The sequence below is a fragment of the Phalacrocorax carbo genome, chromosome 2, assembly GCF_963921805.1.
Source record: "Phalacrocorax carbo chromosome 2, bPhaCar2.1, whole genome shotgun sequence".
In the NCBI taxonomy this organism is placed as follows: Eukaryota; Metazoa; Chordata; class Aves; order Suliformes; family Phalacrocoracidae; genus Phalacrocorax; species Phalacrocorax carbo.
In genome coordinates, this window is record NC_087514.1 from 132,308,268 (window position 1) to 132,375,216 (window position 66,949).

Here is a 66,949-nt window from a genome sequence, read left to right on the forward strand (position 1 = left end):
AATTTGAAGTCTGCTAGTTACCACTTAAAAGCCTTCTACTGAACCTCAACACACCCAGAAGACCATCTACTGGGTAAACAGCTCTTTTATTCTCCTTCAAGAGAATATATTTCTTTTCCTGTCAACCCTACTCCCACCTTGACAGGGCAAGGTGGGCAAGCGGGCAATAACTTAACCTGTGACAAGGTACGTAAAGTAACACCATGAAGAACTCACAGATTTTCAGGTTCTGGTAACACCACAACAGACTGCCTTTGAGAGCAACAGAGAAACCTTATTACCAGAGCGAGGACAGGGAACAGAAGTTCCCAGGAAGTAGGTTAGAAAGAGAAGCTGCAGCAGTACAGCTAGGACTTGGTGAGTGACGGAGAGGACATTATAAATGTTCCCTCAGCCCTTGAGTCCAACTACATGCAACCATGTACTGATTGCAGGGCCATAACATCTGGGAGGACAATCCAAGATACACCTGGAAAGGGCAAAACCTGCTGTTGAGTCATCTAGAGGAATGATATCTTGCATCTCAAAGCCCCATGGCTCACATCCACCATCATCTTCCACTTCAAACAAAGACTCTTTCTCCAGAGCTGTCAAGTCTGCCAGTATTCAGCGTACTGATGCCAGGTGCTACAGCTCTTGGCTTCGCTGAAACACCAGGCCATCAAGTTGAAAAAGGAGATCATAAAGAAGCCAGAGGGCTGCTAAACTGACAGATTAAAATCATAATACCATACTCAGGATACCAAAAACTTCTGGTCCACACTAGCACTGTTGAGATGAGACAGAACAGATCCAGTCTGCTTGACCATGCTATCAGTTGTAAAGATTGCAGGCAAGTTGAACAGCTGGGAGTTTGCAACTGAAGAAACACATCAGGGAGTTTTGGCAAGCTTTCCCAGCTCTGCTGTACGGCAAGTGGAAGGGGGTCCCACCCATAGGCCACAGGCAGCTAACTAGCTACTGGCAACACAGTGGGGAAAAAAACACAAACCAACATCGCTTCTACACACAGCAGGGTAAATCTTGTTTCTCCCCATTTATTGGTAACACACTTGCAGCTGTAACACGCAGATGCCAGACAAAAGGGATAATAAAATATATTTTAAAACGCATTCCAGTTCCAATGGTTTTAACTTACTGAAGATGTTTCTACATAGTGTGATCTTGATGTACTGCAGGCCCTGAATCTAAAGCTGCCAAAACCCAATTCCAACACCTGAGCCCATGTGCCCCAAGTACAGTGCAGGCTGGCACTGACAGAACAGAATTTCATGTTGTAATAGCAGATCCATCCACAACCCTAAAGCACAGGACAATTTGACAATTGTTTTCAGTCTATCTAGCCACGGTGTGCCTGCTGTGAAAAATGCCTGTTTCAAGACAAGTGCTGCAGGAGCTGCAAGTGAAGTGTGGCACAGTGCGTAATCTTAGTGCCTGTCAGCACAGAGCCAGAAATCTCAGGAAAGTTTTCACTAGCGTTTTAAATCATATGAATGAAGAAGATCTGGCTCTCAAACATCAACCATGGTCTAGAAAGCCATCAACTTGCAGGCTACTAGACTCCTGTTTTGAAATTGGGATGAATTCATACCAATTTCCTTATGAGCTGGGGAAATGAAGCGACTGTGGAGGAAATAAATCTTTGCCCATTCAGGGGAAGTCCTTGACGCAGTTGCCTATGAAGGAATATAATTTGACCTGCAGGTTGTACAAATTCGCAGCCACCATCAGGAAAAACAATTGTTAAAATAAGAGCAAGTGCTGGTAAGGACAGACCACCTATTAGCAGAAAGCTATTTTGATGTGCAAAAATCCCCACCCTTCTCTAAACTACACAGGCAGAAGTGCTAAATACTAATGAAGATTAAGAGGCAGTAAATAGAACAGCAGGAGTCTCCAGAAGTGAGCAATCAAAGGAGGAGTAGTTCCCACAGCTCCACCCAAACCATGGAGATAAGGAATGCTGATGTTCTACCAATCTGCTGAAAGAAGCCCTCTTCCCAAAGAAAACCAGCTCTACCCCAGGTCTACAGGCTAGGTTAGGTAGTGCCAGAGGAAATGGTTGTTTGCAGGTGCCTGAAGAAAGCATTTCCTCTTTGGTGACTTTGTGACCAGATCTACAGCCTAGAAGGTGATTGCACTAGCTGACTTGGGTATGATGTCCTGAGCAAAAGCTAAGATTGATGCTGACATGGCTGGTGGACACCGAGGTGAGGAGTGCACAGAGAACACAAATCTAAACAAGTAACAAAGGTAACAGTCCTCACAAAAGGAACGTGTCAGCACCAAGACTTAGAAGTGCAGGCTTTCCATTAGGGGACATAAGATATGAATGTCTTGGGCCCATAATAGCAACTGAACTCCTCACTTCCCCCAGAAGTAATACTCAGCCCCTGAAGGTCCTCCACCAATCTGGTCTGTGCAAGGACACTGCTCAAAATCACAGAATGCTGACACAAAGGAAGAGCATTGCTTAGTTCGGGCTTCTTGAAAGCAGCAGCGAATAAGGAGACAGACCATTCCTACAGGATCATTTCAACCTCCCTTCTCTATACTCCAAGTACCCATCTTCTAGCCAGAAGAGAGGCAGTTGAAAAAGGTGTGTGTCAAACTAAACAGCAGGCAGTCCATTACCACAGATTAGTATTCAGCTTTGGCAGGACAGCTGTGCAACATGACCCTAAATCAACCTATTTTCTTGAGGCCTCCGGCAAGAAAGAAATGAAAAGAAAACCAGAGCTACAAAATTACCATAGAAAAGGTCAAAGTAGAAACAAACAGAACTGGTGACACTAAGACTATAATCAACATTTAATTGAAATGGAAAGGCTGTCTCATAGCCTGACACTCATATGTACCAAAAGGTTTCAAAAGTTTTATTGCAGTTTAAAAAAAAAAATCCATCCCATGTGCTAGGTTCCACATGAAAAAACATAATACTCACAGCTGGTAAAGATATTTTGAAGACACTGCAATTTTTTTAATCAAGCATACACAGAGACTTCTGGTTTCAGAAAACCTAGAAGGTTAGCAATTTGGAGATTTAAGAAGTACACTTTAGGTTGCATGGACTCTGTAGCAGGAAAACTGGGCAAAAATTTATTCTAATGTACATGACAGTACAACATAAACCATCAGGTTAGTCTTCCAACCTCCATTCAGTGTTTAACATTGATTAAAATTGAAGTTAGCCTTTTATTAACAGTGAAAGACTGCAATCAGTATTTGGAAAGCAATCCACAAAACCACTAAACTGTTTATTTTCATTGACAAAAACCAAGGTAGTATTCTTCTGTGATTTCTGTAATATATTTACCACACTAACCAAAAATTCTACATTTTTAATGAAGGTTTTGCTATCACTGGTTATATACACATTACAGAATTAAAAAATCATTATCATTTAATGAAAAAGGAATGAAGCATGCTATTCCATACAAAAAACTTATTGGTTTAAGTACAGAAAAATCAAGTCTAATATCAGAGGTGGATCTGCCACGGTGGTATCTTCTATCCACTGTGGACTGTAATGTTGTACCTGAGGGCTCCCCAGTTTCCCTGGTGCTGCTTCTTGCCCATTACATACTGTATCTTTACATTCTTCATCCAACAACATGCAGCTTCAAATATTCCTCTACAAAATACTAGTCTGCCAACAGCACTGTCCAAGAGCAACACCCAGAGGCTAAATATATTGCTACAGCAACTCTGCATATTTTGACCTGTTTCTTTCTAAGAAGAAAGGAAAACCTTCATAAAGATAAGCAACAATTTCCTGTAAAAATAAAGAGCTGACAAAATTCTTTCAATGGTAATGTTAACAACAAAGGGTTGCAGGCAAACAAACCTGCTCATGAAAATCACACCTCTGTAGCTATTGTGAACAATATTCCAGAAGAGATGATATATGGACACACTTATGCAGAGCAAATAAGCAGTAGTTTTTGCAAATGCATGTGTATTTTATTTTGGTTCACAGCAGCACTGCAAATGAACAACTAGAAGGAAGCCTGCTCTCAAGAAATCCAATTGCATTTTTCAAACACAGGAAGACAGAAAAGAGGCAGGCCACTCTCCTATTCCTTTACCAGTTGTCAAAGCAGTACTTTTTCTTTTTTTTCTTAAATCTTGAAGGCAGTTGCTGTAGGAACAACTTGGCTATGCAATAACAAAACATCTCCAGTAAAAAGGTAATACCCTAGAGCATCTTTAAGAGGAACATGTTATCTGGAATCACAGCAAGAAGAGAGAGAGAAAACTGGATACAAAAACAAGTCACAGAAGCTTCATCTTAAAGATCTCTGGCATCTAACAAGGCTATTCTCTGTAAATTTAAAACCTACCTAACGGACAAAGAAAAAGGCTGACAAACTAAGAACGCAATCAGTAACACCACCATACCTGAACACTTATTTAGAATAAAAGGTACTTAAAAGAAAACACAGTGAAGATGGTGTAATCACAAAACGTGGCTGTACCTACCAAACCTTTTATATATTGAGATTTCAGATCAGGGCAATGATTTCTAAACCAAACAAAACTAGAAGTCTCAGTCAAGCACCTGATGGGAAAATTCCTCATCTATTGAGTAGGGCTTGCTCCACTCTCCTCAGTTAATCTCATTTTTTCTTCATCTGTCTTCTCAGAGTCATGTTCTTCATGTGGGTCATGCTCTTCAGCTGGTTGTGGTGAAACTGGAATTACATCAACTACAAGGAAGCAATCATCCCTCAGCACCTGCTCAGCTGTCAGTCTGTTACTGCAGAACAAATTCCGGAGAAGAGATTTAACTTTATCATCCTACAAACAGAGGGAGAAGGACTTCATCAGTAAGCAAAACAAACTCAATTACAAATAACAACCAAGTATTTGATGAACACATCTTGTAAGTGTTTAGGGCCCAAAGCCCGCACAAAAGGTTGTGCCATAGCATTCCCAATGGTCAGCAACACTTGACAGTCATAGTACTCATTGACAGCAAAATAAAAGCAAGCATTCAGCATCAGGTCTGCCAAGCTGGTGCCAGCAGATTTCACAGAAGAGCGTGAGTTGGTATATTTTAAAATACCAATTCACTGTACTACTATAAATCAGAGAAATACTCAAGTTGGTCTTTCTACTGAGAAGGAACAGAACAGGTTCTACATTCTACAACTTCATCTTTTAACTTTTGTCATATTGCTTTATCTAGCTATAAGAGCACAGGGGAAAAAAAAGAAAACTGAAGTAATCAGCTCTAAATCAACAGGAGCTCTTTTGCTATTAACCCATCACTTACACTTAGGCTCTTCGGATTTATCAGAAGGGATTACGTGCCTAAATTCTTACCACATTAACCGAACTAAACTCCATACACGAAACATAAAAACACAGCTGCTACACATATGCATAAACATCAGGGAGGAAGAGCACACACTGGATTTGGACAAGAGGACTGCATGAAAGACAATCTCAAATGCTGATCTAGAGATCTAGATTACTAAAACTCATCAGGAAGAGTCTCTCCATAAGAAGGCTTGCTTGTTCACCGTCTCCAAGCCAGCAACACCTCTGACCAGGGCCAATAAGACAGCAAAGCACTAGACACCCGTACACCTCTCACCTATCACCATTTCACCCAGAGAGAAGAATAACTGTGACACAAAGGAATCACAGAATCATAAAATGGTTTGGGTTGGAAGAGACCTTAAAGATCATCTAGTTCCAACTCCCCTGACATGGACAGAGACACCTTCAACTAGATCAGTTTGCTCAAAGCCCCATCCAACATGGCCTTGAACACTTCAGGGATGGGGCATCCACACATAGTCAAAAACTTGAAGACAGAAACAAGCAGACAATTTCCAACTCCTACTAATCATCAGAGTGACTCTGGAGAATTAAACACTCACCAAATAATCTGAAATCTGGGTGAAAAGATGAGATCTGAAAACTGTTGATCTTACAGGCATGAAGGATTGTTAAATGCTTATAAAACATTTTAAATGCTCAAAGGAAAATCTCTCGTTAAGAAGATCCAAACATGTGCAATGAAATACAGGAGTGAACCATGACTACACAATTCCTCTGCAAAATTCAAAGTGAAGAAAATCTGAGCATTTAAAAAGCTTGAAAAGCTTTGTACTTGTATATTTGCATTTCATGATACTATCAAATGTCTGTCAATAACAAATATCCCCTCCTCACCATCTTCTCACACTAAGGAAACTGAAGATTGATTCCACAAGGAATATTGCTGTAGGACAATATTTCATCATGTTTACTCCCTTTAGTTGTGTTTGTTCTTATTTACTTTTTTTAAAATATGCAAAACTGTATTCTGAAACACACTGAACACTAAGGCTTGGCATGGCGAAATGAGTGGCTACAAGATCTTTGCTTTTCCTCAACAGCTAGCTAACATTAATATATTTGTTTTAAAGCTTAACATTATTTTCCTGTGGCAATATTACATTGCTGAAAACAACAAAAATTTTACTAGTTGCAAGTGTGCAGTTCCTCTGGGCACGAGACTGAGATGGAAGGGAAATTACCAGCCTGTCAAGAGCCTGCAGATGGGCATGGAGATTAATTCTGAATAAGCTGATTATAGATAAAGCACTTAAAAGCAAAATAGATTTTCCCCAAGAACTGGGACAAGGATTAACAGCCAGAGGTCTAAAAGATTCCCCAAGAAACAGCTGACAGATATTTCTTAGTATTACATTTCTTAGTAAAACCCTCATATGTGTTCTTGTGCACTGCAGGCAGCACACATTGCTTTCCAGCAGGCTTTGGTGGTTGGTGCACATGCATGCACATGCATGCACATGCGTCCAAGATGAATCCTTAGAAACTGCTAACAATGATATATTGATTAGGATTGTATCACCTGACAAGGTTAAAACCAAATGCTGCTTCTTTTCACCAGGGAAAAAGTTAAAGAATCTCACTCTATATAAAAGCTGTAAAATGAATTAATGCCTGCTAAGAACAATAATGGCAGAATTCGTTAACTGTCCTTGAGATACAGGCAGCTGTTTGCACTTCAGAAGGTACCGGCTACAGAAGAACACAGAAGTACAACACCCTGAAAGTGGCCATTCAAACTTTTATTTACATATTTCAGACCTTATTTGTAAAACATTATCACAGCAGATATTTTATGGAAAACAGACGGGAACCAACTACTATTTTTTAATGTCCCAAGAAATCTTTTCTACTTCCTTGGACAATTATGTTCCCCTCATGTATGAGAGAAAGTTAGGGTTTTCAGTATCTAAAGATTATTATACATAATCCTGAATGACGCACTGGGCAGACAGTTCTGTACAATTTTCGTGGAATACACTTAAAACCCCTACTTAGCCCTAATGGTGAATCATGAAGTACTGAATCTTTTTTCATTTAGTATTGCGCATTTCATGAGATTCATTTAATTTTCAGTAAGAAAGCAAGCAACTAAAATGAGAGATAAGAAACACTATTTACAGGATCACCTCCCTGCTCAAATGCTGCATATTTTTTTCTTTTATTTTCCATGGTAGCGTCACACTAGAAATAGTTTTGCAGAGGGGTTTGGTAGACAGTCCTGTACTTTATCAGTAATGCTTTCATCACTGGAGGACACTGTTGAAGTGAAGTTATTAGAAGACATACGGTAGAGGAGAAGAGACATCTTCTAAAACAAGCTTATTTACAGTACTGTGTTATGTGGTGATACACAAGCTACTCTGCCTGGACACTAGAACCACTAGAGCTTGTTGTCTTGCTACAGTACCACGACAGTTTCTTAACATAAACACAGTAAACAGGATACACTAAGCTCAGTATGAACACAACTCTAGCAGGTCTAGACCAGTTGTAAACCCATGCTTTCCTAGGTATCTCTGCAAAGCAGGCAAATCATTAATGCACAAGTATAACCAACAAAGAGGGATTTATTATTAGGGTTTATTTTGCCCTTGACAAAACAACCCAGGTTTATCTGACCAACAGCAACTCCACTGCTTTGTTTTCTACCTTTCCCTTTAAAGTATTTTTCTACTTTTCTGGAATATATGGTTATATACATATATATAACCTCTAACTCTTCCCTATATTCCATAGAAAATTCTACCCATAGCCTAAGACTTCACTTAAAAGCCAGAGTTACCTGCTTGCAGACTTTTTAATAACAGTCTAAGGCTTGATTTAAGGAGTTTCATGGCCTTCTCCAATCTAGATGAAGCAGTAAGCTCTCAAAGTAAGATCAACACAATAAGAACAATACGAGAAGTAGTCCATACAGATTAAAAAATACGAGCGTAATCCACTCAAGGGACATGGGAGGGACACAGGACAAGAACCAAGCAGTCAGTAACTACACAAGCAGAAGTACAGCAAAAAGTATGAAGCAGAAACTAGTCTGGGAAGGCCAGTAATTTGAAAAAGGTCCATAAACCTCCCAGTGAATTTCTTTAAGCTATATATGGTGGCACGTCTTTTGTTATTCCAACTTTTGTAAGGAGGAAAAGGAATCACCTGTAGCAAGGGTAGAAGAGGTTGAAAGCAGGCAAGAAAAAAGGTCTTTACTCTTGGCCAGAAGACTGAAAGCTTATGGGAAAGCAAGTTACACAAGAAAATAAGCCCAAGGAAAGACAGGTGCTCAGGTAACTAAGGCACACAGAGAGAAGGGCAAAAATTATCTGCTTATGATTAACATCCAAGACATGGTAAGTTAGCGAAGGATTGACTTCGAAGTGGAGACCTAAACTGGGGAACATGAAGGCACACAGTCTACTTATTCTCAAAGAGTCACTAAGACACTGGGCAAGGATAAGTTTCAAAAAAAGGACTGAAAACAGAGTTCAGGGTGACAACAGTTGCTGGCACAGACTAGACAGAGAACAAGAGTTAGTGGTAGAAAGAATGAAAGCAGTAACACAAATTCCTATCATGCAGGGTCCACTTATATCTCTGCATTTGTATCAGAGGCATAGGGAAGTTTATGTTTCACACAAAAAACTGCCACAGAATAAAGGGCACAATACACTTTTACAACTGCATTTAAGTGATTAAACTGGAAGTTGGCTGTTTTATTAACACTCAAGCATCATACAATCATTATACAGGAAGGCAGATGAACAAAGTCGACTTCCCTGACTTCAAAAGTTGACAGGTTCCTAATTCAAATACCTACTTTGAGGCTGAATCTCAAGACTTATTCCCCAAGTCTGTAACTTGGTGCAATTCAGTTAACAACTTCTGTGAAGTTACTCCTCCTGAGGTCAGAGTTAAATATTAAGAAAACTCTGGGGTTTTCTACCTTCTCAAACATAATTTTATTTGTGCATGCTATTCAGAAATAACCAATTAAGAACATTTTTCTCAACCCAGCACTTAAAATCAAATGTTTGCATTAAAAAAAAATCCTATTGATTAACCACCTCTAAACAAGAGCAGTCTAATCTTCCCCATCTGAAAATAAACATACCATGACAACCACATCCACATCAGGCGTTCCATCTTCTTTTATGCCAAACTCGTGGTTTTGAGCGCAAAGCTGTAAATTAAAAGATACATAGTGCATAACACTGGTGATTTTTTTCCTTTTAGTTTAACAAAACCAAATATCAGTCAAGGAGATGCCAGGTTTCAAGTGAAAATGGATTGTTATGGAAAAATGGCAGGGAAAGGCTTTTTTCCTAATTTCACAGTAGGGAAAAGCATGCAAAGGGCCTAAGTTCCCCTTACACAGAGGGGAAAAAATTTAGCGTCAGAAGAAACTTTCAGAGGTCAAAAGAAATAGACTTTTAAAAATATGACTCTAAGTTTGTGCCCAAGCTGTACATTTAATTATATAATCCTCTTTAAGAAGTGCTATGGGGTGAGTGCACTCCAACAAACAAATGTGAACCCTGTACCCATAAACAAAGTAAAATTTCCCCAGTCTTTACTACTGCCTAGAACCATGCCTGAGTACAGCATTTTTCAAAATTCTGCCTGCAGGTTAAGCTGAAAATGGTTCTATTCTGAACAATTACAAAGACAGCAAAAGGAAGCATGTGTTTAGTCAGTGCTGGGCTCTTGTGAGATAGGTCAGCAGAGAATTCGGAAAACCACTGTCTCAGTTTTAGACATGACACTGCTGTTTAATGAGGGAGAGCACAATTTCAGATGCCCAATGTGAAACTGGCAATTGTTGAACATAGTACTAACACCTGAGCTAAAATTTTTCATCAAGTGATCAACACAACACCAAGTCTCATATGGACATTAGTTATAAAGGGATTAACCTGAAATTCAGTTGACAAATTTGGATGAAGTTTCAAAAGAATGCTGATCTTGCTGCATCCCAGATATCCTCTTTAAGAGCCAGTCATTAACAGAATTGCTTTTGCATTTGGGTTTTTTTTACTGTTGGTTGGGGTTTTTTGTGGGTTTTGGTGGTTTTTTTTTAACTCACTTCTACTTGTAAAAACCTTTTTTATAAAACAGATTAAGATCTGAATGGTGGTACTGAAAGTGTTTAACCAAACTGTACCACAGTAATGTATTATAAACATCTGTGATATTAAACTACACTTTAGTTCATCTATCTCAGTAGAAAAAAATACTTAATTTTAAGCTACTGCTTCCTGAATTAGGAATAAAACATAACAAAGAGTGACTTTTATATGAACCAGCTTCATCATCTCAGCAGAGGTAACTGACAGTGGTTACCTATCAACTTGCAGTTTACAACTCTGTTACGAAGTGTTTTTAAGATGCTACGGCACAGAAGAGATTACTGAAGCCATCACTGCGCAGTTGATGGAACTGCCAGTGTTTCCCAGGAAGACCCCCATGTACCTCGAGCTCCAACTGGTACTCAGTGAACTAGTTCTAATATACTGAGTGCTCACGCAAAATCACTGCCTGGGAGCATCAACACTTGCTGGGCAGCTTGTGGCTTTTCAAGTCTGGGGGATTTTAAGCTTTCCTATTCAGAACACACGGCACTGACACCCTGAGTTGGGGAGGCAGCAATACAGCAACATAAGACAAAAAGGAGATGGAGGAGATGCTGTGCAACGTAACACCTAACACAGGAAAGTAGATTGCTTTCTCCTCCCTGACGTGACACACGCTACGGAACAAAACACTTATCTAAGCACTGTTGCCAGCAACAAAACATATGACAGTCCCATCCTTGCCTTCATCTTTCCTCTCTTTCGATATCTGTAATTCCTCAGGGGCAAGGTCACAGAAAGAGAAGAAAAAGACTCATAAGGAATGAATGGGAAGTGTAGTAAGAACCAACAATCCACAGCATGAGGAACAAAGCACACTTTTGGTTCATATTATTATACAAATTACACTGTGTATTTTACAGAAAAAAAATAATTACTGTCTTCTGCCCATAATCATAACTCCCATTCATTCTACACTCACCACTCAGTTGAAAATATGGTACGTATTTTGCCAAAACAGTTCAAAGAAGAAGTTGGAGATAACACTTATTGCTCTTTATAAGCCTGCTACAGTTCCAAAATATTACTAGAAACTCTCCCACAAGCCATAACCTACCCAGAACAGGAGGCAGCCATAAGCATACATGTCAGAGGCTGGAGAAGCTGGCTGTCCCATTTTCAGTTCAGGAGAAACTAAGCTCAGGGTACTGACAACCATAGTGTTTGCAGCAGCACGTTGTTCCTATGGGGAAAAAAAAAAAATGTACCCATAATTTCAAGCAAGACCAACAGCACATTGAAGCAGATGTATCTCCTTCTCCCTTTTAATGCATTAGACAACTTTCCATAGAGTTCTGTGCTGACCCAGACTGAAATGTAAAATCCTCCTTTACTAATTAAAAAAAAGTGGTGCGTAAAGGAAAAGAGATAACAAATATCTATCATCTGTAATTGTAACAGAAGAATAGGGATGGCAGATTTTACTCCATGCTAAAACTATTAAAGCTCATAAGGTAGTAAAGAATACAAATTGCAAAACTTCTCAAATTAGGAAAAAAATCAGAAACATTAAAAAACATTAGGCACTATTTTGGAGAACTTTAGTTCTAAAGCTCAGTTCTGCCAGTTTTCTTATTTTTTCTTCTCTGCCTTTCCAGTCTTCACCTGAAACTAGTTGCTTCCTCCCTCCTGGTTTCCAGCATATTGTAGGACTGTCTACTGTCAAAATAAAAGCTAGACCCTGAGTTTCTATTCCCCTCCATGGCAGCAGCCAGCACCAGCTACAGCCAGATGGGAAAAGATTAGTCTCCAGATTGCCAAGAGCACTCGGTAACACATCAGTTACTATCTCCACTCATGCATTTGTGATCATGCAGAAAGAACAAGCACTGAGCAGTACTGACACCCCTATAGAGAAGGCACAAAGTGTATCCAGGCTGTGAACCATGGGTAGAACTTTCCTGCTCTATCACACAAGCTGCTCATTTCAGCACAGCCCATACCTGCAGGGAGGAGTAAAGAAAGGGATAGTCTTCCTCACCTCTTGCAATTTTCACAATGATACCATCTGTACTGAGTATGACCTTTCAGAAAATTCAGCTGTCACACCCAGTAATCCTTTTTTTCCCCTCCAAAATTAGACTGTGTTTACAAAAATTTTATCAAGACTCACTGCCCAGCCCTATTCAGAATATGACACAGAAGTCTCACACATTGTGCTTAGCAGTATCAATAAATCTTTTAAATTGCAAACACAGTTGTCTGGTTTAATATGTAATTATGACAAAGTCGCTGAAGGATTTTCTTTTTACCTCTGATTTTGTGAAATCAAAGTCTCCAACAATTCCTTGTTTTCGATTCAGAGCAAAAACATTATTTCCATGCAGAGATCCATGTACTATATTAGCTCCATGCAATGTCTGTAGACCTCGGGCCACTCCTTTCATCACTTTTAATGCCTCCTAATGATTTAATTTGGGTATTTATTACAAAGATAGACATGGAAAAAACAAAGCACAGTATCAAGTAAGTTTCTATCCAGAACTAAGGTTTGTACACATTCAAAGTTCATGCTAATCCTGTTTTATGAAGTATGGATTAATTTCCAGTAAGATTATTATGACTGGCACAGCCAGGCGGGGGGTGGGGTGGGCGGGGAAGAAGTGCAGTCACTGATTAACATATCACTAACATGAAAAAATATGCGGTGAGGGGGGAACCCAAAAACCAACCAACCTTGGACCTTTATAAGTAGGTCCAAATCAGCAAACAGAAGCTTCAAGTCATCAAACAGAACTAGAGAAAAGACTGGCCTGGCTTCTAGCAACTGCTTCTTTGAGAAGGGATGATGATGTGGTTTAGCCCCAGTTGGCAACCAAGTACCACAGAGCCACTCGCTTACCCTCCCCACAAAGTGGGATGGGGGAGAGAATCAGAAGGGCAAAAGAAAGAAAACTCATCAGTTGAGATAAGAACAGTTTAATAATTGAAATAAAATAATAACAACAAATTGTAGTGAAAAGGAAAACAACAAAAAAAGAGAGGAACAAAACTCAGGAAAAAACAAGTGATGCAACTGCTCACCATCCTCTGACCTATGCCCAGTCTCCAAGCAGCCATCGCTGCTCCCCAGCAAACTCCCCCCAGTTCATACACTGAGCATGACATCGTCATATGGTATGGAAGAGCCCTTTGGCCAGTTGGGGTCAGCTGTCCTGGCTGTGCCCCTCTCAGCTTCTCACTGGCAAGGCATGGGAAGCTGAAAAGGCCTTGAGTTAGTATAAGCACTAGAAAAAACTAAAATATCAGTGTGTGTGTTACCAATGTTATTCTCATGTTAAATCCAAAACACAGCACTGTAGCAGCTATTAGGAAGAAAATTAACTCTATCTCAGCCAAAACCAGGACAGATGACTATCCAAATGGCCTATACCCTGTGCGGGAGGAGGGAAAGAAAAAGGAGGGAGATGAAATGGGTGGGGGGGATTACACACGCACAGGAGCCTTCTATAAACTTAAATACAGAAATGTGTACCCCATAGCACCTAACATGTTCAACTCCAGCTGCATCCAAGCAAAATCTCTTCTAGAAAGTTACAAACTGCCTGACCAAGCTAAGAATGCTAATCAGGCTATCCTGTACAACTTTGTACAATCACTATCAGCCACCAAAGGAAATACACTGGTGAAACACCATCAGCACCATAAGATACAGCAAAACAATAAGATTTAAGTTCAAAAACACACAAAATAAAATGCTGATAGTCTAAGTAGTTATACTTACTTCTAAAGTTAAAGGTGTATCAGCCTGTAAAGCTCCCAGACTTGCTCTTGGGTAGTACGGGACCATTAAATATACCAAAGGATCAGACTTCAACAACAACAAAAGGAAAAATATATTGTTTCAAAGATCAAGAATATGAGGAAGTTTAACAAGCACTAGATGTGTGATAGATCAATTCACTATGTTTATGAAGTAGACAGTTTATCTAAACTCAGAAAGGAAATATTTTTCGGATTCAATGATCCAACTTAAATATGTTAAAGCTTTAAGGTCCAACTACAAGTCTCTTAGCTTAAACCAGAAATCAAAATCATCAGTCTGAATCTTGCCTTGCAGAAAAGAAGGAACAACAGTTGTAACAATCCAGATTTCTCCTTCTGCTGATCCCAAGCTCTGTGATACTTGGCAACCCTCTCTATCACTTTGGCTTCTGAGGTTATATCTACAGAGTATCCCTTAAAAACAAAACACATACAAGCATTAGGAGTAATAGGTTGGGTAACATTATTGCATTAAACTTTTCTTTTTAATTGAAGAAATGCATATTGTTAGATGCTATCAATTAACTTCCTCCTCTACTTAACACAAAATTCAATTACAACTCTCATAGACTGTTCCCGTATTTTCTTATTATATCTTGGAAAGTCTGTACCAACAAAACAGGGAGCATGCCTCTAATTTAAGATTTAAATAAGCCAAGTCAAAAGCAAGAAGAATATTTACAACTATGCCTCTAGTAATACTACATCCCCTGGTTTCCCAGCTGCTAGCAGATTGACAAAGAAGCAGAGCAAGGGAAAAGCAGCAGTGAAACCATCAGGAAGACAAACCAGCACCTGCAAAAAGAGACACAAGTAATGAACAGGAAAAAAGGTCCAGCAGATACCAGAAAGAACAGACAGTAGAGGGGAAGCACAGTTCACTATAGCAGTCCTCAGAAGAAGTGAAAAAAACCAAAACAGTAAGGAACACGGAAGCAATCCAGAAGGAAAATAATGCTTTATGCTCTACAGGCCCTGACAAAAAAAAATCTGCCATCAGAAAAGGGCTGTTAAACACAGGGATATGAAAGGAACAGCAGAGTTCATTCAGAATCAGCACGTTAATACGCCAAGGCCTCACCTGCAGTGGTAACTGAAAGCCAGTGCCAACATTACCTTTAAAAGAACCTTCTGGCCTTGAATTTCTGAACACACTAAAGGTCGCTTCGTGCTCAGTTCCTTCATGGGCTCAGCATCCAAAAGATCTCGCTCCAGGCTGTGTGTCAGAAGTCCACCAGAGTTCTGAAGCACATCCACACACAGATATCCAGGGTAAGCGCACAGCATTTAACAGCTGGTAAGATTCAGAGGCTTCGACTGCCTGCCCTCTTCCTCAATCAACATAGCAAAGCACAAACCAGCTGTAACTTTTTAATGTGTCCCAGCATCTGTTACCAAGAGGCTGAACACGAAGAAGCAGCTAATGAAATGCATCCCTTGAGCATCGTCCAGAAGAGGGCGAGAAAGAAGACGACCAGAACAAACAATGCTCAGGGTATCTGTCCCCCAAATGGACAGCGACTGAGCAGAGCATCGTTGGTGCAAAGCCTTGATAGTGCCCAACACAGTAACTGACGGCATATTCAGACAGTCTCTGCTTACCATATAGTTTAGAATTCCTGCTTCTGGATAAAGAAGCGGTAACTCAGGGAACCATTTCTGTACCAAATATGTAAGCTTCTCCTAAACGAAAGAAAAAAGGCCCACAGCTTCAGGTCTCTAGTTTCTGACATATATAAATGTACACTAACATTTGCAATGTATAACTAGGACACTCAAATGTACATTGACCACGACAGTACCTTCTCCAACAACATCATCCAAAGTAACAGACAACCACACGCCACATGAATACAGCAGTTCAATATTGACAGATTTCTGAAAGCCTGGAGGGTGGGTAGTGTTAAGGCCCCAAACAGCTCATGCATTATCATGGAAAACATTTCATGTTTTCCACAAGAGGCTTTAGTAGGCCTAAACAAAGGAAAACACCTTCACTACGGGTAAGTGGAAGAAGATAGAAATCTAGTAGTAACACAGACCAGGCCAGCATCTCATGTATCTCCAGACCACGCATAGCTGTAACACTGCAAAGTAACTATTACACACAAATGCTACGTCTGCAGAGGTAGGTATACCACCACCACAAATCCTGGGGCCCCTCTACTCACTCACAAGGCAATGGTTTCCAATTCTTCCCTCCACACAGAGGACTTAAGGGAAAGGGGGATCTCCACTTCAGGATAAAATCCTGTTTTAGCCCAGTCATAAGGAAACAGTCCCCCTTCTTGCAAGAAATACAGTCTTTCTTCAGCAACTGAGCTTACACTTTCACCTGCAGCTCTTCTGGGTTGAGAACTACAGCTCACATTTTTCTTCCTCACCTCAGCCCCTTATGGCAGGGGGAAGGGGGAGAAGGTCTGAAGAAACTATGTTCAAATAGAGATAAAATTGATCAGCCTCCATGCCTTCTCCCATAGGTTTCACCAAAGGAGGGCCATCTTAACATTCAACACTATAAAAATAACTTTTTTTTTTTTTAACTTACCTAAGGTACACATTAAAGCAACTGAAACACAGATGTGCCTGATACAGGTTTGTTTTAGTTGCCTAAGTAGTTTAATACTTACATATTCTTCTTGTTCCTTGGATACCTCCTGAAGAACCCTATTTCGCAGATCAGCGATTTCCTCTTTTATTCTTGTCATTTTAAACTCACTGTAATCATCAGACTGCATTAGGAATAACAAAGTTAGTGTATAATTCTCATTCTGCTATTATACCAAACAACAGTAGCCTACTATATAAGGATTAAAAAACAGCTTCCATATCACAGCTCTAGAGTTGAATGTATTCTCAAATGCATATTTTACTCAGTCTCCTTCCTGGAAATCCAAGAGAACCTCTTAAAACCTAATCACTGAGAAAGGTGTTCCCTTTATTTGACAGACAAAATGTTCTAGCCCTTTGCCTACTTGTTTCCTAAGTCAAAGAGCACTTTTTAAAATTAGCTGATCACATATAATCATAACAGCAACATCATTCATCTACCAGCAATGCCAGGTTCCATAATTCATTCACTCTTTTCTCCCATAAGCAGGCATTTTTCTCATGTCGCCTCATTATTCAATAATCCTTTCCCAATGGGTTTCATTAGAATGTCTCATTTTAAATCCTTCTTGGAAGCTTACTCCCCTTTACAATGCTTACAGAGAGACAAATGCAGATTCTTTTTTCCCTTAAGCATCACCAGAATAATAAATGTATGATCAAACAAACAGCACTGAAGCTGGAGTAATATTTACATTCTTTGGACTTCTCAGAGGGGTAGTGGGGAACCCTGAAAACTAGAACAGATGTTGACTTCTGTCACCAAAGGGGAGGTACACGCATTACTAACAAAGTAAAAACTTGAAGTAATCACACAACCAGCACAGTAAAAAGAGCTGGACAAAACTGTTCACGTTGTGAACAGCGACTGTTAGAACAGCGACCATCACCAGAGGGACATAGTTAAAAGCACAGTGCCATGGCTGGGGACTGAAACAGAAAAGTGGCTATGTACCGATGATCTTTTTTTAAAAAAAAAAAAAAAAAAAAAAAAAGCCTTTGAGGCTTGGTCTCAGAAGCCTGTAAAACTTCCACAGTTAAAGGCAAAAATCAGGTCAGAAAACAGAAACTGTTCTATATAATTACCACTTACTTGGAACAGACAAAATTAATGTTTCTAAACCAATTTAAAAAAAAAAACACAACATACAAAACACACCAACACTGCAACATTTTCGTACTTCCTCAAAGTTGTTCTTTTCAACCAGCTTCCACCTTAACTGGGCCTTTAAGCTTTTCACAGTTTTCTTAATGGATAGTAAGTTGTTAATATTGGGTCTTCTATTCAGCCATTCCTCAGTCTGTTTTTTGAACTAGGAGGAAAAGAAAAGAAAAAACAAACCACTCAAAGTGTCCAAGCATTCTATTTTAATATGCTTTAATCCAATGCATTAGAGAAACTGCCTGAAGTCTATTTGAATTCAGCTTTTCAGGGTCTTTCCCCACCGAAGAGGGTTTTTATTGTGTTTCATTTTAACTACATTAACAATCTTCTGGAAAACCAACATTCTACTAAGAGCTTCATCCCCTTAAATTAGATACTACCCATTTGTAATGAATCCAGAGATTCCAGCTTCTGCTGCTTTATTTTTTAAAATAAGTATCTTTTTATTTAACTGAAATGAAGCACTGGCATAGGTAATGCACCAGTGCAATTCTCAAGTTTTAACCCAACCAATCTCTCCTCTCCAATATACTCCCAGAATTTCCTTATAAAAAGATAAGAGGACATCTTTCAAAAAGAAACTAGGTCAGAAAGGGTTACAGTGTGACAGAAATAAATAAGGCATAAACTCACCTCAACACTGGCCAAGTATCTGTTCTGTATGGCAGTGATCATACTTTGCTCCTGACGAATGTTATGTATAACTTTATTGTAAGCATTCATAATTATTCCCTTCTCTGCCTCATCATGCTCCTGGGATTGAATTACACAGAGGGAGATTGAAGACTGAAAGTCATTCTTCATTCGTACACACTGTTTAAGATGTAAAACTTTTACTGACAAATTCCATTGTTAATGGAAAAAATAATTTATCAGATTTTTCTCTCTCCCTTTTTAGAATCTCTTCAAGAAAAGTTAGCAAGTCTAAGCATTCACCCAATAGTTTCAATAGAATAAAACTGACTGGCACTTCCACGCAGAAGTCCAATTTCATATTCCACAGGCTATGAAAGAATTCAGCATGGTTAAATATATACGAAGCATTAAAGCATGCAACCATTCTTCCAAAACAGAGTCACTGGTTCTGTCACAGAGAGGTGTCACAAGCACACTACACCACTGGTTTTTTTTAGTATGATGCTACATTAGAGGAAGGTTTAACCTTTGCTGACATAACCATTCTCTGGCACAGTAGTGACTCTCATTGCAGATACAATGCAAGTACCTCAGTCAAAGAATTAGCAAAAGAGAATAGAGGAAATGCTTATCAGAAAAGGTAAATAACTGGGGAAAAGGCTCACACAAGCATAGAAGACGACTACCAGTAAGGCAAGAAAACTCAAGAAAACTCGTCCCATGCAAAATTAAAGTGATGAAAACCTATTCATCCCTTAAGACTGGAAACAGTAAATTTATCCATACACATTCACCCAGGGAGGCAATCCCATTATTTTAAACAGAAACTTACTTTTCATCACCTGTTTTCAATACAAGCACCAAAACTTAGTACAGCTCAGAGAAAGTTTCTCTGCACATAGAGAGGGTAGAACCAGTGTTCCCAGTATTTTTTAGTTAAGCCAGTCATACATACATCTAAGTTCCTGTAACCCAAAGCTGTCTGTTCCCTGGAAAACACATTCTCTTCTCTCTGGGGAGCAACTTGAGTGACTTTATCACATTTCCACAAAAAAAAAAAAAAAGATGCTGCCTTGCAGTGAATAATCTCATCTGACACATTTAAAAAACCTTTAAACTGAAATAAAAAGATTTATAAAATGCATAGAAGTCATGACACAGTAGGCATGATTAGAACTTACATTTAAGTCAGTATCCAGTTCTTCACAAATGGCCAACTCTACCTTTTTGAGAATTTCATCCGCATTGCCAGCCACTTCCTCTAAATCTGAACATGCTTCTGCTGACATCAGGTCAAAACACTACAAAGCGGGGGGGGGGGGATATCAGCCTTGGAATTGACAGTAGATTAGCAAGCAGACAGCAAAAACAAGCAACAAATGCAAAGTTATAGAACTACTGGAAATCTAATCAGGACTTGTGTCAGATCTTACCTTTAACTGCCTCAGACTTGACCGTTACAATGATTTCTAGAACTAATAGAGTTAAGATTCACCAGGCAAGAAGGAAGTTGATCTGGTTTTATTCTCCTAATCTCATTTTGATTTTTACCAAAAATTAAACAGTAAAAGAATTTCAATCCTTCTCCTACTGATTTTTCTGCCAAAAACCAACATGTGTGTTGCCCACACAGTGATATACAAGATGCTCAATATGGCAGTTTCACTATCAAGTGGGCTTTTCATTCCTATACTGTACTACCTGACATAAAGACTCATCTGGGATCTATTTCAGTTTATCAAGTGTGAAATAAGGTTAAAGATTTCACCAAGAAACCCCAAGCACTTTCATAGAAGTTGGAAATAACCTAGCTTCAAGATATAAGATACAGAAGGTGCCAGAGGACAATCTGTAGAGATCAGCTTATAATTACATGGAATGTTCTTATCAGCAAAGTTTTGTTACATCTGCAGAAGAAGAGATATTACACTGGCAACCAGAACTAAAATGAAATATGGTCCTGTATTTAACATGCATGATACACAGTCATAATAGAAACCTGCAAACTCTACATCCTTCATTTACTTATCAGTCATGTGTATTCCACTAAAGATTGTGAAAATATTTTATTGCCTTAACCTTAAAGGAACTAAAAATAAAAACTTTAACAGTGCAAGTTCAAACAGTATGTTACTGCCCGAAGTCCGGAGCTGCATACTGGAAAGAAGCCATCCAGCACCTGAAAGTTTCCTTGTCTGTCATTGACCCTTTTGCTATTGTAGATTCTGGTCTATGCTACACAAGATTAATGTGCATTCAGAAAGAGAGGACAAGGAGTATCTCTTTAAAATAAGGGGAAGGGGAACATTTCGAAGAAATACTTGCTTTACATGATTGCTCACACTTTTTTTAGAAAAGGAGCTAGAAGTTAAATTGCAACAGAATAATTGCATATCAAAAGATGAAATTATTAAGATGGATAAATGAAAATTTCATCCTGGGTCTACCTACCAGTGCTTTACCAACCTATGCCAAAAGTATGTATATTTCCTGTGTCTCTAAACTGTTTGCAGGAAAGTTCAGATTTGAAACAGGTAAATCAAAGTCCATCATTACACTAACAAACTTTAGTCACTTTCATATATGCAGAATAGCACTCTAAATTGCATCCAGCGATCACAGAAACCCACCTGCAGGTTTGTTTGCCCCTTCTAATAACTGACATGATTATAAACATCTGCAAGTAATTATATTCATTAACTGCACATGACATGCACCAAGTCTACACTGCTGCTGAACAGCATTTATTGTCAGGTCAAGGAACACTTATTCTTAACAGCATCTGGCCACAGTAAATGCTCTGAGTACAATGAAATGCAAGGGCAGAAAACCTATTCACTATGAAAGGGCACGACCCTTGTGGATTATGTACAATTCACATGGACAGAAAGGTTATGCTGACACAAACTGAGAACATTTACACACGAGTGCAACAAGAAGGGAATGAAGGAAGCTGGGCCTGCAGGAATGGAGGGAGAGTAGCTTACAGCCTTCCCAGAAGATTAAGAATCCTAAACTGAGCAAGGACATAGATAGTAACCACAAAGACAGGAAAGCCACAAAGCTACCTCCCTACTTTGCAGTTTCTTTACAAGCAGAACTCAGTGGATGGTAGCCTACTTCCACCATCCAACTCCTTTTAAGATAAATAACACACACAACTTCAATGCTCCAAACCTACAACTCAGACAGAGACACACAGCACCAGAATGGTATTCCAGAAAATATTGCAGGACATGCAAATAGAAGTGGACAATTCATTTGCATAAATTCTCCACACTCAGCATTTCAATGAGGAAAAAAATTGTATTATATATTTGTCTGCAACTAGATCATATTTATCTGTATCTAGATCATGTCAAGTCAGACCAGCTTCTTATTTGCAGTGATCTTTCATCCCCTCTTTCAGCAGCATTTATCAACTAAAACGTTTTAAAATCTGAAGCCGTTCTATCCAAAGGCCACTTGAAAGGATTAATTAAAGCATTTCAGTCACACAATGAACAGACAGAGCACACCCATACAAAAGTTACACTTGCATAGAAGTACTGATCTTTATACAAAGGATGTCCCTTCAATAAGAAAGCATAAACTCTGGCTCACCACAAAGGTACACTAAGAATAAAGGTAAATTAACACTCCATTCCTCAACGCATTACCTTTCCCTCTGTATCGAGGCACTGTCATTGAGTGCCGCTGTCATATGCACAATCTCGCTGCCATAGGTAGTTGACCCTACTAATGCCTACTCCTCACAAGCTTGGTTAGACAGTGTCATACTTCATCTTTTTCACCAACAGGAAAGAATGACTATTCACCTTACCTTTAAGATGCCACTGAACCAGCCAGCAAGAATTTGCAGAGCTGCATCCGTTTCATTTCTGACAGAAATTAATTTCTTCATTTTAGCACTCTTCCACTTAAAGAACTCTAGAAATACCTCCTCAGAGTGACCTGTTTCAGAACCTTGACCATACACCTTCTCCAGAGAAGCAGACAGTTCCTGTGCATCAAGTGAATCAAACAGAAACAGATTTGCAAACCAGAAGAATTTTGTGACAGTATAGTACCTATAAAAATCAAGACATTTAACACAGAGAAAGTTAGCACTACCTGCTGGCATAAAATTATTTCTACTATAAAGGCCTCTTTCTATATCCAGTGAAGTATATTTTATAGTCCACTTTCCTCTCAGATCTAGTGGCAGTATGTCTACCAGAAACTGCAATACAGAAAAGGATCACACAGAGATCAGGGAGTCTGATTTCTCCCTTCAAAACATGGAAGGAAAAGAGACCACAAAAAGCTTAACTGCTCATAAGAAGTTGTTTGTATTCTAGTTTCTTCTTCCCTATGGACTAAACTTTGAAGTCATACTCATCAGGATAAAGAACAAAATGGGGTTCATTTTATAATGCTCCTCACAGAATTGCTCAAATTCAGAAAACAAAGTGAACTTGTACTAAGAAACAAGGTGAGTGGCCAGACACCCAAGGAATGCTTCTGGACTGATCCCTCCCTTCAAAAGTCACTAGTCAAATCTCTTCTGATGCACCTTTGTTGTCAGACTGGTTCCTAGATGGAACAGCAATTTCCTATGTGTCTGACGCATGAAGGCCTCTGAAATGAGTTTTACAGTCTGGGAACTTCTATTTCCATCTAAAAGCCAAGTATTCTGCAAATATATGAAGCACGGTATTCTGCAAATATATGAAGTCTTTTTGACTTGTATTGGAAAACAAACTGAAATTCTACCTGTAAGGGAAAGGCATCAATGCTAAAGCCCAGGGCAAACAGAAATCACTTTTAAACAAAGGGCAGTCTGTCAAATGACCTGAAGAACAAGCGGGGTCAGGGGGGAATGTATGAGCCAATTACCAGTGGAGACAACATCCTGACAGAAAGCAGCCTTCCTCGCACCTGGGTGGAAAGTCCCATGTTGAAAAATACTTAAGAGCTACACTGGTGTTTGCAGGCAATTTGCTGTAGTTTGAAAGAGGAAATTCTCCCTCAACAGTGGGATTTGACTGAATAAACCTGTGCTTGTGTAATAAATAGCATCCCTCAGCTTTCAAAATCCATCATTTTACCTATCCACATCATTCCCAACAAGATGACTAAAGAAACCCTGAGAAAGGCTGCTGACAGTTTGCTTATATATAGCATTTCACTTTTTTTCTCTTCTCAGATCCCAGATCATTTGAGTTAAATATCACACACCTTCCCAAACAACATCTAGGTCATGTAGATGAAGAAAACCACCAAAACACCTCTCCTCTTGAGGGAGGTTTTCATTTTTGCATCCCTTCAGACTCAACAGCCTATACTATGGAAAAAGCAATATGACAGAACTTGAAGTCACTTGTCAGGACCCTTTCAGACACTGGAAACATAGAGGTCATATAAGCAACCAAATATAACCTGAAGTGAAACAGATTGCCTGACACTACCACCACAGGCCAGAACATGGCGGCAGTGAACTCCCTGTGCTGAGGGCTGCAGGTACTGTGGAAATGAGAAAGTGAACTTGACCAATTTTGTAGACCTACATATGATGATGCCACAGCCAGGCCCCAGCTCCACAGACACAGTACAGCAGAAGTTCAAACTGGGGCCAAAAGCACAAGAATTTCCTCATGTAACAACTAACTAAAGACAGTGACCACAAAAAAAACTCAGAAGAAAACAAAAAACCCACCATGACCACACACACAACCCAAAAAAAAACCCAAACAAAAAAAAAAATCACACCACCAAACAGTATCTTAAGAAATTCTAAGACTGATTTTAAAATAATAATTACTATAATGAACAGCACTCATTTAGTACAACAGATTATTTAAAACTGCAATTGCCAACTGAGCCGGGTCACATGAGCTTTGTACAAATATGCTTCTCTATAAGCAAATACAAAAAGTAGGTTGTGCTAAATTTACCGAAGCTATTTAAAACACTCAAGTGCACAACATATTTTTCTCACATTCTTTTTTGAAAAGCTGGATTTTAAAATACCAGGATACACATGGACAGAAAATGGCATAGCAAGGGAGAAGCCAGGTTCAAATGGAACAGTCTGAAGGAGGAAGAAAAAAAAAAAATCAGCCCATTTAACAGCAGCCAAAAGTGGGTAATAGAATCGAGAAAAGTACTCAGCAACCGTTTCATATCCAACCTCTCATCCTGTTTACAGAAATAGCAGCACTAGCTACATCAGAGGAGCATCTGCATGCATTCCATCAGACTGTCCTCAAGGAAAGAATCCAGTAAGTTACATCCTATTTCGACCCATTTATTTTTCATACTATAAACATACTTCCCTAAAACATTAGCAGCTTCACCGGCATATGGATACAGAAACAGGCTCCAGAAGAATAACAAGTTACCATATGAAGATGGCTCAGTGGCCTACATGCACTTGTCCCAGTCACAATCTCTAAGCACTGTAACTCAAAGGGAGCAAAGAACAAGCTACTAAATGCTATGCATGGGGCAGAGGAAACAAGCTGTCCTGGTTTCAGGTGGGATAAAGTTAATTTTCTTCCTAGTAGCTGCTATAGTGTTGTGTTTTGGATTTAGCATGAGAATAACATTGGTAACACACAAACTGATATTTTAGTCATTGCTAGGTAGTGTTTACACTACATCAAGGCCTTTTCAGCTTCCCATGCCCTGCCATGTACACAGGAAGCTGGGAGGGGGCACATCCAGGACAGCTGACCCCAACTGGCCAAAGGGGTATTGCATACCATATGACAATGTCATGCTCCCTGTATAAACCAGGGGCAGTTGGCTGGGGGACAGCAATCGCTGCTCAGGGACAGACTGGGCATCAGTCAGTGGGTGGTGAGCGGTTACATCACTTGTTTTTTCCTGGGTTTTGTTCCTATCTCTCTCGTTGCTTTCCTTTTCATTACCATTTATTATTATTATTTTATTTCAATTATTAAACTGTTCCTATCCCAACCAATGAGTTTTCTTACTTTTGCTCTTCAGATTCTCTCCCCCATCCCACTGGGTTGGGAAGGCGAGTGAGCAGCTGTGTGGTGCTTGGTTGCTGACTGGGGCTAAACCACAGCACATGCTTACAGACAGCTAATACACAACAGCTGACAACTGCTCAGATGATACCCTAGCTTGCTTTAGAGTAACTTAGGTGTATGCCCACACTCTCAGCCTTCCTCTTTCATAATGCAGCATTATCCTTGAAAAGCATGGAGCTCACCAACTGTTTATTTCAGTCCTGGCCAGTTGGAGCCAGCTGTGGCTGAAGACGAATTTTTCTATAGTTCAGGCCAACAACAGCTCACTGGAAGGTATAAAACACAAGACAGAAGAGATATGTGATGCAGAAGAGAGGGTTGCAATATACAGCCTCAGTGAGAGGGGCATTAGCTCCCACACTCCTGTTCTTCTGAGACATTGGAAAACTACTTGTTTCTCCAGGACAGCACAGGGTGACCTCTTCAACACTATAAAATTGCAACCAAGATTCTCACTGATATTTGGCAAAAACTTATTTCCATTTCCTTACTTGGGAAAAGTATTTCGATCTTCTTCAAGGCAATCCTAACTATAAATACAGGCTACGTGGAGAATGGATTGAAAGCAGCCCTAAGGAGAAGGAATTGGGGATGTTGGTTGATGAGAAGCTCAGCATGACCCAGCAATGTGCACTTGCAGCCCACAAGGCCAACCGTATCCCGGGCTGCATCAAAAGAAGTGTGACCAGCAGGTCAAGGGAGGTGATTCTGCCCCTCTACTCCACTCTGGTGAGACCCCACCTGGAGTACTTTATTCAGCACTGGGGCCCCCAACATAAGAAGGACACAGACCTGTTGGAGCAAGTTCAGAGAAGGGCCACAAAAATGATCACAGGGCTGGAGCACCTCTCCTGTGAAGGCAGGCTAAGAGAGTTGGGGTCGTTCATCCTGGAGAAGAGAAGGCTCCAGGGAGACCTTATAGCAGCCTTCCAGTATCTGAAGGGTGCCTACAAGAAAGCTGGAGAGGGACTTTTTACAAGGGCATGTAGTGACAGCACAAGGGCTAATGGCTTTAAACTGAAAGAGAGTAGATTTAAATTAGCTATAAGGAAGAAATTCTTCACTCTGAGGGTGGTGAGGCACTGGAACAGGTTGCCCAGAGAAGTTGTGGGTACCCCATCCCTGGAAGTGTTCATGGCCAGGTTGGATGGGGCTTTGAGTAATCTGGTCTAGTGGAAGGTGTCCCTGTCCATGGCAGGGGGGTTGGAAGCAGATGATCTTTAAGGTCCCTTCCAACCCAAATCATTTTATGATTCTATCATTTTAGCTCCTAACACAAGAGAGGACCATCAACACAGTTAAGCTAAAGCCCAAAATTCACTTAACAGCATTCCAGCACCCCTTCAAATATTTTCAAAAAAACTTAGAATTTCACTGCGGTACAGCTATCTAGAAGATGCTTAATGCCTACCACCTAGTGGATTAGCACAGCATAATCTTTAAACCAACACCAGAAAAAAAACCAAAACACCCCACCCTGAAAAAAAACCAAACAAACAAACAAAAAAAAAAACCCAAACCAAACCAACTGCAAAAGAGAAAAGCCCCACACAACACCACAACTTTCCTCTGGCTGAAGGAGCAGGATCCGCACAGGGCCTCCAATGACAGAAATGCTACCCATCGAATATCTTTTCTAATTAGACACCAATAGCTGTATCAGACTAGAAATAAAAAATAAGTGTATCAAAACATTTTTTGAATGGCATTGAAAAATAATTCAACTAGAAACTGAGTAAGTAATTCCACGAAAATTTGAATGCTTCAGTTTATTATTGCTGCTCCAACATTATACAAACTTATGTGCAGCCTGTAGTCTTGGTGATTTTTCATAAGAACCCAATCTCATACACATGTGGTCTAATACATCTCTGGAATTTGTACAGGCAAGATGTCAAACTACTGCCAACCTTTTTCCCCTCTCCATACATACCTACACAGTCAAAATAAAAGCAAGTAATATTTCTAGTAACAAAGGCCTGAAAGACTAGCTTGGTAATATTTCTATTGGTAAAGTCCTCTTCAAAAGTTCTTACTGCCTCTACAGAGCTTATTTCCCTGTCTGCTTCCCTCACTTTCTGTTGTTGGTTTGGCTGGGAGGGACAGAGGTTTTTGGCATAAACAGGTGCTTCTGTAGTGTTTAACTCTCACCTTAAGAGAAAAAAAAAAAGGCACTTTAAATATTTTACACTTCGCTACACTAGTCCATCCTACACAGCCATCTTAACAGAAAGGGCTAGGAAAGCGTATAATCCAACCACAAAACCCACTGCCAAAATTTGCAAGATAACTTTTTAATTGTAGGTTCTCTCATTAACATCTGCCTTCTACTAAATATTCCATGCTTTGTGAAGTCTATTAGTCATCAAACACAGTACCATAAAAGAAAAGCTATTGCTCAAATCCAGCATCTAGATAACAATTTCCCTCCAGAAACAATGCATCTAGGAGACCAGGATCACAAGTAACACTGAGAACTACAGCTATCAGATGTACAACTTACCTCAGAAGTGTTACCTAAAGCTTCATCTGCTGCTGCCAAGGTCTCCAACTACAAAACGTTTAACATTTAAGAAACACTGTCCACAGGCTCTCAGTGTTTCAGAATCAAGACTGGCAAAAGCAACCTCCTTACCTGCAACGTTCTTGAGCGCTCAGAGAGAGGCAAGTGATCCACTTCCAAAATTAATTCTTCCGCTGCTGAATACAAGTTCTGCTGCACCTCATCTCTCTTGCTGATCAATGCATCCGTTTCATCCTATGCAGAAGGAAAAGCAAGTCAGCAACTCGCACCCAGGTACCACATACACAACATGTTAAGTGATACAAAAAAAGCATTCATCCCTGCAGAGTATGAAGAGTACAATACATGCCTATCTAGGAATGAGTGAGAAGGCAAATTTTGTTTTTAACCTCTACTCCTATGACATGACCACCATGCACAAATACAGCATCCTTTTACAGTGTAAAAATATGACTATATTATCAGACCACTAAAGAAACAGTTTCTGCATGCTGTTGGTAACAGTGGGAGTCCTAACTGGCACTGCAAACTTAAAATGTCCTAGTTGCCCTGCAATTTTTTATTGTATTACAGAAATTATAATGTGGATTTTCCACACTTCTGTACATGCCAAGTTCCATCCACAAAGTCAGATGCAAAAGATTTCTTTCCAGAGAAGAGTACTCCAGAATAAAAAAAAATCCTTTTACTAACTTTTTCCTTGTCTTCTAGCAGGAAGGAGAGGTGACCTGTAAACTCCCTTCTGATTATCTGCAGGAAGATCATTAAACTACAGATAATTTTCTAGAAATGAAAAAAAGTTTCCTTTGGATGACTGACAGGATTAGTTCTGCTAATGAGAGAGGAACCGCACATTCATATCGGACAAGGTACTTAACAGACTTACCAGAACCAAACCTTTCAAAAACGGATGAAGCAAGTTACGCAGAAACATGTTTGCAGTGTTCTTTTCACAGCGATTTAACCCAAAATGCCCAGAGAAATATGAATATGTATATGAACACGGAAGACCAAACTACTGCTTTACAGACCTGCTGTAAAGATTTGCTATTCCCTTCTACATCCATCTCCAAAAATAAAAAGTAAGTAAAATTACTCAAGTAGCTATTACACACTGTCCTGACACACATTCCCTTCCCCACCCGGGGAAAAAACAATCTTGGGAAGTCTAGTGTGGAAGGCAATTAGTAAAGAAACAGGAAACACAAGAGCTAACCATGGTAACTAATACCAGTTTCACATGGGGCCAAAGAACAGTCAAATGAACACCTACTGACAAGCAATACATAATATATCTGTAATACACAAATGTATACAAAGACACAGGTTCTCAGAGTTTTTACATTTTGTGTATCCAGTGAAAGCTTAGAAGTTGACTTAATCAGGAGTTTGTAAGTATCCACAGATGACAGACTAGAAGCCGTTTGTCTGTAACGGACAAGGACAGAATGGGATCCAACGGTTGGAAATTGAAAGACAGACAAACTCCAAGTAAAACTAAAACCCCAAGTTGCAGCATACACTGCTTTAAAACTTAGATTAGCAATTGAACAGATGTAATTCACCTAGACATTAGAGGGCTGAATAATAAAAATCAGCTGATCAAGGGGTCAGCACTACTACCTTCCTAATTGGACACAGGATTTACATCAAATTCTATGATTAGTTTTGAACTTTTTTTTTAAGCATTTCCACTCCAGAAGAACCATCTTTGTTATTTTCATACACACCATACCCCAGTACTACTTCAGTTCACTGATTATCTTCTTATGTTTCCAAGACATAGGTTACATAAATACCTTATTAAGAACAAATGCTCCAGTTGCTCATCTTCATTTTTGGGACTGTATCCAGGCGAGACCCGGTTAAACCAGCACAAACCAAGAAATCATAGACAATGAAAACTAAAATAATACCATTTAATCTGCACTCAAACTTTATTGGGTTTACTTAGGCCTGTGATATTTGTTTAAGATGCATCAGGTTTCCCCCAAACAAAGCAAGATGTTCACTCCCAAGAGCTTACAAACAGGGCTTGTGACAGTAAGAGAGGGCATCAGCACCCCAGGGAGGTTAAAGGAAAAGCGCATTGCTTAGCCAACTGAATAGCAAGATTAAACTTTGTAAAACCAATTTTGACAGCTAAGTGGCCAGATTAAGCAAACAGAGTTAAACAGCCTACTATAGTTTAATAGCCAGCCATTTCATCCGTTTGGGCTTCCTCCACACACATGTACCTCATTTTAACTGAGGAAGAACCAAAAGTTAGTGACATCAACATCCTCAGCTTCACTGTCAAAAATATTTGTTAGCCTATCTAGTCAGTATAATTTAAGTAGGGATGTCAGCCAGAGTAACAAGTGCACCCTTTTACTGTGTGCACCCTGGACATTTCTTGTATTTGAAAATACAGTAGCCAAGGTTCTGTGGTATGTTACAGCACATGAAACAGATCTTTAAAAACCAAAATGATTCTCAGAAAAAAAAAAAGTCACTACACTGCATATTAAAACAGGACATTTGTCGTACCATAGCTCTAGCATGATGCAACCAAAACCCTTTTTTTACACCCTTCATTTACCAAAGTCTTCAAAATACTTAAGACAAGTTCCACAAGATCCTTGAGGTGTCCTGCTTCCAGCTGCTACCAATTCATCTTGAAAACTAAATTAATTCTTCAGGGAGCTCTACATTTCCACACACATTCCCACTTGCATACCTTTTGCAGCACTCAGGGATACCCAACATCTAGCAGAACTCACATCTTTATTTTTCCCCATTTAAAATACCAGTGACACTACCGTGACAAACTTCCCCTCTTCAGATAGCAAGAATTCTTTTTTTTTCAGTGCCATGCTCTTGAAAAGTCCTAAAGTTTCAAGCCACCATTCATTTACACCTTAGCTTAGGCAACCAGGAACAATGTCAGAATGGGGGTGGACGGGGGGAACCAGAGGGGCACTGTTGATTTCTGAACAAAACTAGTTTTTAGGCCATGTGCGGGGCCACACCTTGTCAACACAAAACAGGCGGCCACACAAACACATGAGCAGCTACAGAAGCAGCAGAGTGCTGTAAGTTCATTTCAGCAGTATTTCAAATATTTTGGCAGTGTAATTCACTATAACACATCATGCAGACATGACTTTGCTGTTAGCCATTCACAACTGAAACAGATAACAATGTCCAGACTGTCTAACATATTCCAACAAATCAGGCCATCAGAAAAGCCTCAAGCACTCTTCAGGAATTAAACCTCTTTTCATTATGTTTCTCATGGAAGAATGCTGCTTGCTGGCATTCGCAACTGTGGAATAATTGCTGGAGGCAACTTAGAAATTAAACTTATGTTTTTAGAGAAGGTACAGCGTGGAAGAAGCTTTCAGGGTAGACTACAGCTGACATGCGAGAAATCCGTTCCACAGAAGTTCCCTAGGCCTGTAACCTTAGATGCCAGCAATGCCAGGAGAACTTGCAGTACTGACTCTACGAGGTATTGTCCAGAGGGTGGAGCGGTGTAGAGGCACCGTGGCCAGGCGCTGTGATAAATGGGAACTCAAGGTACCATAGAGCTGGTACGCTGCACATTTGCCACCCTGAGCCAACTGCCTGTCATGCTTTTGACAAAATGCAGTCTTTTGGTGAACTTTGCTCATTATAATATCATTATAATACCAAACCACACCTCCATCCCAAAAGCTACCCGCCTCTAAAGTGCAACCACCCCTCACTGGGCATGTGCTTTGAATTTTTCTAGTCTACACCTTTAAAAGCAAAGCGAGGAAATTTTATACCAATTATAACAAAGGTGTGTATGACTAGAGTCACTCAAACTCCACCTGACAGGTAAAAAAATAGTATAAAATAGTTTAAGAGAAAGAGGGTGTTAGGGAAGATACCATCATGTACAACTCTGACTTCTGGGGCCAGTCAACAGGCTGAGCCTCTCTTCCCCACAACTGGGAGGCCTTTGAGTAAGAACTTGAACACTTGGTTATACCAAGTGTTTCCCCAGGAAAACTTAGAAGCCTCTACATAGAGTCACTTCAAGTCTCCAATGCATTAGAGTCACTTCATATTTGTTTAACACACTTGTAGCCCAGCAGTGTTACTCATTTTCTTGGTATTTATGTGTGCCTTGTAATCAGCAAATTTATCACTGGTAATCCAAAGAACCTGTGTATCAGTTGCTTTAATAAATCATACTATTCATTAATATAGCCACGATAGTTCTCATTGAACATGACCAGCCTTAAAACATTAAATTGGGCATCTGCCAAATTAGTTACTAACAACAAATACTCTGATGGGTTGTTACATCTACAATCCTTAGAAAATAACCTGTTGACCAAGGCCAAGACTAAGACTGGACTTAGCCGCACCTAGACTCCTCTTGGAGAAGGAGTTTAGAAAGCAAGGGGGTCCTGTCTGAACCTCATGACTCAATGGGAGGGTGTCCCCCTAGCCACTCCTCAGACTCCTACTATTAATGCAACAGCAACTCAAAAAAAAAAAAATCCCTGAAAAACAACCCCCACATGCTGCCACCTGACTGACAACAAAGTACCCATCTCCTCTATTGAATAAACACTTTGAGACTCCCCAGTCACACCACAGTGTCTCCATCTGTCCTAACTCTTGTCCACATTAAGAGTTTTCTTTCTTGCTATCCCAAGCCCAACTGAGTCAAAGCAAAACTGGACAAGGGACGTGAAAACAAGTTATAAGATGGCTTTGCTTTACTTGCCTGCCGATGTTCAACAAGGCTTACGGACCTGCTTGAGGTCAACCATCCCATGTAATCTCCAGAAAATTGCAACTGCTACTATTTCACATGGGATTAGGAATTCACCCACAGAAAGCTTGTGCAAGTGAATCCCTAAGCAGCCTTGGCTCCTGTGTACCTCACAGTCTAGCTTTCTTCTACACATTGCTCCCCTACACAAGATGCGACACTAAAATGTCAACTGCTTATTACTGCCTATCTTAATGCTGTCAAGTTTAAATATTTGACTTTCTTTTGTTTACTAAAATCTATTTCTTTTCACCTAGCAATCAAATGTATGCCGTGCCATAGATGTTTTAATACCTTTCCCTGCACAAGCAACAACAGAATTCAGTGGGGTTCACCTCAAGGTTCATTATTTTCTAGTCCATTTCACAAGCTGTTAAATTCAGTGTAATACAGCCATACTGCTTAATCAGGCAGGCTTAAAATGTTTTAGGTTATACTTGAAAACAGTCAGAACACATTTGCTGTCATTCTCCCCGACACACAACTACCACCCCTCCCCTGCCTTACCACAACGCCTGCCACAGACCAGGGAACCTTCCCGTTCCCAAAAGCAGCATCGCTGCACATGAGAGAGAGTACATAACCATCCTTATCAACACAGCCACGTCTACGTACCCAGGCAGACTTTTTCAGATCTGTGGTTGCAGAGAAGTTGCACTAGATGGCAGCTTTCCTCTATACAAGTCTACCTTCCTATACAACATCATTTGCATACTGCTCTCCCTACGCCTCCCCATACAAGGGATGCATGTATTAAGCAGTGGCATGCTGCTTTAACAAAAGGTTTTAAAGACAGATACTGCAGCTGCACAGCTGAAGCAGTTTCTAACTATTACAGAACAGAAACCTTTTAGCTACAGTGTTCTGATTTCCTTATACTTCTTTACAAAATCAAGAGTGTCAAAAAGTCTAGGTTTAACACAAAAAAATAACACTGCACAAATAATGTCAGTTGTGGCAAAGGTAGCAAAGCCTCTGATGTTACCTAGCAAAGGACAGATGTTTCTGTGCTGTGCTCATGCTGCCCAGCTACACTTATAAGGCTAAAATAACCTGTCCATAGCTGTTGAATTATAGCTCGAGAAAAAAAATAATTCCAGCCTACCACATTTCTGCATAACTGAATCCTCTCTTGAGCCAAGTCATACTCTGTCCAAATCTTCTGCAATTTTTCCAAGGAACACGGAACAGTGAGACATCCTTCTGTAACTATTTTTATGGCTTGTGAGAGCTGCTCCCCAAAACGACTGTTCTTATTTGTGTGCCTAAGTTGTAAGGAGGAAACAATATTTTATCAGGATTTTTTTTCCAGAACTTAAGCAGTTTAAAAATTAATGCTATTCAGACCCTTTGAACATACAAATTTTGAGATAGCACCTGCCATGTTAACAACCTAGTTTCTTTCAAAAGGCAGCAGCAGCAATTGGTCTCATTCAGCTATTACATCTTTTTTTGAGGAAGAACCACCAAGAATACATTCACTTTACCTCAGCATTGACAAGGCTATACATGGAAGTCCTCTCCTGCTTTTCATTTCCCTTTTGTCCTATTTCTTCCCTATATTTTTTTAACTCGTTTTCCACAAACAAACACACCAATATATCTATTCCTTCTTAAAGGAGCCAACAGTCATTTCTATTTCAAGTCTTCTTCCCACTGCAGTTTTGTCCCTTCTTTTAAAACGAGAAGGGCAATTTACAATACCCTGTCACAGCAATACAGATACCCAAGGAACTCTGACTACCCAGTTACTTTTAACAACTAGCTGCATTTACTAATCAGCGTCTTGCTTAAAGATGGAATTTAAAGCTCTTCTTGCAATAGCTACAGTAAAGGAACAGAAGTGAACCAAAGTCATCTGATAAACATTGAGAAGAAGCAGGCAATGCAAATTCCGATGCAAGCTTCCAAAAAGCTCAGGTTTCAGCCTTGCTTTTGGGAAATACTCCCCTCTGCTTACAGCACTACATTTTTCTTAGAAAACTAACATAAAAGAACTTTTGGGAAACAAAAAAGTATGCATGACTTCAAGAGGTAAACAGGGCAATGATAAATAAGACTATTTTAGAGAAAAAATACATACCTTACTTCTTTCAATGTCTTCACCTTAGCAGCCAAACTTCTAATTTTCGTTCCAATGTAAGTACGTAGAGTTTCCTCACAAATTTCAGCAGTCTTCCTGGATGCTTCCTTCTCTTTCTGAATTATTTATCATTTTTGGAGCAGTGTTTCAACAAAGAGAGTTATAAATAGATCAACAGTCACAACAGCCTGCCAGGGTTACTAACATGCAGACTGTAATTTAGACTTTTGAAAACTAGAGATAAACACACACATGCACGCGCACATGCACACACAGAGTTGCCCCTCTTCAAAACACTAACAAAATGCCTAGGAAGACATATAAACCAATGAGAAAAATTTTATTTTCTTTAATAGCTTCTTAAAGGTTGATGGTTCATTTCCTTCCTCTCATTTCAGTAATGATGCGTTCAAGTGTAATTCTTCAATTACTCCCCATTTGTTAACAAGTTTTCAGACAACATGGAATTTTTTCTTCCTTGCTAAAAAATTCCTACCCATTTGTTCGGGAAATCAAGTCCAGGACCTCATTAAACTCCTTACTCTTGTCACTATTGCACCCCAAAATGGTGCAGCAAAACAAGAACTCTCACTGTACATACAACTTCCTACAAGGAGTATTCTTAAAGACAAAATAAGAAATATTCTTGACCCAAAAAAAGCCCACACACCACATCAGGCTATATTCCTCAAGGGGCAACCTAAATTTAAAAGCTCTTGCTCTCATACCACAAAGATGCTTTTATAAACTCCACTATAGGTAACAAAACACAGACTTTTAAAGTTGTTAGCCTTTCAGACTTGGTAAATATTATATAAAAAAAAAAAAAAAACAAAACCCACAAACCAAAACCACCAAACAAAAAAACAAACATAGAAGGATTTAAATAGTTATGTATTTGCAGACAAGCATCCAAAGTCTCATGACTGCAGGGTGTTTTTTTTAAGTACTCCTCAAAGCCACCACCACGCATCACCCTTCTAGAACAAATCATTGCCTACCGTAGTGTTTTTAGCAGGCAGCAAATATTTTCTTAGTTAGAAGAATACCCACAACCTTTTCTTTTAAAGCAGTTTACTTGCATTCAACACAAATGAGTAACTAATTTGCAGAAAACAGTTTTTAAAAAAAAAAAAAAAAAATCACACTATAGGTAAGAAATGCTTCGAAGAATTCCTTGCATTCAAGTATTTTTTCTTAGCTGCAGACATGTATTCTGCTGCTTCTTAATTTAGTTGTGCACTTCTGTGCAAAACATCGTATCTTCAGTTGATGGAGAATCTCTGCAATGACAGGTTAGTATATGTAGAAACACAAGTGTTCTAGGTAGAGGTAACTCAGTAGCAAAGCTGGTTATGAGTAGTTTTATTCCTCAAGAAAGAAAAAGGAAACAGCTTTGTGCATGTTCAGGTTTGGGGATGCCAAAGGGATTCACACAATAGCAGATTTTCCTTTCGTATCTGTAGAGGTAAGAGTGTAAGAGTTTGCACAACATTCTTCTGAATTCATGCAAATGTAACATCCTTTCACACAATCTCTTCTTAGTACTGCTGTTTATCACACTTAAAACCATTCACAGCATTTTTAAGCCTATCAGTAACTATTACTAAGTACTGTGCTTCTCAGACAGTGCTAGGAACTTCCCCTGCAAAGAAACATAAGCATCTTTTCTATTAAGCAGCAATTAAGGAAATAATTATTTTTATCCAGTTCTAAAATTCCACAGCTGCTACAACTCTAGGATGCTTAGGAATTTTCAGCACAACAAACAGAAAGCTGTTTTTCCCTCCAGAGTGAGTGAAAAAAAGGCAAGGATTACATCCTTATATACAACACATGTTTTCCATCACAAAGTACAAAACTCCACGTTGAAGCTAAACGCCTACATCCAAACCAGCTGCTGCATCAAGCGTGGTGGCAAGCCAGTATGTACACCAAGGGGAGCTGGGGTCCAGCCTGGACTGCAAGATGCAGGCTCACACACATTGACAGCATCTCCCTGCACCACGGCAAGACAAGTCTTCACTCAACCAGTTTAATCCTTCCGTATGCCAAACGGCAGCATTACCGGACCACAGTATGATGAAACCTTAAGGCAGAAGCATTGTCAGAAACACTCAACGAAAAGAGAAGCATCCTCTCTGCATTTCCACATACCTGAAGTTCACGTTTCAGCTGTTGAACCTTCAGTTCTAGTTCCTTCTGCCTTTGGAAGAGATCTACATTCTCCCTTCTGACAACTTCGTCTTTGGACAGCCTCTGATCTGGTCTTATTTGTGCCACGGTAGTGTCTGGCACTGAGGTAGAAGCTAGCATTTTTTCCCTTTTAAAAAATAATTACAAGTAATTAATTAAAAAAAAAACACTATAGAAGACTATAGACTACAGAAGCAACTACACAACCATGCTTTACTTCTTCAGAATTTGTATCCTCTCCACGCCAGCCTGTAAAGACTGTTACATAACACTGAGAGGAAAAAAACAATACATCTTTGAAGACAACCTGTTATATGTTTTCACAGTCACTAACTGGAAAGTCTTTCCCATCCAAAAAACATCTTACAATACCACACTGCAGATTCAGAAAAGTCAAGGTCCATTGTAATACAAGTCTTCTATCTCCTAAACAAGCCAAAGCACTTAAGGTCAGTGGTTTGGATCTATACCCTAAAAGTTATTTTTGTAACGAAGACGACTGATGTGAAGCGATCTGTCTCAGAGTACTGTGACAGTACAGTACAGTACCAGTGTCCACTAGACACCGCATCAGCTTCATCCTCCCCTGCACGGCTTTGGTTACACCCTAGCTTCTCTCTTTCTCAATTTCCTCTGCAGGCATACCACCCCAAAAATGCCTGCAACGTGCAAAAAGTTAGAGGACACCAGAACATACATCAATGGAATAGAGAATCTGCTGGCTACTCAGGCCAGTCAGGATAGCTCTGTACACAGAAGTGTCTCCACGCTGCATGCCACAAAAAAAAAAGATTTAAAAGGGCTATTTATTTTTAAAAATCAGATTCAGACCCTATCTGTAATTCCGAAAACAGGGCAGATCAGAGTATCAAAACAATTCAGGATGAGGCACTTTACTATAAATGGAGACTTTTTTGAAGAGCACCTCACTTCATATTAGTATTTGTTAACAGCATAGACTTGCCTAAACAATCTAATTGTAAAACAGATTTGGATACCGTACTTGTCTGTGGAAGGGTGTGCCCTCAGGTGACTCGTTCAAATGTTCAAGAAGCTAAATTATGGAACATTAGAAAATTCTAAACAAGTGTTTTTGGAGAACATCACTTCTTACACCATCTCAACTTTCTGAATGCCAAGTACCATCTTTCCCACCCACAAACATTCTTCTCAGCAGCCTGTTGCCATGGCAATCCTAGCAACTGTAGGAAAAAATTCTTTAAAAAAAGGTTTCTGACAACAACTGTAACTGCCAACTTAGCACCACCTCTTGTCAATGTAATTACAAGTTGCAGAGACGCTGTTATCCCCTAAAGCTTACTTCAAACTGTGATCGCTGGCTTTATGTTTTGTAAGCACACATTGTTACATTCCTACACAAACAAGTCACCAAAACATGTTTGTCCTGCTAGGTAAGTGTACTTTTACATTCCACATTTGTGTCCCGTGAGTCTTTAATACAGGTAAATAAGTCGGGGATAGCTAAAAAAAGTCTCAAGGACAAGCCTATGGCAATTACAGATGCTAAAATATCATTGCATTGCCTATCACTGCAAAACCTGCTAAAGGCCTAATGTCCTCCAACCTTCGGTTTCATCTAAGCTTTCTGGTATCTTCTCTGCTTACTAGCTGCTATGGCTTCCTTCTTTTTCAAAATCTGTTCTTGAACATAAGAACAATCTGTCTCTGGAAATCAAATGAGGAAGAACAAGCTATCCAACCAGCAACATCACCAGCAAACAGTTGTCTACAGATTAATGCCCTAATTCCCACCACCACAGCGCGCACACGCGCGCACACAGACTCATACATACTTCGCTTCCATTGAGCACCAGTATTACTTGATGCTGGAAGGACAGAAATTGAATTCTGTATTTTAGATATTCGCTTCCCCTTCCATTTTCTCATATACCCACATCCCAGCAAGTAAGCTAATCAGATCACTCATACAAAGTTTTCTATGACACCCCATTGCCTTACTTTGGGGCAAACGTACGGCTTGCAGTAAAATTCTGATTCTTTACGCTGGCAGCTACTTGGTCAAAGCGCCCTTTTGGGATGCTGTACGTCGCATGATCAGACCTATTTAACCACAGTGGAACTGAAACTTTTATCTTCCGATGCTGATTTTGCATGACATCTATTTTTCTCTCTTCCACATCTTTAGTGTTAACTGGAGCTGTGCACTTTTCAGCAAGCCCAGCCTTGACCACCTCTTCTCCAATATCTATATTTTCATATTCTGCCTGGGCGATAATGGTACCATCTTCGTGCTTGGCTTTGTGACGTATTTTTATTTCCTTTTCAAAAACCAGGCTGCTCAAGAACTTCTTCCCCTGTAAAATAAAATTACAAGTTGCATACCGGACACTGAATAATTTTATCTGATATCAGCCATGTTTCTTCTAAGAAAAAGAGGACATGTTCAAGACCAAAACCCAAAGAGCTGCTCAGGTAAAGCTTATGTTTAATACATTTACTCTGAAACAATGCTGTATCTGTACAACTACAGCTGCAGCTGATCTAATCACCGTCAATGCCACACTGGACTTCAACACCAAGAGTTTTCTCTCAATGTTCAGCTTTGAAGAATTCAGTATCATTTAAGTGACAGAACTCCAAAGTCCCATCAACTCTCAATAGAGGTTGTCAAGCAGGTTATCCAAGTCTTTTAGAGGATATTAGGCTAACTATTTAACAGTGTTATACAAAATAAAATGAGAAGATATTTTAATTATTACATTAACAACCTTTCAGTAAGCAGTCCAGAAGTTTAAACAGAACATACACATAATTATTCATTTGTTGCTATCCTCCTCATGGAAATCTACCTCACTGAAACTACTCATTTAGCTGCCAGAATTGGCAGCTACCAGTTTCATCAGTAACATCAAAGAAAAACAGCTTTGAAAGACTGGGGAATGCACTCAAAACCCTTACAAGGCATCTGGGAGAAAGTTCTCTCTTATTAACAGGGGTTTTTTTTTTTGTCCCACCACTTCCAAGAACAAGCTGGGTTTGCTGAAAATTAATAATGGAAGGGGTGGGAGCAGGAAAGCTACACAGAGCGAGCAAATAAAGCTTTATCTCAAGCAACAAGAACTGGTTTAAAAAAAAGAAACAAAAAAAAAAGGCCAAAAGACGAGACAACACACAAACAAAACAAAACCCCAGGGAACTGAGAACAGAGATTTTCACCTGTCTTAAGTCATCACACTAAGCAATGTCAACAGGACCACAGGGACAAGACCATACACAAGGGCTCTCAGGATCTCCTCTAAATGATAGAGGAATACGACAAGGCAAGCAGGGCAACCACTTCCTGCTGCCTCCTTGGGCAGCTGCTGCTCCCAGGCCACCAGTTGGCAAAGCACAGGCAGTGCCAGTGACAAGCCCTGAAGAAGTGTGCCATCAAGACTGTAAGTGGTGTCCTGGAAAGTGAAACTGCCACTAGTAAAACTCAACCAATGGTCACCAGTGCCATTCAGGAGGGCCCAAAGCTTCTACCAGTCCTGTTGGCATCAGCTCCTGAGCCTTTCATGTTCATTGCTGGCGAGAGATGACCTACTACCACTCACATTCACCTGCCGTTCCCTCTCCTGACCAAAAGTTTGTACAGTACCCAGGCACATGGCATTCAAGCAGCTCACAGACATAAGTGAATTTATCACAGGTTCGGTGACCAAGGGGAGTATTTTCTCCTCTGAAGGGAAAGAAACAGAGGTCCTTTGTTTCCTCAGTGTCAGAAAGAACTCGGGTCAGTCAGAAATAGACCTGAGGCTCTGAAGATGGCAAAAGCGTACTCTAAAAATCACCTCCCAGCACAACCTGAATTGTTTTTGACAAAACCATTTTAGTCTCTAGAGTATGTTCTGATCTGTTGCCCTGAAGACAGTCCTCCCCAGCATGCCCTGCCTTCACAGTTAAACACCCAGCTCTCAGAAGAGTCCTCCTGGTGACACTGTGCTGATATTTGGCAGCATCTGCTAGAGATCCCGTCATCTGAATGCTTCAAAATCTGTTACTCACCTGGTCAAACATGTTTAAGTTCTGATCATTTGGTATCTGCAGCCCCCAGAGTCTGTACTTCTTGGCTACACTCGGACATTGCAAGTTTGGTGGAATTTCAACTATGTCTGATCTATTCAGAACCTCAGAATTTCCATAGTCGATGTACAATACCTGACACTGCAACAATAATATAAAATATAAATCAGCATAGGTTACATAAACTTCCTACAGAAATATGCACTGACAACTACTAGAATATAAGCATTTTAACACAAGTGCACGTTGCAGAGATCGGAATCTTATGTACTAAGACATCCTTCAGAGGGAGGAACTGAGTCAGAGAAATCTCTTATGCTGGCACCTGTCTAAAAGCTTAGGAATAAAACTTGAAGTAACAAAACAGATCTTTGCTGGCAAGTTTTTTTTTTTCCTCTAAGGGCTACAATTAAGAAGCAGAAGTCTTCCTTCAATAGACAGATATGCAACCTAATGTTTCCATGCCAGCCAGCATGTCTAGAAAATATCATTTTAAATGGGAACTATTAGCCTTCTGTATCAGTCACCTAATGCTGATTAACAACTCTTTCAGGTCATTTGCATCCGTGCTAACAAGTCACACTAAGGCTGTCATTTTCACCACTCAGAAGTTTTGAGATTAAATTACATTGCTTAATATCAACTACCACTCACGAATCTCTTTAACGAAGAGATACAAACAGCACTTCACAAGTAGGTCATGTTTTGCCAGCCTTTTCATCAGCATTTTTCAAAACTACAGGTCACTTGAATTTGTGTGCCACATGTATATTCACTGTGGGATATTCACTGTGCGTATATTCACACAGCAAGTTTCAAAAGGAGGAGCTGCATTTATTCCTATCATCCTGCATGTAGAACTGATATACAATTAAAGGCTTTACAAAAATGGTTCCTGCCTTTTCATTGTTGATCACTTGCTGCACCATACATCTGTACCAACACCTATCTTCAGAAAAACAGCCACCATAAATCTGGAAATTAGGAAAAAAAGATCAAGAACAGCATTCTGAAAATACAAGCATACTTCAGAATGATAATGCATTACAAATATGATTTTCACATTCTCCTATAATTATCCCAACAGCAGTATGAGAACAAAGTAATGTATTTGATATCCCATCTCTCATAATGATATATGCTAATGCTTAAAAAAAACTTAATCCTCTACTCCAGAAACAATAACTCAAAGAAAATTTTGCAACTAGAAAAACACCAGCGTTTTACACAGCAGAGTCCCATGACTTTTCTGTTAATGTGTTGTTACATTTTATTGACACTGACAACTTAGTAAGCCCAACAAAGGAACAGGCCAGTCACACCACAAAAGTGCTGGGTTTGCTGTTGTTACATTTTCTTCCTTTTCAAGGGGAATGTAGAAGGCCATTTACCTGCACACACAAATGGTTCAGACAAATCATTTTACTTAAACCTTACTTTGCAATAAGCCATCAGTAGGCCACGCACAAAAACAAAAGCTGCCATCACTCTTTGTATGCTTGTCATAAAACTGCTATTAAATATATCATTGTTATCTTATGAGTACTTTGTCCAGCACGCTTAACATTGCACATTTTTGTAAGATCTTCTGTACTTCTGGAGATGAAGCAATGAAACACTTTTTTCTGAAAAAGCACTGCTCTCTTGTTAAAGATAACCCATAATATATGCTGGACAACAAAAGAGAATTCAGCATTCTGTATATTACCTTCTTGTATTATTTCTTGAGTATTAAGAAAACGCCTATGGTTGCATAATTTAACTGAAGCCTGAAGTGCGGAAAGATTTAAAACTGCTCACACAAAATAAGCATTTTCTTTGGGGAAGCCAGCAGTTCTTAAAAAGAACTTAAGAAAATATAACCATAGCATAATCAAAGATCAAGAAAATGGTTGCATAGAATTAAGGCTTTTACATCCAGGTGAAAAACAAACTCCACGTATGCACAACCTACTTACCTTACTAAAATCAGGTTTGCCAAAAACTGCATCAGCCCGAGGACAAGCTTCTGCCAGCGCACAACTTAATTTCAAGAGGTCATTACATCTATTGACATTCTAAGAATTGTAGAGGGAAGGTATAAGTTATTAACTGTCACTTTTAATAGATGCTTGATGGCTTATAACACCCAAAAATTAAATCAAAACAGTTGTGCTGCTGTTGAGACAAGTAATACCCCACCTTAAGCTTTCAACCTTCATGATTTTAGTTGCATTTGTAAGCCTGCTCTCATTTTCTTCCAAAAATTAATGAAACTGATCAGGGGCAGGTAATACACCCTGGAGAAACAGTTTGCAATGAACATTTTTAACAGTTTAATTACCAGCTCAGAAAGCAGTATGCAGATCTTGTGTATCAATTCTTCCTCACAAATTTTAGTATGTATTTGGTGTTCTTTTTCTTTCCCTCCTTAATACAAGGAGACAACAGCTCTGGCATACTCCCTGTGCTCTTTACATGCAAGTCTTGGGTTTTGGTTTGGCTGAGAGAAGGAGCATCTTTTCAGTTACAACCTGGTACCTGAGCCACTGTAAAACTGGGTCAATTCCAGTAATATGACATTTATTAGACAACATTCTGCTCATAATTCAAAGGAAAGGATCCACAGCTCAGAGCAGGAAAGAAAACCCTAGTGCAACTAAACATTTGGTTAACCTGAGAAGTACACTCCTAACTTTTTTACCCTACAATATTTAAAACGTGACTAAGTCTCAGAATGCCAGGGTAAGAATCTAAAGGACAATTACCTATGACTATTACATCTAAAAATTCCCTTTATTGGAAGAAGCCAGTCCATAAACAGAATGAGTATTTGGTCCCCCTCCCCAAATTCCTATTAGGGACATGACAAGCAGCATTACCTCCTCCAACTGGCTCAAAGCTACACAGGTGTTGGTTAACATGCACATACCAGTTAGCCAGCAGACCCTGCATTAATGAAAATACTTTTTTCTGTTTGGGGTTTGTTTTTTTTTTTTTACTTTTTCTCACTCTCCCCGTCCAACACCCTCCTGCCCATCTACACAAAACCTGACAGGACCTAATGTCTTTGAACCATCTCCATGTCAAGCTTCACTGAAATTGCCCCACGTGCTCAGCTGTTAGAAGGGAGGGGATCCACCCCCAGCAAGGCTTCAACTGCCTCCTACAGTATTCTTCAGTCAGCAGCAAATATTCTAACCTAAATTTCTTTTTTTTCTGGCATATGGTCTACCAAATATTCAAGAAAACCCAGCTACAATTCAAATGGATGAATGAACAATTCTTTTTGACATTTCAGAAAAGAATAACTGATTTCAGTTTCAAAGGGCACAATAATACTTGCAATTCTGAAATCTAAAGTTAACTTTTTTTTTCCCCAACATCAAATGCTATTGTTTATTCTCACTTCTACAGAAACTTGCTGGGGCGGGGGGGAAGATAATATTAAACACCTCAGTTAAAATCAAATAGTTCTTTGAATTCACCTGTGCCCAAAATGTTACAGCATCTTCAACATGACAGCCCACAACATCTTCAACTTGAGGGGAAAGAAAATAAGAAAATTAATTATTCTCAAGTGTAAATTATGCATTTGTTTGTTTCAAAAGCCAGCTCACGTTACCTTTGTCGTACTCTATGTCTCCATCCATGACAACAGACTCTGAAACACCACAAGATGGCTATAGTTAAAAGACAAATTAAGGTATTCTTCCTGGGCCCGCTGGCGCGGGGAGGCACACGCCACCTCGCCCCTGCCCTGAACGCCTCACGGCTTCACCGCTCGGTGTGCTCCTGCTCCCCTATCGCCTCACTCCCGCGCCTCTCCTCAGGCCTTCTCCCTGCCAAGACAGAGGCACCCCTTTCTTTAGTGAAAGAGCCATAAGGCTGGAACAGCCGCCACTTCCCGCCAGAAGAGCCGGGCCCCCTCCTCACCGCGCAGCCCCGCGCCCCGGGAGCCCCCCGAGGGCCGCCTGCCGGCCTCCCCACGACGGAGCGCCCCGGCGCTACCTCAGGCCGCCAGGCCACCACACGTGTTCCCGCCGCCGCCTGCCCCGCGCATGCGGCCACCCGCCCGGCCCCGGCAGGTCCTTCCCCGCCCCGGGCAGCGGCTGTGCTCCCTTCCCTTCCCTTTCTTTCCTTTCCCTTCCCTTCCCTCCTTCAGCGTGAGGCGTGAGGCGGCAGCACCGGCGGGAGCTGCCCTCCCTCTGTCTCCGCAGTGAAGCGCAACACCTCACCCGAGCCCCAGCAACCCGACCCGGCGCGGGGGCAGCGGATGCTCTGGAGAGCTTGTGGGCACCAGGCTTTTTCTACAGGTCCATAACTTGTATGCCCAGATGCCGCCTTCACCACACGAAAGGGTGGCCATCAGTGCATGCTGATCCTGGTTTGGAAGCATAAGCGAAGCAGCAGCAGGGAGGCTCCTGCACAGAAGACATCCTCTCCTCCAGCCTTGACGTACCCTTTGAACGTGCTCATCCCATTGCCTCGTGCGACGTGTCAGTGCGCGTCTTTTGGTTTCATGTACAGCAATGTGAAATTTTCCTGTCTCACTTAAGATGAGAATGACGACTGATGAAGCCATTAGCAAGGTCGGGGTGCCAGTGTTACACAGGTGGTGTGTTATGGTTGAGTCTGGGCCTTCCCCTGGGAGGTAACTGAAGGAGCACGTGGGCTCAGCGCCCAGCCAGGGCCCACCGGCACACATACAGTGAATGTACAATTCGAGCTAAAACCAGTGTAAAGCACAGAAGACAAATGGTAAGGGCTCCAAAGCAAGAGTAGCCTTCTAGATAATAGTATCTTTTGTTACAAAAAAAAAAAAAAAAACCAGCTACACCTGCGCAATGTCTTTTAGACTGGAAAACCTTTGTTGTTTTCAAATATATTTGTGCTAAGAAAAAATGCTATCACTATCTGCAAAGTTTTCTCTTTCCTCAGGCTACATGGCTACAGCAAAAATGCCGCTAGGGAGTCCAGGGAGATGCAGACACAAGACCTGCAAACCGTTTAATATGCACAACGTGCTGTAACAGCACTGACAACTTGACAAAGTAATTCTGCATGGATGCTGTTACTGGCTGTGAATTCACACGTTGCATTCCCCTTCCTCCCAAACCTAAGACAGACACATTTTCTCTTTCGTATCAGAGAAGCATAGAACAGGAAGGAGCCACTTGCCCTCTGCTTGGGATCACTGACCAGTCTCTGCTATCATAAATAACCAAGGTACATCAAAGCCTTTCCACAGAATAATTAAAACTAGTGAAAAATATTATGTTCTGCGCTCTAGGCATGTTATAATAGTGGCAAAATATTGTTTTGAAAGCCAGCTATTTAAAAAATAGTTTAAGCATTGCCTAAGACCTACGCAATTAGGCTTTACCAGCTCAGAGCACCCTGTGTACAATAAACCATTCCTCCCGTGACAGATTCCTTGGATTAGAGTCAGAAACGGTTAATGAGTCTACCTAATGACAGATATACACCCACAAATAAATCACGCAGATGAACTCATAAGTTATCCGTCCCATGATATTATGTTCAAAGTTCACGACTGCTCTCAGGAAAACAAACCATCAGCACAAGCACATGTCTAACTGAGCTCTTTATTTAATGGCCACTGTTAATGGCAACATAGTGGCATTTGGTCTGTGCTTTTACCTGTACAAAAATTTTCTTAAGAGACAGATTTTTCAATAGAATTGGAGGTTGCAATTTTGATCCTACAAAGTTATGATTTTTTAAAGATAAAAATAATACTAATTCCGTTTAAATGGAAATTTCACTTAAGACATGACAACAGCGTCCAGTTTTCGCAGCCAGCAACATTGTGAGATATATTGTAGCTGTTTTTTCATGTATAGATATGAATGAAAATTCAGCAAAAAAAGTACTACATGAGTACCAAGAAGTCAAAAGTACACCTACTCGTAAGGAAAGTGAGTTTCTTTTACTTGGACATCATCAACATGGGTGAAAAGTGGTCAGAACTCCTAAGCAATATTTAATGCAGTTGATATTTTTATGGTCCCACCTAAAAGTCATTTTCCAACTCAAAAGAAATAGCACAAAATAAATGTAATAACTTTTTTGTATCATTTAAGTGGACATTTTAAATAAGCTTAGGTACAGAATAAAATTTTTAAAAATTTACTTTGTTAAAACCAGTTCATAATGCACAAAGCAGTTTAGTATGACTAAATTTGGCAAAGCAAACATTTAAAACTGACAAGTATTTTTCACTAAAAATGTCAATAAAAGCACAATACATTATTTCCTAAAAATAAAAAGTTATCAGTATAAAAAGCAAAACAAAATACAAGGTTTTTTGTAACTATTAAAACCTCTGTCTATAACAATATTTTGCTGTGAGAAGTCTCATCTCTGAAATACACACATACATTTCTGGAACAGCATTCCCTAACGAGTATAGGCACAGGGATAAATAAAAAAGTAGAATAAACTCCCACAATTAAGCCTGTAATAATCTCTCTGAAGACTGAAATATTTTTTCTATATTTTTATTTACCTTTTTTTACCAATGTTATTTATATTTGTTCATTTCTTGTAATTCTATTGTGAAATCCCCATTTACTTACGAGACTAGAGTATCTGTAGAAATGATTGCTTAGTAGGACCAGAAGAGGGAGCTCAAATTAGTATTTTTATTTATTAAGTTAAAGCAGTATGTTCCAGTGTAGAATTTAAAGCTGAAGGTACTTTTAGAACATTCATTAGACACTTTGATATATTCTGCACTTAAATTACAGTAACAGATTAACCCCTCTGATTGGCATCTGTAGTAATGGCAGTACAGCTCGCAGTTAAGGTAAAGGGCCTTTTTCAATCTTTGAACTTGGGCAATGTAATTCCCTTCTCACTCGGATACCAGCTGCCTCCGTCAGTCGTTGTACAACCAGCATGCACTCGCAAGAACTCTCCTTCCCTCCCACAGCTGATACCTGAACGAAAAAGCAAGTTGTCCTGCAGCGAGTGCATTCAACGTCACCACTTTTCCTCTGCTGATCAGGCCCAGAGAGGCATCGGGCATAGAGGGGCGTTCTCTCAGATGAAGATCAAAGCTTTGTAAGCTTCTCCCAACTCTTGCTATAAAGCCTCAGTACACACATACCACCGGAGAAGTCTTCAGTCCAAGAGACATCTTCAAGTATCTTTAAGGACAAACCAACTTAGACCCCTCTGTTTTCAAAGGAGACTAAAAAGTTAGCTCTGGCTTTGCTTTTGCCTCCTAAACTGCAGCCTCTGCCAGTTATTCTGTACCAAGTTCTTGCAGTGCTGCTTCGCAGATTTAAACCACCACAAAAAGTTACCAAATTTTAAATATTCCTGTCCCCTGCCTTTAACACAACATATGCTGCCACAGCTGTAAATATGGACAAAGACTAAAAAAGCACATCTCCCTTCTTGAGGGACTCAGTCTGTGTTGGACTGGACATGATGAAAGAGTATCTGTTGAATAAGTAAGCTTTTATCAAACACTATCTAATTATTTGCTTACGTGCAATAAATAGGATATCCGCTTCCACTTAATTTTTTCCCAAAGTTTAGTGTAATAGAATCTCTGTTTAGGACAGTATCAGACAAACAGAATTGGGAGAATGGTACCGCTACAGAAATCTGGGATAAAGCATAGAAGCAGGATCCCTTCAAGTAGCTAGTAAGTATGTGGAGAAATGGATGTACATGTGTCCAGAACTTTACATTAAAAAATACGTATATGTTGGCAAGAACAGAGCCTAGAGAAGCATATGGCTGAATTATTAGTAAAGGTGCTGAAATCAGCAGAAAGGAAAAAAACAGATTTAAATGAAACATTAAAATGTCAATATTAACAGAACAAATCCCACCAAGTCAAAATCCACGAACATGATGAATTCTAAGGACTCTATAAATAAAGTGGGTCATAAAAGTCTAAGAAAAGGGCATATATTTTCTTTGCCCTACTACAATGTAATACTTAAATGCATGCTTATTCTCTCAGATCTTAAAAAGCAGTTCTGTAAATCTCTAAATATGATTTTCCATTCTCAAAGGAATATCTATTTAACAATTCTGGAGATTAGAAACGCATTTATTGAAGTACCAATTTTATTACAACAAGATAATTAACAATTAATTTCAGCAATAGGCCAAAACAGCAGAACAAAGAAATGAAGACATAAAATCATGCAGGTAGGCACAGCAAAAAATACTCTCCAGTACAACAATTAAGACTCTGCCATATAATGAATATTCCATCATTAATCTCATGGCTTCTTTGATGGCACTGGACTTTTCTCTTTCTGTTTAGCAGCCTTTTTCAGCTGTAACAAAAAGAAATACCAACAGTGTTTCAAGCATTAATTTGCATGTCCAATTTTAAGCCTCTACATCCAGTCATAAATTTACCAGGGTGATACATGCAATGGAGAGAGCTGCAGATCATTATTACCCTGACCTAGCATTGCTTACTTTTGCATCAGAGGACAACGGAGCACTTCCATAGCTCTGCAGCTGCTCTCCTATTCAAACCAGGGCTGCCTTTATCACTGATAACGGCAGTCTAGGTATTTATGTATCCCTCAAGGTCAGACTGCCTCACAAATATTCACTGTTTTATCTTTATGTCAGTGAAAGATAAGAAGTTTTATTACAGACATGGAACAGACACAGTCCTACTAACCAGCATGCGCAAAATCACACAGGAATTTTGTTGATGAGGTAGATGCTAAACCTCCCCCTCGGTGTCTCCTCACTGACCCACAAGATCACATCTTCCTCTCGTAAGATTTTTCTACACAATAGGCTCTTATAGCATGGTATGATTTACCAACACACATACATTTACCTCTGCCATTTTGTAATAAGACTACTAATCCAAACAAATCTGTCTGTTGTTTTTAGAAGCAACAGTTGTTCTCAAGTATTGTTACTTTACTGGACGCAACTCTATTTAGAGCAATTATATAAAAGGGATGTATGGACTTTTGCATCTCATCTAACGAAGATATTATGTGGCTATCAAAAATGCAAGGAAAAATAAAATAATATTTTTAACATGCTTTTTTCCCCACAAAACAAGTGTTAAAAGGAAGCAAGGCCCCAGTCCTGATTTGTATGTCTACAAATGAACTCACTGCTAAACAATCCTGGTGTTGGTCTATACAGAAACTAATTTTAAAACATTTTTCCATATTTGTATCTGAAATTCCTACTACCTTTTGCAAACAAAACAAAATCTTAGGGGGAAAAGGAAACGTAGCAATTTGGATCTGATACTAACATGTTTTCCCCTATAACCTGATACTATATTTGTAACATCTTACCATATTCTGTGATGATTTCCAAAATAAAGAAAATTATTTAAAATTTTACAAAGCTAGAACAGCTTTCTCATTAAAACACACCTTGTTGCAAGCAGCAAGCATAACAGCAGTTAAGATTGTAAAAGTTAATTATGCAACATTGCCTTACAAAAGAATTCATAAACAGTCAAGACTTACTTCCAGTGGAGACAGTGGAGCTAAGGAGCTAACATGGGGAAAAAAATAAGTATTTAAGCATCTAAGTAACCTACACTGCAGGGCATTCAAATGTACTATAGAGTCAATGGGGTAGAGAAGGCACCTCTAAGGGGGTGATTCACATCATCTAAGAAAGATGCACCTGATTTAGCCCAATTACACAGACATTCATAAGGAAAAGATCATAAAGTTTTATAAATGCGGTAGCAAGCGCACATTCCTGAATCTCACAGGTGACTTCCTGTGCATCTGATTTGTTGTTTCTTTTTGTCACATAGTAAAATATTTTGTTTTTCCATAATGGAGTTACCTCAATAAAAATCTGCCCAGTTAAGGTAAATAGCATCCCAGACATGACTGACCTCTGAAGTCCTGCAATAGCTCATAATTGTATTTAGAACTTTATTTTAAGAAGCTAGTGTTTTCTCAGGAAAAGAACAAATGATATAATGCATTTATATGCCACTTAAATAATACATTTATCTTTTTTAGACATCCTCTTGTGAAAATATATTTGAATAAGCAATAAATGTAGTAACTTGCCTGTTCTTGATAACATTTTTCAAAGTAAGCCATGTCATCATCTTCTGGATGCTTTCCATGAGAAACTTGCCTTGTGCCACTAGAACCATCTGAAGAAATAAACAACAACAACTTTTTTCATTAATGATACTTGCTATTCTAGTAGCTATGTGTACATTTGGTGAAACACATTTAAAATGAGAACTCGCCTTTAAAGGCAAGTAACAAACCCCAGCAATTGGGACCAAAAAGTAACCTCATTAGTCTAGGCTAGCAGCTATTATAAATAGTCTTGGAGGAGTTCAACAGTTACATTAATTGCTAGATTTTTATACTAAATAAGGGACATAAAATAAGCATAACTAATGCATGCAGAATTCTGTGCAGACTTTCTGGCAGAAGGCAGTTTCACAGGATTGCGCTGGATATGTACAATCCATTCAATATTACGAGCTTCTAGTAGGAATTAAAAATTTAAAAACTGTTCCAATGAATAAGTGACACTATTAATGGGGAAGATAATAAGTGCTAGAAAGAGATCATTAAAGTTAAAAAGCACATCATGACCAAAAGTAACAGCAGTAACTAAACAGTTATTTTAAGTACTTCAAGAACATGAATGTTGTACTAACTTTTCACATAACAAGGCTTCAATACTCATTTTAACTTTGATCCTGTAAGCATCCTTCAACTCATAAATAAAACCAATTAATTTTATATTAAATACTTTTTGTGAAACAGCATTATCCTACTAATATAGCACCTGCTATCTGCGAGATGGTTTGAGCAGAACTAGAAGGTTCCTGAAATTCTTTTAGAAATGGATGATCCATGCTGGTAACAGGGGATTCTAAAAGTTCAGCAGAAGGAGCCCCTGTTAGAAAATAAGTTGAATGAAAATATAAATTAACTTCATATAAATATAAATATAACTTCACAAGATATATTAAACACATACGTGATGGGGGCAAACCACGGCTACAGATTAATATCTACAACAATCAGTGCAGACCCCAAAAACTCAAGTTTACAAAAGCAAAAAAAGCTTCAGAATAAATGAAAAAGCTTTGTTTCTTCAATTAGGATGGCTATGCTATTGTTTCTAAGCTTCAGACAAATCCAGGAAACCAAATCAGAATTTTAAAGAGAAATAGCGAGTGCATGGCAATAATAAAGAAAACAATATTTCAGGACAGAATGTGTCCATTACTAAATGACACAAAATCACAGAGCAGCAGAGTTATCAAGACCAACTAACGTGCCTGTCAAAAATAAAGTTCTACAAATTACCTCTTTTTTTTTTATGCTGACCAGCTATTAACCGTTGAGTTTGGGGGGAAAAAAATGCTATAACTGTAAAACCAAGAAATACCTGGGCAGTATTAGGCTAAAGGATTAATGTAAATATAACATGGAAGTATTAAGAGAAATACAGAAGTTACAGAGTTCTTTCTAAAAGATATGCTCCACTTCAGCTGGAAGCTACTGGGCTGAACACCAGAATTACTGATAACGATTTTTTTTATCAATTCACTACAGGAAGTTGGACAAGATGGTCATAGAGGTCGCTTCACACCTAAGGACTGCTGGGAAAAAAAAAATCTGTCTTAAGTCCTACTGCTGTTGGTCTGCTTTGCCTTTGAACTTTGAAAGTCTATGTTGAATTACTACTTTTCAAAACTAGTCAGTTGGAGAATTAAAATTTCACCTCAGGTCAGCTGCACTTACCTATTCCACTGTCATCGAGTCTCATGTAGCCTTCTGCTAGTGAACTAAAACCAGTCAGCCCTCCCATAGCAGCAAAAGGAACATCCTGCCCCACCGGCTTTCCTTGGGCTAAGCGCTCCTGTTTAGTTTCCACGACTGTTCCATGTGCGTATGTTGGCTGGCCACATGCACAGGTAAAGCAACTATGAAAGCCTGAACACTTGGAACCTAATTAACAAATAAATAAGTGTAATAAGTGAGATGATAATGGAATTTATACTTCATTGCAGACAAAACAGTGTTGCCCTAAACTGATCTTGTCAAAAACTAGAGTTGCTTCACTGCAAAAGCATCCAGCTATGCTTTCTATTTGGAAGCATGTAAGTGATTTGGGGCAAAGCAATCAGCTATCTTTGCTGAAACCTTTTACAGCCTCTCTTCATCATGATATGAAAATGCTGTATAAAACAGGACAAAGGATGAATGTGGGGGTTAGATCATCTGGGTCATCCAGCCTTAGGGTCTCATTCAGTACCTCTGAGGATGGAGATTCCACCTCTCTGAGCAGCCTGGAAGACCAATGCTGGTCTTCCCTTGGAGCAGGCATTTCTTTCCTAATATCTAACTGGATTTCCTATGTTGCAACTTGTGTCCATTGCCATTAGTAACACCCTTCTCTATCCCTCTCCTGACAAAAAAATAAAAAGAGAAAAAATTCTGTCACTGGGTAAAGAAGACAACCTCGTCAGTGTTTTGGCAGTATTATCTCCAAAGGTATACACCATGCATCAATCTTGCATGGCCAGAAAACTTCAAATAGTAATTAAAATGTCTTTTAAAATTAGCAAAATTATCTGGGTAGCAAACAGAGGCTGTGGGAACAGCAAAATAGCTTCTATATAAGAGTACCATTAGACTGACTTTCAGGGGGTTTTTAAGCTTACGTGGCCACAGGATGTAACTGAAATAGTTATACAAATGACATGTGACATTCAGAAACACAGAGTGAAGTGAAGTGACATATCTGCCCTAGCTACAGTTAAGACTGGCTTCAAAGCCCTGCTGGAGCAACGATGTGAACAAGAAATTGAGGAACTGATTTTGCAGATGTTTCATTATACAAATTACCCTGCTTCCAACTCCCAGTTACAGTACATTTTGCAGAGCACCAAGAAAGATTTTTTTTTAAAGTCTTGTGTAATATGTTCAAGGATCACATTCTTGAAAATGTTGAAGGCTTTTTCGTATCATTTTGGGCACTCCTCAGCAATAGTGCTCTTACTCTGTGTTTGGATACAGAATAAAGTATATACGATACATAAAGTGCAACAGCAATATTTTTTCAATTATAAAGAGGGTACACCTCTAATTTATCCATCACATTATATTTATACAGCACTGGGATAGACTAATACCAGTATATTAAAACAACACAAGTCCAGAATAGAAGCAAGTCTTGGCACTTCTCTGTGTAATCTCTGAACCCCTCAGAAGTGTCAAGGTATTTTTGAGAAATACTAGAAAAGTGTAAAATGCAAATTATTATTAAAAACACCGTGTTCTAAGGATTCAGTCTGAATCATCCAACTGCACATTTAAGACTTCCGCATTACTTAGAGCAAATTCTTGAAAGGCTGTCATATAAACATTTTATGTTTTATTCTGTGGGATCTGATGCTCATCCAGCAAAAGCTGTTTATGATTTTCCCTGTACAAATTAGACAGACTTCAAGAAAGAAATTTACTAACAGTACAGAACAAATAAATCTTCAGCTTACATAATTTGAGGTTTCAAACTAAAACATCTTTATGCATTATTTAGTTTCTATGGTTAATAATTACTGCTGTTTCATTTCAAGCAAAAACTTCCTCTTAACGCCTTCTCAAGCCCTTTGCTTGAAACTCCATTCCCATCTGCACTTCTGGACCCACAATCTGTATGCTCGGGAACTGCTTTGTTAGCGTGCTAACAATAGCACTATTTGGGAACAGAGCGCTACTTCCTATTGAGTTGAGAAAAGATATAAAAATACACTAACGTTATATGCAACCAGGCAATAGAGGAACAGAGATCAACACTTCTCTCTCTCAAACTACCAAGTTCAAGCAGAAAAGTCATGCGGCATGCAGCAGTGGAAATGACAAACTGCAAATGGGGTGCTTTCATAGTGCCTAACTTCAGGTGGCTGTCTCCATATGTACCTAACCGAATCATTCAGAAACTTACGCTCTTTCACAGAACTTGGGGAAGCTAAGGATGTTGTTCTAAACCCTCCTGTGTAAAAGGGGATGCCTTCCTTCCCATTTCCCATCCTTCTACAAGGACCAAAATACGCATCAGTGGCAAGCGCAGTACATACCTTGAGCCTTGAGGAGGCTTCAGCCTTGAGAAAAGGAGGCTCAGAGGGGATCTCATCACCGTGTGCCAGTACTAAAGGGGTAGCTAGAAAGAAGATGGAGACTCCGTTTTCATAAGGAGTCACGTGGAGGCGGAACGGACACAAGTTGCTTTTGGGGAGATTCCAATTGGACACAAGAGGAAAATTTTTCACAGTGAGGACAGTCAACCATTGGAATAGTCTCCCCAGGGGAGTGGTTGACTCGGCCACGGTGGACACCTTCAAGAGCTGGCTGGACAGGGTGCTGGGCCATCTTCTCTAGACTGCGCTCTTCTTAGAAAGGTTGGGCTAGATGATCCCTGAGGTCCCTTCCAACCTGGGATTCTGTGATACCTAATACTCTGGGCAGAATACAGATCCCTAACACACTGTTCCTGTTTAGTTTCCTAGCAAAGAATGCTGCAAGTCCATCAATAACTTACAAGAGTTACACGAAAATCCAGGTGCTGCACTGTGCTGATCAGCGAAGTGTTTGCATCTACAACGGATGGGCTGTGTGCCATTTAGAGGGACATAGTGATAGGACTGGCACAGACAACGACTCACTCTACAAGGCACACAAATAGGACGGTCTTTGGGAATCACTTCATAGTCCGTTTTGTGTTGTTTGTACCTAAAACATGCAAAAATAATAACTTCTATAACTTTGTTAGTATTTATCAGAAAACTGCCTGAAAGGCTTCCAATTTATCTAAAAATTCTGTTTTGAAGTATCTTTAATTATATCAATTACTGTTAATTTTCCATTAAATGCATAATATCAGGTGCTTTTACATCCATTCATTACATAACAATCACAAATCCTTATGCTTCATTTTGACAGCACTATCAGAATCAATCTGATCTATAATGACTCATGCCTTAAAGTTTAATTTATTGAAGACTACAAAATCATTCTGGTCTCAAAAAAAATTTATTGAGATTTAGATTTAAGGACAGTTCTTATGATTTAAAACCTAATTTCCTCAACCCTTAGACCTTGAATTAACTCGCCTATACTGTACTGTAATGTATCTGGAAACATTTTACATTTTCCCAATTTAAAAAATACAACAGTTCAAAAAAATGAAGAGATTCCTACCGGTGAGTACAAAAGCACAGCGTCTCTGGTCCCACAAGCTTACAGTCCATGCCAGTTGGTGACCTCCAGCTCACATACAACCTGTTCTGTAATCGAATTGGTAGTACTTTTCTTTTGTATTCCTCATATTCCTCGGGGGTAAAGAGCTTTCCTCCATCATCATCACCTACAATTCTGTAAGCATGCCATTTAAAAAACCCATAAGAAAATGAAGACAATAAAAGTAGGTTTCTCAAGATATTTTTTCAAATAATATGTAACAACACTTTTGCTGTAAATGCAAAAAAAAATCTTATCTTTCATAATACTGTTGTAGTGATATACATTTAACAGAACTATAGCTGACTTTTAGAGAAATTTTGTGAATAACGCTGTTTTAAAAAATTTGCTCTGACTGAGTGAAAACCAGGGTTATAAGAGAGAAGGAAAAAATTAATAAAGCAAACTACCAAGCGCCTTTTTTTCATACAGTGGAAAAAACAGTGGGCATCAAAGGTGTGTAACCAGGCAGCTCTGCCTCAGACTTCTTGAATCACCTCTGGCAAGTCACTTCACCCATCTGTACTTCACCTAACTGTACTGAAACTTCAACAGGTTACCTAATCTTAGTCCAGTCAGAGTAAGATTATTCAACTACAGGTAGGGAACTGCACTGCCATCGAAGTAACAAACCACACATCCAAGCTGTCTTCTACTTTGCAAGAAGACTGTCCTAGTTTCTGTGCATAAAGTTGACAGCAGCTGTATCCCACACCTTGGACAGGCCCATCTGTGTAAGCTTTCTCTATGTTCAAATTCAGAGTCACCAAATAGCTGGAACTCCAGAGCACCATCCAAATTCTACATTTATGGAGACAGCTGAAGACACTAAGTAAAATCTGTAAAATATAATTTAGACTTAATTGCAGCACTTAACTAGGCTAAAGGTTAGTTTATTAATGTCTGTAAATATTTCAGTTATTATTTGTTGAGTGTGCTAAAACATACTGAATGAGTGATTCCTTGTGAAATATTCTGTGGATTTGTACATTGCCAGTACTGTACAGCACCAGAATAATGTGTCAACACATCACTGTCATTTGCATGTCAATCCAGCTGACACCCACTGAATCAGTGCATAACTATTTAAGAAATACTGTGCCTACTACCTCTTGATATTTTACTCAACGTTTGCCAAAGCTAAATTAAGACCCCATTTCACTAGAATGACTGAGCTTGTGTTTATTTTTTGCTCAAGATCAACTCTTCAAGAGCAGTGACGAGATTAGCAAGGACACACAGGAGCACGTCCTCCCAAAAGGCCACGCGTTCACACACGGCAAAGCACAATTCATGATGTACGAAGGTCCGTGTTTCCCAAAAGTGTAGCGCAGTTGGCAGAGTACCCTCTTATACCACATCACGCGGACGGGCTGCCAGGCAGGCGGCCACGCAGGCTTGGTGTCATGGTTTTAGCTGGGATAGAGTTAATTTTCTTCACTGCAGCTGGCACAGTGCTGTGCTTTGAACTTAGTACGAAAACAACGTTGATAACACACGGATGTTTGGGCTGTTGCTGGGTAGTGCTTGTACTAGTCAAGGACATTTCTAGCTTCCCATACTCTGCCAGGTGCACAAGAAGCCGGGAGGGGAGGGGGCACAGCTGAGAGAGCGGATTCAAACTGACCAAAGGGATATTCCATATCATGTAATGTCATGCCCAGTATGTTAACTGGGAGGGGCTGGCTGGGGGGGAGAGGGTGGTGAGCGGTCGTATCGTTTGTGTTTCTGGGTTTTTTTCCCCCTTTTTATTTTATTATCATTATTTTTATTATTATCATCATAATATTATTATAATAATTATTTTATTGTAATTGTTAAACTGTTCTTATCTCAACCCACAAGTGGTTTTTTTTTCCTTTTGCTCTTCCCGTTCTCTCCCCCACCCCGCAGGCGTGGGGGGAGGGAGCGACCGGCTGCGTGTTCGGTTGCTGGCTGGGGCCGAACCACGACACCTCGACATGAGCGACGACCAGTTACTTCACTCGCAGAGGGCCAGCGTCGCCCGCAGGCCCTCACGCCGCCAAGGCACGCCGGGCTGGTGCCGCCGAGGCCTGGCTCGTCACCGCGGCCGCTCCGGGCCAGGGAGATGCTCCCTCTCCGCGGAGAGCCGCTCTCGGGCACCTTCACATAGTCAGGGCCCCTCCGATTTCACCGATAAACGGCGGGCGGGGAGGACTGTGACACAACGATGCCGCCGCAGACCCCAGAGAGGCAGCTTCAGAGCGGCGTCCGGCCCCCGCTCCAGCGGCTCCCACCCCACCGCGCCGCCCTGCTCCCCTCGGCGGCGGCCGCCCGGCCCCGCGCTCACCGCCGGTACTCCGCGTACTCCTCCAGGGCCGCCGCCTCCGCCCGCAGCCGCTCCATGGCCTTGGGCCGCCGGCGGGCAGGGCGCCCGGAGCGCTGGGCGTGGAGGGAGGACGGGGAGAGGCAGGCCAGAGGCGGGCTGCGGGCGGGGGGCGAGCGGAGCGGCCTGCGGGCGGCCGAGGGACGCACCTGTGAGGACAAGGCCTATCCCAGCGTATGTGGGCACGGGCAACCCCGCGCCAGGGCACGCGTGGGGCGCAGGCTGCCTCCGCGGGGCGGCGGCGGTCACCCCTCGCACCCTGATGCAAGACTCGGAGAAGAGACCATCAGGGAACTGCAGTGCTTGGGCATGGACACAGGTGTACGTGCAGGTGCGGTGTCTCAGAAAGGGCACTGACACAGCCGACAAAACCAACCACCCCACAAGGCACGTCCACCTCAAACCCTCCCTTCTTTTGCCCCTGCACTCACGTTGTCCTGAGTGGCTGTTACTATTTAGACCTTACCTAAACACGTTTCTGGTGGGTAGTTGAGGGGTATTTCTGTCTGGTCACTGACTCCATGGCAGGTGTAAGGGAGGGAAGCCTCAGGAATGCTCAGGCTGGGGATGGGGAGAGCTCAGGACCTCCTCTCACAAGGGGAACCTGCATTGGATCCCTTTATGTACACCTTGAAACCACACCTTTGCTGCCCTGCGACTGCATGCCCAGTACAGAGCATCTACTACAGGAGGTATGTTGCAGGCATAGGAATACTTCTACAGCATCCTGGCAAAGTACAAAGTACAGTTGTATTCTTTGTCTACAAAAACTTCCTCCAGCCTACCTGACTTAAGAGCTGTACTGCATGCACTCAGGAAGCACAGAGGTGATGATCTCTAATTGCTCTTAGCTGACACCGCTGCATTGAGAAAAGGCTGGTTTATGGGTCCTGTGTAATGATACGCCAGTGCTTCTGCACGGTACAGTCTACATGAGCCTTGTTTTTCTCTGCAAGGGAGCATATATTTTTTCTGCTACTACATGTTAGCTCAGAGGCACAAGTTTTCAACAAAAGTAACATTAAGCATGTTAGCACAATGATTCTAGTAGTAGAGTGAATTTCCTCATTTTAGTTACTCCTTTTTCCTGTACATACAGAGCAAACTTACGCTACAGTACCACGTCCCATCTTCCTAGAAGGCAAGTGGACTACCATCATTTCAGTCCCACAGGGAATAATTAGCCTACTCAGCTTACTCGGGCTCCAGTTGCTGCCACAGCCTTGTTTAACTTTCAGATTCCTCAAATTAAAGCTAAAGAAACCATGTAAGTTACTAATATTCACAAGTTCCATGCTCCAGCCAATAAACATCCCATTTGCTTCCCATTCTGCTGTTGTGTACTGTAGACAAATATAAGGTCCTGGGAATGTACTATGTAAAAGAAATGCTAACAAAATCATGTATGACTAGGCTTTCATTCCTTATTCAAGCATTATCATGAAAGTCAACAATACTTTTCTGCTTATTAGGGGTAAAAGGACAGAGTGTGGCTGGTAACTACGTTGATGAGCTATACCCAAGTTGACTACTGCCAGGTGACAAGCCTTCCTTTGTTGTGGATAATGCGTTTAGTTTTGCAAAGTTTATTAGGAAGAGGTAACATCTTTTATTAGATCAACTGATACAATGGGAAAAACATACAAGCCTTATGGCAAACAAGTCTTTCTTCAGCTTTAGTTTCGACAGACAAGGTCCTACTGCAGAAGAAAGGTTCTTTGGTTTTTACAGATTCAGTTGATGGCAAAGATGCTAGCAAAAAGAAAAGCACTAATTCAAATGTTAAATTATTTTCCTGTCTCAAAATTCTAGCATTCAGTTTGTTAACTAAACAAAAAATATATACCAAAGAGAAGTTATAGTATTTGTGTAACGCTTACTTGAAAAGACGTGCCTGAAAACACAGTTTTGGCATAAACGTGACCCTTTCTCCATGTTTTTTCTCTGTTCCAAATGTTTTTAATTTCTAGTTTGAGTAAAATGAAGTGACTGTAAAGAAATCCAGTCCAAATATTTACTTTTCAATAAACAGCTTAAATATTTAACATTTTGAGTCAGGTCTAAAGAACATAAACAGCGTAAGATGCAATGCACATTTCATTATTGATGTTTAGCATAATACATTATATTACTTATTCCATAATGTATACGTTTAGCAAAGAAACTACCTCCCCTGGATTTCCCACCACCACATGCCAAGCCTTCAGAAGATCTTGAATCTCTGAGTTACCTCAGTAGGTAAGTTTATCCCTATGAAGAGTTTCATTCTTAGTGAATGAAGGAATCTACAGAGAATGTGAAGAATGTGGCCCAGTTACAGCACCAAGGAACTCAACTGTGAAACTTCAGAGCAGAGGCAGTCCCTATCTGTGTGTTTTGGAGAGAATCTAGAGCTGTTGATCCTAAAAATAAAAATAATTTTAAAAGGTTAAAAAAAACCCAGACTCTTGCCATTTATCTAGAACAGCTTGAAAGATTTATTTCATCTAGAACATGAAAGCTGCCTCCTAATATCATAAAATCTTGCTTCAAACTCACTGATGTTCTTTGAAGGCTTTTCCATTATGAAATATAATACGTGTATTGTTCATAGGTCAAGACAAAAGGAGGCCAACTTGGGGAAACACTTGTAACCAAAGATGGTTCTTAGACTGGCAACCTACACTTCCCAGTTCCTCTTAATGTGCCACAAACAATGCCACCATGTTGAAACAACTCCACCAAGGTGTTTGAGGGCTGTAGTAAATAGACCACAGGCTGCTATTTCTGATATTGCACTACCTGTGTAAATTGCCTGCTTTCTCTTGATACAAACATACTGGTCACATAGTGACTGAATACATGAGCAAAAGACATCGTATGCTTTTAACTGAGCTTTAGGAAATTGATATTTAAATTGTGCTCTCCATGTTAGCATAAGCTATGAGCCCTCAGACTGTCAAAATAAGACCCAGGAGGGTAGGCTTTTTCCATACAATAAAATGACAGTTGCCCGACGAAAAAGGTACACCATTTAATGAAATCTCCAGATTATTTTGCACCGAGCAAGCCACCAGCAACAAAGCAGAAGGCGAAGAAAGATGTCACAAGGACCAAGGCAGTGTTTTACCAAAACATCCCCCAGAGAGATGAAACAACAGGGAGACCCTCAGGTTTCCAGCAGCATCTAAATAAGGTGGTAGGGCATATGGTCTGGGCATTTGTCCTGTGGCTATGCCACATGTATAAGAAATTTAGCAGAGCGGCCAGCACTGCAATACAACACGTATGTTCTGTCATACTGAGATCTGAACACGAACAGGTCCCTTGTAACAGCAGAAAAGATATGGGAGCAAGTAATCACTGACTCAATACATCTTCAAGTAAGCTAGCAGAGGAAAATAAAACCACACAAAAAAGTCAGGATTGTTTCTCCAGGGAAAAGAAAATTCATCCTGTGACCAAAACTTCAAAAAGCAAACAGATGCGGAAGGGGGACCTTCAAAGCAGGACAAGAAGCTCTGCAGAAAGCGAATTTGAATATACTGAGGAACACTACTGCACAGGAGCTGCACAAAACTGAAGATCCTTGAGATACCCATTTCACAGGTGCCAGAGATCCCAGCACTGCCAGTAAAATGGGGGGGGAGGTCTGGCAAGCCTGGTTCACACATAATGAGCAGAGCTCCAATGTCATGGGTTGGTGTACCTTATCTGTACAAGGTCTTTGTTAAAAACAGTGCGGGTTTGGAGAGCAGAGCCATGTGTCTGAATTAGGCAGCTTTTGGTGAGGGCTACAAATGTTTGTCTATATTGTACTTTAATATCAGATTACCTGTGAACAGTCAGTGTGAAGGTGTTGAGAGTAGGAAATCAAAAGTAATTATTTGTGGGGCACCTGTCCTGTGAACTACCTCCCACCTTAAAAATTGAGGATTTATTCCCAGATTTGATCACAGGAAGTGTCCTCTGCAATAGACAGTATTCAGCTTATTAGCACCCTAGCATCTGCTTGGATCCAAATTTGTATTCATAGACTTATTTGAGAATAGATATAAAAGGTAAAAGACTTTGTAATTAAGAAAGGGAGTTCTTAGCTAACAATAGTATTTCAGCACCTACTGTTTTACTGTCATTAGCATGAATATTGGAATATATTTTGAAGTCAGAAAACCCTCTCCTGTCTCCCATCCCTTCTAAGAGATTGTTAATGAACATCCAAAATAAAATTTGTTAAAGACTGAGTCAAACCAGATTTGCCATGGTGAACTTATCAAATAATTTTGAATAGCAGAAGAAAAAAGGGAAAAAAAGGCTTTCTGCTACTGTAAAGAGGCTGTGCTACAAGGTAGGTAAAAGGAACAGAAATCCAGATGGCATGTTTCACCTCCTATGGCTGTGATGTGGCATACGGATTTTGCTGGCCCAAGATCTCTGAACACAAAGTGGGTCGAACATATGGACACTCACTTACAGTACAGCTCTGTGAGACCTAAGGTGCTGCCTACACATCAAAGGCAACAGCTTAATGCTGCATAGGGTGTTGACAGTCTCTCTCAACACCCTCTGTTAACAATAAAATGTGTGACCCTTTACATTTTTTAAAATCCTTACAAGTTTGACAAGTGATTTAAAATTCATCTCAGGGAAATACCTATGTAAATCGGACACTTTATTAATGTAAGAATAAATAATTTAAATAACTGCTTTAATATTTTAGACCTCAACTTATCATTTTGTAGTAGTAGTTAGTCATTCTAGTCCTATGCATTTGGTCAATTACTATCTCTAATTAGATATCCTGAAAATGAGAAGAATTGAAGCTGCATAAAGAATAAAGGAAACAGTTTCCATCAAATTGTTTCCTCCCTCCACATTTGTTATCAATATTCTGATATACTTAAAAGCAAGTGTAAGCAGAACTCATTATAAACTTCTAACCTTGCCCATACCTTATGCTACAATATAATTAGTTTCTGTATTATTAGCCCTAGTTTACAAGCATTTTAAAATGTCAGGATGTTTCTCTTCAGTTTTGCGGAGAAAACAGAACACGATTAGACATCTACTCAACAGAATGAGTCGGTGAATGCCGCAGGGAATATGCAAGCTCATGTGCACACACGGGTCAATTAATAATGAAAGGTTTTTGCTGGAGGTACTGCCAAACATAGTTGGGAAATTTGTAGTAATTAAGATCACTTACAGATAAGATAATTCCGTAGCCTGTGATGCCACTGGTACTTAAATGATGTGATTTCTTACATGTATGTAATGGGAGGGTTTTCTTCTTTAACTTGGGCCTCATTTTAATAACCTAAGTGGTATTTTTAAACAGATACAAATGCATGTGTGCATCAACCCAGACAAACTGCCATTTAGTGAAGTACCAATTCAGTAAGTCTTATTCCACAAGAAACATTGCATGGGCCTAATTCACCTTCTTAGCTGCTACGAAAAGAAGTCTCTCATTTCACTCTTACTTTTGAAAAAGTATTTTACATACTACCAAACACATTAAATCAAATCCCACAGATTGCAGACAGCGTAGTTTTATGAAGCACAAACTAATGAAAGGACAGCATCCCAGGTAAGGAGGTTATATTTGAATTAATTGTTAAAAATTTCAATAGAAACCCTACATGACCTTTAAAAAAAACCACACCAATTAAGTAAAAATTTTTCAGAGATTTAGCTTGTTCCATTAGTTTGAGTATTCTGAGGAGGTATTTTTCTAAAAGGTTTTTTAGAAAAAGTAATAAACTGGGATCTTAAATTTTATGTAGCCAATTTTCTAAATAAACTTCTTGTGGAGGTTCCCAAATTTACTCTGCTTCTGCATTCCCACAAACCAAGGCTGCAACAGCAGCAATCACCCCCAGAATACGTACCTGCACAGGAAGCGGCTGGTCACTTAGGCAACACACACGCATCACAGATACGATGCAGTTTGGAAAGCTCTGCATTACAAATATTTGCAATTAGAATTTAGATCTATCTAGCCAGCCTCTTTAAATGATTGTGTTAATAAAAACAAGTACTTAGCAGTTACTTGGACAAGGTGTGCAATATGTTAGGCATATTACTGGATGCCAAGGATACTGGTGTTTCACCTCACTGATTACAAGAACCTCTACATCCTTGTGCCATGTTTCTGTATTTTTAAAATTACTTCATTAAAAACAGATCAGCAAACTTCTGTGATCCTAGCAGTGGATAAACAGCTTGTTAAGAGCCATCTCAGTGGAAGATCTGCCTGTCTGTCCATCCATTCATCCCAAAGGTCTTCAATGTGGAACCACTCGGCACTTTTTCTTCACACACAATCGTGAGACAATGCTTGGATATCTTAATGTTACTATGGTGCGATTAAAAAAATACTTATTCAGATGAAGAAAGCCACAAAAAGAACTACAGAATCAAGACAATCTTCCCTAAGAAAGATGTTTGACTGCCAGGTATTTGGTTATAGAACTCCAGAACCGTATTGAGACCTGTGGTGCTTCTAGCTGTTGAGACAGTGATCAATATACTCTTTTCTTTCCATTTTATTTCACTAGAACTTTTATTTGGGAGTGGATCTTGGACATTTTTTCCTACCTACATTGAACAGTCATTCGCAGGCAGAGAAGTACTACCAATTACCTAGTGAAATCAGCTGGTAAACACTCACGAGGAAAATTACAGCTGGGAAAATTCAAGTCTGATAATTTACCAAAAGATTTAAAAAACAAAAACAAAACAAACACCACCACCCTAAATCAGGAGGTTTTTTTACATATGTCCCCATGCCCTCTAAAGAAAAAGAAACGGAAAGAAAACCAAAACCCCATTCAGCCTAAGAACAACCAACCTTAAGGAGATTCAGTATTTCACAAAACTTGAAGCAGGTCACTTTAGGGGCACTTGTCATCTGAAACGGGAAATACATAGCTGCATCATAAAAACTGCAGCACAGCAGAAGTACTATTTAAATGTTCCTTAAAAAAATAATTTTTAAAAATGTTTGGCAACACAGCCAAATGCTGTGATACTATCAAGCATTTTGGACCTGAGGTGAGTTGCAGGCTTTCTCTTCCTTCTTTTTCGCAAGCCCTTGGGTTCTTTACACAACCTCCTGCCATTGGAGGGCTCCCACACCTCTCCAAATATCCTATAGAGGAGGCTGCAAGGGTAGAACACGCAGATGTTTCCTTGCTACTGCGATTGGTAGAAAAGGCAGCTGAGACCCTCCTGTTATCCCTTCCTCACCCTCTTTTCCTTAGTCTGCACGCTTGAAGTTCAGTTTTGCCACTCTGAAAAGTGCTGTCGTCTCAGCAAAAAGGATGAAGCTCAGCTTCCACCCTCTGCGCTGATGGAGCACAGAAATCATGGTAGTACTATGCTAGACAGTTGGTGAAGGGAGAACATAAGTCAGAGGCACAGCATGGTGATACAGCACAGAACAAGACTGGCCATGAAAAGAGGGGCAAGACACATCACAGACACTGACGTATTGCTGTATTAACCCCTAATAATGCTAGTTTCATGTAAAATTAGATGTAGGATGCTATTAGAGTATTTTTAACTTGCTTCTTGATAAACAGTTGTTTCAACTACATTCATGAACAGAACATTTGTGCCATAAGATATAGGTAGCTCACAGTTCTCCCTATATATTTGTCAAGTACAGACTAATTCCAGTGAGCCTCTGTACTACTGAAACCTGAGAGAAAAGCAACTATTTGCTAATAGCAGCATGAACTACTAAGAGGAGTACGTAACAGCATTTAAGTTTGTTATTAGTCTCCAAAATCTCTGCATAAAACAAGCTGCATGTGCACGTAGTGACAAATATTCACCTTGCAACTTTTGTTATGCTGTTTAACAATGCTCAATAGCTTTAAGACTTCGCATACCCTTACAAGAAAAAAGTCACTTTGCATACGCATACAAAACCTCTCATATTACTGTTTATAGCACAAAGGGACACCACCTACCATGGTTTTGGTTGGTACCAATCAAGTACTCAGGGAATAAAAAGCATGCATAGATAG

The 66,949-nt window shown here is 39.9% G+C and overlaps 2 protein-coding genes across 2 annotated transcripts; both read right to left on the reverse strand.

Moving 5' to 3' along the window:
• Positions 1-2,908: 2,908 nt before the first annotated feature.
• STK31 (serine/threonine kinase 31) lies at positions 2,909-45,135 on the reverse strand. Its single transcript, XM_064444424.1, has 23 exons — positions 44,938-45,135; positions 44,801-44,853; positions 43,292-43,390; positions 42,233-42,307; positions 41,316-41,474; positions 39,267-39,622; positions 37,248-37,413; positions 35,091-35,206; positions 34,113-34,272; positions 28,324-28,446; positions 22,472-22,651; positions 19,830-19,949; positions 18,646-18,765; positions 18,029-18,160; positions 16,868-16,969; positions 15,840-15,920; positions 15,354-15,479; positions 14,526-14,651; positions 14,197-14,283; positions 12,725-12,874; positions 11,530-11,655; positions 9,455-9,523; positions 2,909-4,800 (listed from the first exon to the last, which is right to left on the reverse strand). Exons 1-23 carry the CDS (start codon positions 44,963-44,965, stop codon positions 4,582-4,584), a joined length of 2,973 nt encoding a protein of 990 aa, XP_064300494.1. The 5' UTR covers positions 44,966-45,135; the 3' UTR covers positions 2,909-4,581.
• A 2,499-nt stretch (positions 45,136-47,634) lies between these two features.
• FAM221A (family with sequence similarity 221 member A) lies at positions 47,635-59,069 on the reverse strand. The gene is made up of 7 exons (XM_064441754.1): positions 58,899-59,069; positions 56,549-56,722; positions 55,890-56,080; positions 53,090-53,296; positions 52,125-52,235; positions 51,383-51,471; positions 47,635-49,639 (listed from the first exon to the last, which is right to left on the reverse strand). Exons 1-7 carry the CDS (start codon positions 58,952-58,954, stop codon positions 49,583-49,585), a joined length of 885 nt encoding a protein of 294 aa, XP_064297824.1. The 5' UTR covers positions 58,955-59,069; the 3' UTR covers positions 47,635-49,582.
• Between the last annotated feature and the right edge of the window lie 7,880 nt (positions 59,070-66,949).

Bases quoted from the DNA above. Each gene is read 5' to 3' on its own strand.
- STK31 (XM_064444424.1), bottom strand. From the start codon at position 44,965: ATGGATGGAGACATAGAGTACGACAAAG. The intron at 43,391-44,800 runs GTGAATTCAAAG...TACAATTCTTAG, and splicing joins CTGTAACATTTTGGGCACAG to AATGTCAATAGATGTAATGA. The intron at 39,623-41,315 runs GTGAGTAACAGA...TTTATTTTACAG, and splicing joins ACTTAAACATGTTTGACCAG to GGGAAGAAGTTCTTGAGCAG.
- FAM221A (XM_064441754.1), bottom strand. From the start codon at position 58,954: ATGGAGCGGCTGCGGGCGGAGGCGGCGGCCCTGGAGGAGTACGCGGAG. The intron at 56,081-56,548 runs GTAGGAATCTCT...TGCATGTTTTAG, and splicing joins CTGTGCTTTTGTACTCACCG to GTACAAACAACACAAAACGG. The intron at 51,472-52,124 runs GTGCTATATTAG...TTATTTCTTCAG, and splicing joins AACCATCTCGCAGATAGCAG to ATGGTTCTAGTGGCACAAGG.